Raw genomic sequence first — 64,845 nt, 5'->3', positions numbered from 1 at the left:
AGGCATTGGCTGCTGTCCTGGACGACTTAAAAAACCCTTTTTTTTTAAATCTGCAAAACTTTTCCCTCCCCTCCGGTCTCGTTTCACAGCTGGAGGGCTTCTGTGAGCGTTGCAATGCAGCTCTGTGGTTGCTTCTGTAAGCAGCAAGCTTAGGATATATATTATATAGGTTTATCGAGCTGGTGCTCGGGGGTGTGGGGGTTGAAGTAGTGTCAGTAGTGCTTAATCTCTGAGCTGGTGGATGTAAGGTGTTGTATATGGAAGTGGGGTGTTGGATTCAGCAGTACTGATGTTCTCATGCTGCCCGTTTCCACAGTGAATTCATAGAATCACAGAATGGCCTGGGTTGAAAAGGATCACAATGATCATCTCTTTTCAACCCCCTGCTTTGTGCAGGGTCACCAACCACCAGACCAGGCTGCCCAGAGCCACATCCAGCCTGGGAATTGGGTACAACCATCCAGGTACAGCCCAACAGATGTGACCCAGGATGGGATGCAGACACTTTAAAGACTACTGCAGGTTGGCAAAGGGACCCATTAACAGCTGTGAGATGCAGTGTGTGACAACACCTTGATTTGTTCAAATAAGGGAACAACTGGCAGTGACACCTGCAGTAAAAGCTATAGGCTGCTTCTTAGATCACACCGTCCTTCTCCCAAAGCTGAAACTCCGTAGCACCCCGCTGTAATTTTAACCTCCCTTTATGATTCACAGAAAGAACAGCGTATTTCCTTACAGGGGAAAAAAAAAGAGCACAGCACTGTCACACTGCTTCCCTGGCTCGCTGCCCAGTAGTGTTGCATCAATACCATACAGCGCATTACATCAGCTGCTTCTGCTCTCCCTGCACCTCTGGCTCTGCTGGTGCACCTATCCAGCTGCACCTATGCAGCATCCCAGCTGTGCTCTGCAGTTGGTAATTCTTGCTCTGCAGAGTTGAGGTGGTGGGAAGGGCAGTGCGTGGATGTGTGCAGTGTGAACTGGTGCAGGAGGAGGTGCTGATGAAGGGGTAAAGCCCAGAGGGAGCCATGGTGAGGGGTGGAGGAATCTCCTGGCTCAGCATTGTTGGGGTGGGAAAGACAGGAAGAGACCCTGTGCCATCTGGGAACGGCTGGAGCTTGTGTTGCTCTGTCCTTATTCTGGATGACCTGAAAAGCTGCTCTATGAGGCAATGTTGCCCAAATTGTGGCTTAAAATCACCAGTCTGGCTCAGGGTTAAAGGAACCCGAAGTCTTGCTCGCATCGCCAAGCCTGTCTGCAGTCCATGTGCTGCTTTCTTCTCCTTTTTTCCTGGCACACCTGCTGTGCGACTCACTGCCCACGTGAGGGCCGGTGGCAGGCGGATGCTGGGCTCCTCAGAAAGGAAAGCATTGGGTGCATTGGTGTTGTTCCCTCTTCCTCCTTGCTGAGCTGGTCCCTGTGCTGTGTGAGCAGTGAGTCAGCCCTGTGCTCACATCCCGCACGTAGAGAGGACTGCAGCCATCCCCGCAGTGCTGCTGGGAGGTGCTTGGGCTGCAAGGGAAATTTGGGGTGGTTTTTTTTCTGCTTACAAGTTCTGAATGCGGTTAGGAAATTTTATTGCAAGACTGGCTGTAAAAGTTGCTAAAGAGGCTATTCCTCCTTACTATTTTTTTTTCCTTCTTAAAATAAAGTCCTTATCTTCTCTGCCAAGTTGGCGGCAAAGGTTGCAGCCAATTCTTTGGTTCGAGCCACGTTTTTCCTCTCTGCAGCTCTTTGAAAAACGAGCGCTGCAGAAAAGAGAGCCAGCAGAGACAGCAATCAGACAGGGCAAGTTCAAGGTCGTGCTCCTGCCCAGGGCAGCCTCTGCTCCCACCCAGGGTGCTGCAAACTGCAGGATGGTGCAGGCTGTGATCCCAGGCAACGCAGAGGGTCTGAGCGGTGACGCTCAGCCTGAAAAATAAGAAGTTAAAAAGAAAAGCAACAAAACAAAGCAGGCAGGATTGTTTTGCCTCCCGAACCCAGGAATGTTGTATACATCAAATGCAGAAGGAGATGTCTGCAATCACACTGTGCCGATACCTGGAGCTGCAGAAGCTCAGGGCTCTGGTGATGGTTTGGGTAACTGAGCAGTTGGTGGTCACCTGCAAACACCTCTGATGGCAGCACGGTGCTGATTTAATTAAATAATATCTAATTCAGTGTTGTTTGGAGCTGCAGTAACGACATCTATGCAGTCTCGTTGTGTGGACATTTAAATTGGATTAAGAGTGGATAAAAAGATTAATGATTAACATTAAATTAGACTAATTTTAGCCGGTTCCTAATCTCATTTAGGAGAGTCTGCACAGGGAGGTTGTCAGGTTTAATTGCAATTTTGATTAAAGCAGGCATTATAGCTGGGAAAACGACAAGAGTCGAACGTCATCGGGAGGAAGAGCTCTGCAGGGCACTGAGGCTTAACCCAAATCCCATGGTGTGAAGGGGGGACATGTGGGGACTGGGAAGGGGATGCCCTGAGCATGGCCATGCGCTGAGCTCAATGCTTCTGGGTTTGGTCTTTGACTGTGTAAAGAGAGGAGAAATTCTGGTGTTTACCATAGTGGGGTTATGGCATGCACTGGTGGTGTCTCTGGTCTGTGGAGAGGGAGAAAGTGGCCATTGGGAGCAGAACATAGTGTGACTTCTGCAGCCACCACCTGCAGTGCCAGAAGGGACACAGCTCAGAGAGTGCCTGCATTTATTGCAAACCTTCTCCTGTTGACGAATGTGGCTGTGCCAAGGTCTTGCTGTCCAGCAGCATCCTTCCCAGACAGTTCCTCTCTGGGGACACGGAGCACATCAGAGCAGGAGCAGGGCTGGGGCAGTGCCCTGTGCAGGCTGAGCAGAGGGCACCGGGGCAATCCCGGGTTAGATCTAAACTAGGTCAGTGATTTTTTGGGTTCAAAGTTTTATTTGCTTTCAAGCAGGTGCAGGGGTTTCTGGTAATGAGTGGGAATCCATCAGAAATTCCTGAAATGCCCATGTGCTCAGGACAGTGCTGTCATCAGGACGTGGTGAGGTGGGCAGTGAGCTGCACGCAGCAGCATTTGTCTGGGTGAGCTTTCAGCTGCGGCTTCCCCCTTATAAGAGCCCAAGTCCCATCAAGGCACAGTGCTGATGGGGGTCCCCCACACCAAGCTGTGTCCCTGAATACCCACCTGCTTTCTTCCTGAGGCTTAAAAATTTGCAGCAGATACTCCATAAGTGAGGCTGTTCTTGCTTGAGCTTGCAGAGCCTGGGGCACCGAGGGGCTGTTTGCATTGAAGCTGCTGTGGGAAAATGAAGTGAAAATCCTGGCAGCAGCCTGTGTGCTGACCTGGGTCAGTGTGCCTGGTCAGGGAATGGCTGATACCTCCAGCACCAGCCGTGCAGCTTCATCTTCCAAAGTGATGGGCACTAAGCAGAGCAAAAGCCAACCTGTCTGTCCTTGCTTTGGGTGTGACTGAAGCAGACAGAAGAGGTGCCCAACAGCAGACATTCAGCCCAGACTCGCAGGATGGCTGCAACCTGCACCACCAGGAGCTGTGCAGTAGCCCATGCCCAGCACTCCTCTCCTCTCCTCTCCTCTCCTCTCCTCTCCTCTCCTCTCCTCTCCTCTCCTCTCCTCTCCTCTCCTCTCCTCTCCTCTCCTCTCCTCTCCTCTCCTCTCCTCACCATTTTCTCTCCTCTCCTCTCCATTTTTTCTCCTCTCCTCCAGGGTGGGGCTCAGGGAGATTTGCTGCAGTTTCTTGCAGTGCTCATTAGGTGCGGAGCCCTGGGCTGCATGGGGCTGAGCTGGGGGTCCCTGTGCCCCACCTGGATGAGATGTGCCAGGACGCCGTCTGTGCTCATGGCATGCTTCAGCTCTCAGGTTCTCAGCAAAATGCTCCGCTGTTCTCCCTACACCCCCCAGCTGGGGCGGAGGAGGATTGCTGGGCACAGGAATGCAGCAGCCCCGCATTGCTGAGCAATGGCTCAGGACGGCACACCCAGCTCTGCTCCTGCACCCGGCACTGTGGGCAGGCACACCAGGGCAGGAACCAACACTGCACACTTTGTAGCCGTAGGGCAGTATTTTTCCCAGCTCTGTTGCACGCCTTTTCTAGGAGCTCCACGGGCAGGCAGCTCCCACCAGCAATGCATTGGGCACACAGCTTCAGGGCCACCTGGCACGGTGTGACCAGGTGCAGGACGTGATGTTGGGCTGAGTCAGTAAAGTAAATAGCAAATCTTCCTGCAGGTTTTCCCTGGGGTTGGCTTAGACCATAAAAAAAAAAAATTGTTAGAACAAGAGCATGTGGGGGGTCTGTGTGGTTTTGAGGATTTGAGAAGGTAAATATGAAATTTGCACTTTGAGTTCAGCAGTGCTGCGGGTGCTGGAGCTGTGCCTTGCTGCATGCTGATGTAAAGCACCGGTGGCACTGAAGCACCAAGCACAGCAAAGGTCTGAGTTAGGCCCCAGGCAGGGGAGAAGGGCTGCTCTCGTGGTGACTTTCCTGCAAGCTCCCAGGGAGCCGTTAAAGCCCTCCTGGTGTGATAAATACGGAGTCTCTTTGGAAATCGTGGCACTTGTCTTGGTACCCAAATGAGAATTGTGCTTCTTGGAGAATGTGGCTCTTCTTCGCCTTTTTTTTTGTCACAGCTGGTTAGTTTGCAGTACTGTATTTTTGTAGATTGCGTAAGATGAGGTTGAGAACTATTTTGTGCCTCGAGGGGCTCCGTTGCTGGAGACAGGAGAGGTGCGTGCTGCAGCCTGCACAGCTCCATCCCTCCTGCAGGTCATCTGTGGGCTGATGCCTGGTGCGTGAATATACAGCACGGCTACAACTCACACAGGATCTCACTGGGCTTTAAATCCCCAGGTCGGGGTGCTGAGCGGGGTGCACCAAACCATTGCATGAGGGTGGGCACCTCACACTGCTGGCCGTGCAGCCTGGCATTAGGGAGAAGGAGACCGAAACCCTTGGGTGCAGCACCCACCTGAGCACACCTGGGGCATATCCTGGGGTAGGGACATCCCTGTAGGGATGTGCCTCGAGGCACTCGATGCCATTTCCTGCAGGCTGCTTGTTCACACTACCGTCACACCGTCAAGTGACGCTGTGTCTGGAGCAGCTGAGCTCTCCGGAGCTGGGTGGGGATGTCTGCAGTGCCTGAATCACGCCTTTATCACTGCTACACCCACGGGCACTTCTCTTCCAGGTGAGGCAGATGCTTGTTAAAAGCCAAACAGGAAGGTAACAGCACTTGGAGACGGGTGTGACTGCAGGGATCAGCTGCTGGGGACAGCCCTCGCCACCAGGCAGGTACGTGGTGGGGACCTGGGGCACCTCAGAGGCTGGGAATGGGGCTCTGGTCACACAGGACAGCAATAGGGGGAAATTCCTGGAGTGGAGCGTTCTGCTGGCTGCCCAGCTCCCCTAGCAGCTGCACTTATCAGTGCTCTCTACCCAGGTTCAGGGCCATTGGGATTTTCCAGCTGGAGCTGTGTTAGGCAGCATGCAGCACGGCCAGGTTGGAGGGCATCAGTGTGGGGTGGCTGTGGGCTCCTCGGGCACTGCTCGATGCTGTGTCGTGTGCCTATGGCTTTCTGGAGTCCCCAGAGCCAGGCGGGCAGAAATTGGAGCTCTGCAGACAGCAAGGGGCCATTCTTGCCTGTGTGGTTCACCTCAGCAACAACATAAAGATCCACAGATAGTGCCTAGGAAGGGGACTGCCCTGTGCTCAGCTTGAGGGGACCCTGGGCGTCCTGTCTGGTGAAGGGCTGTGATTCTCTGTGCTCATCTGTTCTAATGCACAGTCTGAGGGGTTCCCTCTACATTATTCCTGACTTTCAACCTGCTAGATCAATTAAAATTAGGTAGATAAGGAATGTAAAGTGCCCGGGATGAAGTTTAAGATGGTATTTTCTGATATTTTTGCTTACACTGCAAATTCCTCTCTAGGTGTGTCCTTGGCATGATGGAGTCTTGCTGCCAGCTTTGGCTGTGGGCATTATTTGTCCTCCTGGGTAAGGCCCAACATTCCATGTCTCTGGAAAAATGGGAGGGAAAGCTGTTTGTTGCCTATTGGAAATTACCTTGATCTTTTAATTGGGTTTGTAAATGAGTACTGCAGTGAGTTATATTGCCTAGAGCCTGTGTGTGTGCCATGTTTTAAGCAAGGTGAGTTTATGGGTAGCTAAATTTCTTGCAAAGGAAACGGGATGATTATGTTTATTGATGAGAAGGGAACGATAGGAAGGTTTTCCCTTTGAGGCTAAGAAATGCTGCTAGGTAAGCATTGTATTAGCAGCATTGCAGCTGGGAGATTGGCGTTCAGTCATAGTGCTTTGGGAAAAGGATGCTCTGTGCTGAGCCACCTCCTGCAGGGCCTGTGGGTACATGGAGGGAAACCAGACTGGGCTGCTAAGTACAGTGAGCAGGGAACTGAGCATCCCTGAAACCGAGATGTTGGGATTCTGGAGATGTGTCCTATCAAGAAGACTTTCAGGAGCAATAGCTACAAAAAGCTATTTTAAGCGCTATGTACTATTAAAAACAAAGGCAATGCAGGGATGAACCCTCATCCTTTCTGGCATGCCCAGGTGTAGCTCTGTCCCAGGCCAACCTGCTGGCTTAGTCACTGTGTTCTCCTCTCTTGCCATTGCAGCCTGTCCACAGCCAGGGGTAGCACAGCCAGCCTGCTCCCATGGGGCCTGCTATCCCCCCAGGGGGGACCTCCTGCTGGGACGGGGCCAGCACCTGATGGCCTCCTCCACCTGTGGCCTCACCAAGCCTGAGACGTACTGCACACCGCACGGAGAGGTACGTGCTGCTCCCTCTGCTCTAAGCCCCGTGTAGGGATGCTGATGCCTTTAGCTGTCCTTCCTACCCTTTACAATGTCTTTGATCTGCTTTGGGTGCTTGTCTCCGTCCCTGCATGCTTTGTGTCCCCTCCAGCCCTGGGGTCTTCCTCTGCACCACATCAGGGCAGAGAAGCTGAGCATGAGCAGGGAACAAGCTGTGCAATGGGCAGAATGGAAGCTTTTGCAACCAAAAATCTAAAGCCATCCAGTCCCCAGCCTCCTTAGCTGTAAGCTAAATTCATTTTTCAATTGTCAAAAATGGGAACATTCCAAGGCTTTTGCTGGAAGAGCTGCTGAGCCAAGCGGCTGTTTCCAATTAAATGGTGTGGGGGTAGGAAGCGGTGCTCAGAGGATAACAGCTGCAGCTGCATGTTCCCAGGCTCCAAAGCTGTAACCAAAATCCAAAGTCAGAGCTAATGGCTCATTTTGCAGCATTTTTCAGCTCTGTGCTTAGGCAGGGGTGCTGTCTGTGATGTGAGTGCTTCCTTATAACTGTGTTAGTCTGGAAATGTGGCTGTGCTGGAGAGCTTGGAAGGGAATGGGCTCAGTGCAGGGCAGGCGAGGAGCACCTTGGGAGGGTGCTTGGATGAGGTGCTCAGGAGGAAAGGACACAGCAGTCCTCCATGAGGATGTGCTTTGTGCAGGGAAATCCAGCTGGAGTGAATCAGCTTTCTTCTGTTAAGTACCTTGAGCATAAATACCTGTTTGGAATGGAATTGGTGGGTGAGCTCCCATGGTGGGAGGCAGAGAGGTGGTGGTGGCCAGCTGGTCTTCAGATCCCTAAAACATCCAGGTTTTGTATTCCTTCGAGCTTGTCAGTGGAATCAGCACCTTATGCTGATAAGTACTGAGGTTAAAGGAATTTGGAACAGTTACCATTGGTATGTTGAGTTGGATTCATCACTTCTAGCTTTGAGAATAGAAGCTTTGTGTATTTAGTGCCTTTCCTTTCCTGGAATCAGAGACCTTCATTTCTGTTCTGCAGCTGTGATGGCTGCTTCAAGTTGTGAATACTCCAGCTTCTATCTTTGGAGACATCCTCATGCTGAGCATTTCCTAATTAAATCCAAAATGAGTCTCACGAACTCACTTTTTTTTCCCCCCTATTCTCATCCCATTTAATAGTCAAATGTATTCAGAGACTCTTCTGACTCTTTTTGTTGCCTGGCTCGTGTCTTGGTGCCAAATAGGTACAAATTTGGAGTGGGTTTTGCAATGTCAGCAGAGGGCACGGGATGAAGGGTTGCTGTGGGTGCTGATGCCAGGTGCCAGCTGGCTGGTATGAGCCGTCTGCCCGCCGCCCCCGGGGCTTCTTTTGCAATCCTGCTGGGCTGCTCGATTGCACCCCCTGCTCCATTGTCTGCTCTGGATCCCTCTAACCTTTATACTTTGCACCACTGATTGCTCCATCCCTTGGAGACTCGGAATTGCCATTTATAGTGCAAGGGACTGTGGCGATGATTAGAAAAGAGAAGGGGGAGGAAACCAAACAGACCAATGGCCTGGCTTGGAAATCACTCAGAGCTCAGGAAATGGCTGTTCAAGGTGGCAGGGAAAGCAAAGAGGAAAACTAAAATAAAATAAAAAAATAGGCGTCCCTGAATTTGATGTCCTGAAGGCACTGATGCACGTGGAAAGACTAAGACAGGTGTGATTCAAGGCTGGTTAGCTCATCTCTGTCTGGATGCTATACATAGCACTTTGGTAGCAATGTGGGGAACCAAGGGGAGGCTCGGTGTGGCTTTCACATGGATTAGCAGCTCCTGGCCTGGCCACCCCTCCAAGGACAGCATGAAGGCACTCACTCTGCAGCAGTGTGCCCTGGCCTTCATGTCAGAAGATGCCTGTGTCCTCAGGGCCTGGCAGTGCTTTCAGCTGAAGGGTCTATTCAGAACTAGAAAAGAACTACAGTTGTAGTACCCAAACCACTCTGTAAATCACTTGACATCTTTTGTTAAAGAACAGGCAAGATAGGGAAAAGATGATTTGCTTCCTTTTGTATTGCTGCTCTGTTTCCCACTGTTTGTGGTGGAGCAGTCTGTGGGTACGTGGCAATTCTGTGGGTCTTCACACCCTGGCCCTGGGAAACACAGGATGTTAAATGTTGTAAGGTTTTCTGCCTGCCTGCATTTGCTGTTCATGGGCATTTGGTGGATGTGAGCAGTGTGAGGTGGGAATCACCCAGATCCCTTCTCGTGCCACGGTGACATCCATCCCTCCCTATGGTGCTCAAGCACTGGGTTGGTTTTGGCTGCTCCCGAAAAACACAGGCTGATGCTTGTGAAAGTGAGTATGTTGAAGAGTAATGCTTCTGTCCACCCTACTGCTACCATCTGATAGTTACATCTGTTTCCACCTGCATGAGTTGGCTTGATGCTGGTCTGAGCCATGCTGCCTGCTCCTTTGGGATTCCTGGGTGTGTTGGAATAGGGAAGCTCCCACTGAAACACTCCTGTGCCCTGCAGCTCGTTTGCTTTCCAGACCCCAATCATAAATCAAGCTCAGGTCCTTTACACAGAAAAATGCCTCCTCAAAGCAGGGAGTAATTGTAGTTGGATGGGACTGAGGAGGTCCCCAAGCTCAGAATCACAGAATGGCCCGGGTTGGAAGGGACCTCAAGGATCACGAAGCTCCAACCCCCTGCCATGTGCAGGGCCACCAACCTCCCCATTTAATACCAGTCCAGGCTGCCCAGGGCCCCATCCAACCTGGCCTTGAACACCTCCAGGGATGGACGGGGCATCCACAGCCTCTCTGGACAGCTGTTCCAGCACCTCACCACTCTCATAGTAAAGAACTTCCCCTGACATCCAACCTAAATCTCCCCTCCTGCTCATAGCAGGGCTGATGGTGCTTCACAATGCTGAGGGTTTGCACCGAATAATTCCTGCCCTGCTGAAGTTAATTCAGCAGCTGTGGGTTGCTGCTCTGTGCTATCACATCTCTGGCATTCAGACACACCTTGTTCCTGGTGCAGGGATATGTCTCTACCTGCAGCAATGCACAGAGGAAAAAGGCAGTTGCCCACTTTTCTCCTCCTCCGTTCTCTGTGTCTTTTTTTGCCTCCTGAGTGCAGATTCCCACGTATGCTCTCAGACATCACGTCACCCTTCTCAGAGTCAGAGGCAGCAGGGCCTCTACAATGTGTGGGGTGGGGAGCAGCTCGTGCAGCACAGATTTGCAGACTGTCATCATGGCAGGCTTTAAGTGAAGCTTTTCTGAAGGGAAATGACGTGAGGACAGACTGGGTGAGGAAAACAGGCGCCCACATGCTAGCTTTCAAGCAGAAGGAATGAAGTTCACTTCCTTAGCCCTCATGCCTAAGATGTTTGCCCTGCTGCTGTCCCAGCCCTGCAATCACCTCTGAATTTGGGGTCACCAGCAACACCAGCCTGAGGGCAGAGTGCTCTGTGCTTTCAGCTCACCGTGTTGTTTCTGACTGGCTCAGCAAGGGAATGGCACTGGGGGTTATGACTAAGAGACACATCTATGCTTCAGAATTGAAATACAGTCCCGTATTGTGAACACAGTTTGCTCGCAGGAGGTTTAGCTGCAGTGACACATCTATTGGTCCTTCTACAGCATCTTCCCATGGAAAGCAGATGCACATCCCTGCTTGGCTGGCCTGGTGTGCAGTGCTGGTGTTAGCAGGGAATTTGTGGGGCTGGAAAAGGGAATTGCATAAGAGCTCTGACAGGTGTCTTTGTTCCCAATATAAATTACTCTTGCTGCCAACTCTATTTTTGAATAATGCTCCATCTCTCTGTATACATATAAATTCCTCCTGCCCTCCACTCCCCAAATAGAACTGGGACAGTGATTACTATCGCAATAGGATATTAATTGCACAAGAGACACGAGGCTGCCGCATGGGAGGCTGCATGTCTGGAGCTGACTGGCAGTGCTCTGACTCACAGAGCTGTGTTGACCCAGGACCACCAAGGTCCTGCAGTTCCTAAAGGTCTCTATTTCATGACCGGAGAGCAGCAGCTTCTCAAATGTGCTAAATGAGTAGCTTCAGTTTATTTTGAGTGATGCACCTCAGCCAGGTTTTATTTTAAGGGCTCTTTACTCATATTAAAATGGCAGCTATAGCTACTTAACATACTTTGGTCAGAAGCCATCAGCTTCAGATCATTTGAGGTTTTCTGCCCCTACATGTGAGGAGGGGGAAGTGAGGGAGGAAAGCCAATACCAGGCACCCTTCATGCACAGGGTGAGAGCAGAGAGCAGCACGAGGCAGAGTGGATCCCCAAACTCTGCAGAGTGTCCCAAGAGTGTCTTTGGCCTTTGCAGGTGTCCATCACTCATAGGTACACGTGTGTTTCCACTTATGCAGCCCATCCACACATACACTTTCCATCCCAATTTGCAGCCTTGCTCTGCTTTTCTATGTAGTATATGGTCATCTTTACAACAGCTGTTCATTCTGCATAGATTATTTTTTCTCCACCACTTACTTGTAAAACAGGAGTCTGTTTATTCTCAGCATGCTTGCTTTTCCTCTCAAATGACCCCCTCATGAGTTACCTTTCTAAAGATTGGAACAGATTTCCTTTCTTCCCAAGATCTCCATGACGTGAATTTTGGCTTGCTCCAAGGGCAGCACTGAAGTCAATGAGTACCTTCTAAGTAGCCCCATCTGCTAGCTACCAGAACTCACTGTGGCTCTTGGTGCTTCTGGTTTGCCACACAGCCGGGAGCCTTTGCTGCTGGCAAGAGGGGTAGGGATGAAGAGAGCCCGAGTTTAGAAACTGTGACCTATTGACTTCCATTTTGTCACATACTCTCACAGCCCTGCTCTATTCCTGGCAGTCCTGGCTCTGATGAATCCATCCAGGCTGTTTCTGTGCTGGTAAATATGAGGGGGAGAATTGGGGAAAGGTGTGCTCCTTCAGACCAGAGCTGGGCTGTCATTTTTGGTAATTCCCTCTGCCCCAGGGAACTTTGAGACACATGCAGTCAGTAATAGTGAATTCTCATGTTGTGCAATAGAGAAATTTCACAATTTGCTCAAAGTGCATGAAGTAATTTTTGCTTTCCAGTGTTAATTTTGGCTTTAATAAAGGTGGAGGATGGAAACGGGGAAAAAAACGCAGCTTTCCACACTCAGGTCTGTGGCTGCCCTGGGGGATAAAGCTAGGAAACTGTGAATTGATAAGGATTGCTGCACAGCCCCCAGACGTGGTGGGTGTGAGCTGCCCCTTTGCTCAGCACTGTGTTCTGAGTGTGACTGCAGCCCCACTTGTAGCTGTGGGATGTGCTCATGTCTGTGGCTGTGTGAATGGTCTCAGTAAGTATGCATGAGTAATTCCTAATGAATAATTTAGCTGACATTAACCTTTCCCCTTGCAGAAATGCATCCTCCCCCTGTTCTAATCACAGTCAGAACTGCTGGGAAGTTTAATCATTATTAGCAGTTGTTTGCTAGGTTGTTTCTGTGGATAATTGCTCTAGCTTCCCTGCTATTTTGCTGCTAGCAGTCATTATCTGCAGTGAGTTCCTCTGCCTGGGTCAGGGAATGGTGCTTCTGGGTCAGAGAATGGTGCTGCTGGTTCTTATTGGCAGTGCTGGGAGGAGGTGGTGGAGCCAGGGAACTTGCACCATCATGCAGTTGCAGGTCTGTGTTTGCTTACTCTGCAATATTGTTATAAATGCTGTAGTTAGCCAAGTCCTGTTCTGGGGTGTTAATAGACAGAGAACATAAAGAGTGGAAAATATTGTGGAAACAGAGCGGTTTAAGCTGAGGATCTCTTCTCTATATCCAGCACAGTGCTGAGAGGCTTCCAGGCAAAAAAGTGCCTCCTGCTCAGAGCCAGCTCCTGCCTTGGGGTGCAGCCAGGACCCTTTCCAGCAGGCAGGGTTTGTGTTTGGGTTTCGTCCACAGTAGCAGTTTGCAGCCTTCCCATTCAACCACCTCAGCTCCACCTGCAGGACCCCCTGATTTGGTGATGCCCATCTGCTGCTCCATGCCACCTCCCTCCTTGGCCATACCTTCCCACTCCCTGCCTCTTGCTCAATCCCTCTCTGTCTCTTTCCAAATATTTCTGAGCCCACTCATGTGCTGCACGTACCCGGCAGCCGTTCAGAAGCACCAGCACAGCTCGTTGCTGGGTTGGTCAAAACCAGGGTGTTTGTTTGCTCCCCGGGGATCCTGATTTCTCCAGTCCCCGTGTTGCCCATGCCACGTCTCTGTTTGCTGCTTGAATGAGTTGCTTAAGTGAAGGGCTGAACTCTGAGCCACCTGACTTCCACCCACTGACTTTTCACCCGCTGAGCTGTTTGCTGCCACTGCTCTTGGAGGGGAGAGTGCAGAGGTGGCTGAGCACCGCACAGGGTTTGGGATGTGAGAGGAGGACCCTTCTGCTCACCCAAGCAAATAGCTGCCCGGCCATCGGCGAGGGGTAAACTGGTGCTGAAAAGCTGCCAAGAGCTTTTTTTCAAGATCTGCAGTTTTGGAGAATGATTTTTTAAAAGTATTTTTTGATGGTTTGCTAGAAATATATTTCAGTCAAAACAATTTTCGGTTTTAGTTTTTAACCCTTTCATTCATAAGTTTTTCTCTTTCTACATGGAGTGTGAGGGTAACCACTCTGGTCCTGGGTACCACTTGGCATATGATGGCAGCTCTCCAGCTCTCCAGTAACTCGGCTCCATTGATGCCGTGTGCTCTTCAATGATGTCCCCACTGCATTGGTTCTTTGTCCAGTGCTGGTGGGGTCTGCATCAGGGCTGTGCCTTCCACCCACCTTCTCTCCTTGCAGTGGAACATGAGATGCTGTAAGTGTGACTCCCGGCTGCCTCACGCTCGCAATGGGCACCGTGTGGCCAACATGCTGTCCTCTGCCGGCCGTGCACGCTGGTGGCAATCCCAGAGTGGTGAGTGCTGGTCCCCAGAAGGGCTGGGTTCAGTGAATTAGGGGAAAGAGGGGAATAGATGGCTTGGCTTATGCAGCCAAATGGTGTGTTTTCCTGAAGTCCTGCATCTCTGAGGCCATCTCTCTGTGCCCACAGGCATGGAGCACGTCTATTTGCAGCTGGATCTGGATGAGAAGTTCCAGCTCAGCAGCATCGTGCTGGATTTCAGGGTCAGTATGCAGTAGTGCTGCTCACAGGGAGTCATGGGTGGTGATGGATGGGCATTGCTGGTTCCCGGTGGATCAAAAGTTGACGGAGGCCCATAGGACACAGGGTTTTGGAGGGAAGGAAAGGAGAATGATGATGAGGATGAAGATCTCCCCAGCCCTGGCTGGGAACCAGTTCACAGCACCACCATGCAGATGAGCCTCTCTCCCTGATGTTACAGTCACCACTGCCCGCTGCGATGCTGATTGAGCGCTCCACGGACTTTGGCAAGACATGGGAGGTGTACCAGTACCTGGCCTCTGACTGTGCTGCTGCCTTTCCCCACATTCCCCGCGGTGCCCCCGAGAGCTGGGGGGATGCTCGGTGCCAGCCACTGCAGGCCCAGCATGGGTACCCCATGCATGGGGGCAAGGTGAGCACTTGGGTGGGTTATGGAAGGGTCTCCAGCATGTGCCTGTGCCCCATAGTGCGACCACTGATTTGGGGTGGGTGTCCCAGAAACACATGGTGGCCCAAAAAACTTCTACAAATGTTGTATACAGTGATGCTGTACACATCCAGTGGGGGGCTCTGGAGGATTCCTGTTGCTCCTAAGGGAAAGCCCTCACTCCTCTGTGGGTTAGATTATCTTTCTGCAAAACCCTCTGCATCTCTGAAATCTTTTTTCTGCCTTAAGTGATGGCTGGGATCTGGAGCACACCCTTACCCTCAGAGTTTGAGAAGACAGCACTCTGCTTTTCCTGCTTTTTAACTAATTATTTTTTATTCCTTCTAAGGTGAAATTCAGTGTCCAAGACCTGGCATCTACCATTACTACCTCTTACAGCCAGTCTGTTAATAGTAAGTGAACAGCCTCTGTTATGTCTGAGAAAGGGAGGGAAGACAGCCTGTGGTTTTCCAAGAGGTGATGCAGAATGCAGGGCTGGAACAGCTCTTCTTCAAGCAAAGCCTTAAGCTGCTGTGTGCCCAGTGGCTGCCCTTGGAGTGCCAAGGAGCAGCCTTAGGCCTTTGCTGATGGTTCATCTGCTCGGGGTGCTGGTGCTGCTATCTCTGAGCCCTCTGAACACAGCGTGAGGCATCTCTGCAGATGGCACCTTGATGCTGCTGTCCCCTCACACTGTCTGTCCCCAACAGAGCTGGGGCAGTTCACCAACCTGAGGATCAACTTCACCCAGCTCCCACACGTCATGCACCACAGTTACCGCTCGCCCAGCAGCTTCTATGCGGTGACAGAAATGCAGGTGCTGGGAAGCTGCTTCTGCAATGGCCACGCTGACCGCTGTATCCCTTCGAGGGACCTGCATGCCATGGTGAGCTTCGTGATGTAGAGAACAGCCTGGGGACAATGCTGCATGTAACTGGGGGGAGCAGTGCCCATTTTTGCCTGCAGCAGTGGGATGGTGGCCATGAGAATGAAGACAGTTAACCCATGTCCTGTGAGGAGAGGGAGGCAGAGGAGTTTTGTGAGGAGTTTGGGAGCTTGGTGGCTGCAGGAGCTGAGCTCTGAGCTCACACAGGGTAATTGCTCTCTGCTGCAGGTGCACGGACGCTGCGAATGTCAGCACAACACTGCTGGCCCCAACTGTGGCCACTGTGCTGCCCTCTACAATGACCGCCCCTGGGCCCCCGCGGAGGACAACGACCCCCATGAGTGCCAGCGTACGGTGACAACTTTCCCCTCTTCCTCCTCCTCCTCCTGAGTATGAGCTGTCTCTATAGAACGGCTTCCCAAAGCATTCTGCTTCACTGAGGCTGCAGCCAGGCAATATCACGGGTGCACCGCACTCTGCTTTGCCCAGTGTGCCTCAGCTCCGTACTGGGACTGTTACTGGGTGCAGAGGTGCCATGCAGGGGGCTAGGGCACCCTCTAGTGACAGCGTGTCCTATGCTGCTGGAGGTCCTTGCACACTTGCAGCACCGGATGGGCTGTTTGGGCTTTTTTAGGGTGTAACTGCAACGGCCACTCGGCCTCGTGCCACTTCGACCTGGAGGTTTTCCACGCCAGCGGTGGGGTGAGCGGGGGTGTCTGCGATGACTGCCAGCACAACACGGAGGGAAACAACTGTGAGCGCTGCAAAACCAACTATTTCCGCAACCAGCGGCAGGATCTCACCCATCCTGAAGCCTGCCAACGTGAGTGCCCAGTGATCTCCCCTTCATACTCCTCAGTTGCTCTGAAGGCAGCTCAGCAGTGCCACTTCTCACACCTTTCCAGCCTGCGAGTGTGACCCGGATGGCACAGTGCCGGGCTCCGTCTGCGACCCGCTCTCGGGGCACTGTGTCTGCAAGGAGAATGTGCAGGGCGAGCGATGCCACCTCTGCAAGCCAGGCTTCGCCCAGCTGGCCTATGCCAACCCCCTGGGTTGCCGCAGTGAGTATGCTGCGAGACAGCCCCTGCTGCCCCTGCACCTCTGCCTTCAGCATCTTCTGCAAGGGTTGTGCTTCCCAGCCAGCTTGGGTTTGGGATTTCTGAGATGTATCTGCGTTTTGCAAAACGTTATAAAGCTCCTTGCTTAGGCTGTGGCCTGTCTCAGGGATGTGTTTGGCCACAGGGATAGGGAGAACAGGGTTCAGGCATGCATAGGGTTGTGCCCTGTTCCTGATGCAGGCAGCTGCAGGGGGTGCTGCAGGCGATGCGGCGCAGGCAAGACAGACTGTGTGCAGCAGAGGGCAGCCACAGCTTGGGGTGGACGCTGTCTGTGCTGGGAACAGAGGTCTGTGGGGCTGCTGAGTCTGGCTGCTAGGCTTGAGCAGGCAGCACAGTACAAGAGCAGGGATGCATCTTTGTGCCAAGCTCTGTTGCAAAGGGAGGAGTGGGAGAGCACGTCTCAGGCAGCAGCCTGCCAGCTTTGCGAGAAGCCAGGCTGCTGCTCAGCGCCCAATTTTAATCCAAAGAACATCTCTCTGTTTCAGGATGCGCCTGCAACGTACTGGGAACACGGCAGAATGTGCCCTGCGATGATGAGACGGGGAGCTGCTCCTGCCTGCCCAATGTGGTGGGCACCGACTGTGACCAGTGTGCAGCTGGGCACTGGGACATGGCGAGTGGCCGGGGCTGCCGGCCCTGTGAGTGCAACCCCAGTGGTTCCCACAGCACCCACTGCAACCAGGTACTGCTCTGAGCATCCTTTGGTGGTCACTAGCTGTCTGTAGGCCATGGTGCTCCCTTTGGAAACCATTCCAGCAATATCTATTATTCCTGCCTGCTTCAGTGCAGCTGGGGTATCACTGCCAACAGAAGCTGTCCTGCTGGACAGCACTGCAGCCTGGGACTGCTCAGAGCATTGAAAGCACTTGTTCCAATTTTGGGAGCTTCTACAAATGGGCAGTGCACTTCCTACCGCAATCTGCTCTTGTTTTCCTCTTCCCATTTCCTAGAAGCACTATGACAGACTACACAGGAAAATAAAAGGAGGAGATAATTACGGAGGCAAGATTAAGCCGCTCTAAAAGGCTTGATATTTATTTAGCAAGGAAATCCTAATAAGAGATCTTCACACAGGCACGGCAAGTTAATTATCCTCATTTGTCAACGGAAAGCATGTGTGTCACTTCAGCCTTAACAGATAACTGGGAAAATTATAGCTAAATGTAAAAACGCCGTAACAAAAGCAGAGAGCCAAAGATAGGTTCCAAACAGCACAGGGAGGAGACCTGAGCTCAAAAACTGGTTGCTTGTGGGCGATTCCTTTGTCTTGAAAACAAAACCTAAAGCTTTGCAGTGCTCATGAGTCAAGGCTGTTTGCAGACCTGGCCCCATGGCTTTGCTGTTGGCATCGCTACAGCCGAAGACATGGGCTGTGTGGAGAAGACTGACAGCAGGCTGTGACAAAACGCCTTATTTCCATTTCGCCTCCACAGCACTGGGGAGCTGTGCTCCCTGCTGTGCCCCTGCATCTGTTAAGAAGCATTGCGGAGTATAATCTGCTGCTTTTACTTCAGGTGCTGCTTTTCCTCTGCTCTGTTTCGCCTCTCTCCCAAGCTGGGAACTCCTTTTGTGGTTTTCCTGCCCCCAGGTAGGAGATGAAGCTGACAGGGGACAGAAAGGCTGGGGAGCGGCTCAGCACTCACCAGGGAGGGCTTTCCCAGGAGCATAAGCAGTGCTGAGTCTCTTCCCTGATGTCCTTTTTCTTTCTCAGTTCACAGGACAGTGCCAGTGCAGAGAAGGCTTCACGGGGCGGACGTGCTCTGCTGCGCAGCAGGAGCAGGCCTGCCCAGATAGGCACTTTGGAGACGTCAGGGTAGGATGCACAGGTAGGAAGCATCACATTCACTTTTGGCACAGTGTTTGGTAGCACTGTGAAATCACCACTATTCTGGAAAAAAAGCACTTGGCCCATGTTCTGACATCAGCATTCTCCACGCTATTTCACCTCTGTCCTTGGCACTGCGGGGCTACCAGGGTGGATCCCACTGCGCATTGCATTGCCATCCAGCTAGCAGGATCTGATTTGTTGTTATTTTCTCCTTTCAATGGGCTTCACACCTTTCCTCTCCCTTTCCATTCCCCAGAGTGCAACTGTGACTTCCAGGGCACCGAGGATGTGGGGTGTGACAAATCCACAGGCCGCTGCCTCTGCCGCCCAGGTGTCACCGGCCCCCGCTGTGACCAATGCCAACGGGACCACTGCAGCACCTACCCCAGCTGTGAGCCGTGCCACCCCTGCTTCCACACCTATGATGGTGACATCCAGCGCCTGCGGTTGCGCCTGCAGCAGGCCAGCCTGAGTAACTCCAGCGTGGGGCTGCCTGGGGGCTCCCAGCTGGGCCTCCGGCTCTCACGGGCACAGAGCAGCCTGCAGCAGGCGCAGGGCATCCTTGGTCACTCATCTGCCACTGAGCAGGGCCTGGCCCAGCTGGGCAATGCACTCACTGCCATCAGGTGAGGGATGCACCGCTTTGCTTCCGTAACTCAAAATATTGAACTGCCCTGCAATCCCACCTGGTGCACCTGTAGTATTCCAGCCGGAGATGGTCCTACACTCTGCCTACATGCACTTTTTTCTCTGCTTAAATTCACGTTTCCTGCATTTCTTTTTTCAGGGAGCAAATGCAAGGCATTAATCCCAACTTTCAGTTTCTGGATGTGACTGCCTCTCTATCAAACGAGTTTGAAGCTCTCAACAGCAGCCTGCTTACCATCAGTGCCCAGTATCAGAGCAAGAAGACCCAGTTTGAAACCAGCCGCAGCACAGATCTGTCAGGTACAGCACTGCCACTCTAAAATCTCTTCATTTGAGGCTGACAATTAACCTCAATGGGACTGTGTAGCTGATGGTTTCCCAGTGGCTGGGTGGAGGAGATGGAGAAGTTTTCAGTCTGTCAGCTTAGGAACAGCAAACATCTTCTCTTCCCCCTGTGTGAGAGATGCTTTCTACCCTGCCTAATCTCTGACCAATGTGGGACTGTTTCCTTTGGTTGTTGGGGCAGTTCAGTATGCACCCCCATGTCCCTCCCACCAGTGCATCACTGTGTGCCAAAACACTCCAACAGCAGGGACAGGGCTGAGCCCAGGGAGGAGATGTCGTCAAGCTGGGGGCGGCTGCAGGAATAATGGCTGTGTGCAGATGGAAGGGATGGAGGGGTGGAGGAGAACCAGCAGCTAGCTGTCAGGTGCTCAGAAGATCTAATTACGCCCTGTGATGCTGCTGGTGGTAGGTTGCCATTAAATCCTTGCAGCAGCTAATGCTCTCCAAGTGCCATCTTCTGCTGCCTCCCCCGTGCCACACTGCAGAGCATGGGGCTCTGCTCTGGCGGTGTGAAGGGCTCTGAGAGAGCTGCAGCACAGCCCTGCATTAGCACAGGCATGGCTTTTGCATTAGTTTTGTTTCAGTCTTAGAGTCCTAAACATGCGGTCAGTCCTTCAGCAAAGCTCTGCAGCTCTATGTACAGGAATGGCTGAAAGGCATTTGGAAATAAAAGGAGCTTTTTATTTGTGCCTTCATGACTAATCACTCTAGCTGTGTCCCCCTCCTCTCCATGCACACATCCACTCACAGGGTATAGTCAATGCCTTCCTTTCGGTAGCTGTGCTGCATTTATGACTCACTGAGGCATTTGTGTCATTCACCGCCTTTATTCCTGCAGGAGCCTTTGGGACCATCCGATCTGCTCACCAGACATCCACCAACGCCAGCAGCCTTGCTGCTGCTGCTGCCACTCTGCTGGCCACGTCCAGGGAGAGCCGCAGAGACGCAGCAGGGCTGGAGGCAGCGGCTGCCACGCACAGCAGCAAGCTGCTGGCCCTCAGGGCCCAGATGGCCTCATCTCCCAATCTGACTCCTACTGTGAATAAGGTGAAAATAGAGAGGGGTTCTCTGTGCTTGTATAGTTTTCAATGGGGCCTTGTATAGCTTGAGGGGCATGGTCGCACATCTTTGCTCAAATTGCACAATGTGACAAGATGAAGTGGGCACGGAGGTGATGGGTTGATGATTAGACTAGCGGATCTTAGTGGTCTTTTCCTATCTCAATGATTTGGTGAAGACTTTGTTCAGAGAGACTTGCCCTGAACGGCAAAGCTCTGCTTGTGGGCATCAGAGTAGAACCATTGGAGCATCCCTTGCTGCAGATAGCAGACACCCAAGCTCTCCCTCCACCCCCTCCCAGCCATGTGCATCTTTCCTCCAAGGACTCTCTCACGTGTCAGTTCTCCTGTCTCACAGACCCACTTAATTTCTGGATGAGGCTTCTTTTCTTTCTCCTTCACTTCTTTGTTATTGCCATGGAGATCCATTTCAGTGCCTCCTAATGCACGGTTGCTGTGGAGACCACCAGCCTCCCCTCTGCTTTGCAGGGCACCATCATGTTCCTGAACATTCAGGGGGGCTGGTGCTTGGACTGGCTGTGCACCTGCCCGTGCCCTGCAGCAGTGCCTTCTCTGTTGGGTGGCAACATGAGAAGGTGCCAGGCAATCAAACACACTGCTCAGATTTCCTCATCCTACTGTCTAAAAGCAAATTACAGAGGTTGAGCAGGGAAGAGGGAAGAGCTGCTGTTCTGAGGGTCAATGAAGTGGTTGCTCCATGTGCCAGCATGCTGCTAGCAGCCAAGCAGACATGATCCAGCCACTGTCATTGCTTGGGCTGCCTCTGAATGTGTCCCCAAGAGGACCTCCTGCACAGCACACAGTGTTCCTCAGCCTCTTGGAGAGAACCTGTCAGAATGGCAGCCCCTGTCAAAATGATGGCCGCTGTCAGAATGGCGGCCCTTGACAAAATGGCGGCCTCTGCCAAAATGGCACCCCCTTCAAAATGGAGGTCCCTGTGAGACTCCATCTTGACTTCATAAGGCCTCATAGCTAAGTGTGGGCCTCACTGCCCTGCTTCTCTTTTCTTTTCCAGATCTGTGGTGGTTTCCGAGCGGAGACATGCACCCCAGCACAGTGTGAAGGCTCGCTTTGTCCACAAGATGGTGGCATGGCCTGCGGGGATGGCCTCAGCTGCCGTGGTGCCAGGCCATTAGCTGGTGGAGCCCTGCGTGTGGCTGGGAAAGCTGCGGGAGAGCTGGACAGCCTGAATGCACGGCTAAGGGAGACGGCACAGCTGGTGAGTGCCAGCAGGTCTGAAGGGTGGGCATGGAGGGGCAGCCCAGAATAAAACACCCAGCCTGGGGCTTGGTCTGAGGTGCAGTTGTCTGCGCAGTGTCTCTGCCTCTCCCTGGCACAGGGGGCAAAAAGCTCCTCTCGTATTTCCAGCAGTGCCAGTAGGTGTGGGAATGTCGCTAAAAAGCTGGAACTTGGCCTCCTCATGGTGTTGGGATTAGCATGACAGAAGGGTGAGGGATGTGGAAACACCTCAGAATCTGCAGGGATGCCCTAACATTTGATGCAGCCCGCAGTGCCCGTGTTCGTGCTGCTGCATCTCTTTTCTACAGCTTCTAAGGGTTTGTGCAGATTAAGCGAGGTTTCAAAGTCATTCAAAATCCATTTCAAAAGGGTTTCCAAAAGCTAAATGGTACTGCCTCTTTTGGGAGCTTTCTTTGCAAATCCAGCCCTCAGTCTTTAACATTTATGCTCCTTGAAAATGATGGCATGTTAGAAATGGAAATAGTGTAATTTCAAAGTGACCTGCTCAATTCACTGAGGGTTTAGGGAGGGCTGCCGGGATTCCAGGTCGAGTAGGAATGACTCCATCAGGATTTTGGTTTTTGCAGATTAAAACGACGGAGGCATCTGCTAATCAGATTCAAAGCAATGCCTTGCGGCTCATGGAACAGATGAGCATAACAAGAACCCAGATAGAAGGAGATGTCCGACATGCCCAGCAGTTCATCCAGCAAGTTCGGAACTTCTTGTCAGGTAGCAGTGTGCAAGCTCACAGTGCAGGTTGGCTTGTGCATGGAAAACCCAATTTTTACAGTAATATTATGTATGAGAATAGTGTACAAAGGAGTCACTGAGCAGCTCACCCTAGCTAGGCTCTCAGCTACCTGGTTTATTCAGACCTCTCTGGGAGTCTCTCATTGTCCTCAGGCACAAGGGCAAGCCATACCCATGACAGATGCTCCCCAAAGGCTTGCAGTCAGCCCTGACCACAGTGTAGAAGAGTTTAACAGTGACCTTATGGACAGAAGATAAATGGACATCTCTCTGGAACAGACTGCTAATCGTGAGAGAATTCCTCATTGTCCTATAAACCAGTGGGATGACTTATTGTTCACAGACAGATTGTAATAACATAATAAGCCTCACGAGCATTAGCTGAATAAGAAAATCAGGTCACTTGGTGCTGCCTGGTGTTAATGATGAGGGAAGATATTTCTGAGCTAATCACCGGGCTAATGTCCCTTGGGTTCTGCCTGATTCTGATTCCCCAGATTTATTAACTTTTATTTGTGCAATAAAAAGGGCTTGTGTTGAAACACAGCCTTATCTACTCAGTGGTGCAAGCCCTGCCTGTGCTCTGCAGGAACGTGGGGCACAACTGTGCCTCGGTCCCTCTGTGCTTTCCATTTGGTGCTCCATTTCCATGGGATGGGGCAGATCATGTTCATACTGAGCCTGCCTTTTAAGGATGGCGACTTGGTTGATTAAACCAGAGTAGATTCTGGCAGCTCTCTGAAAGGAAGAGATGGCGTATAAGAGCATGCTGGACATCTGCCTTCACCTTACTGCCTTTCATCTCTCTTCTGTGTCTGACATTGTTCCTCTGTTTGCATGCAGACAAAGACACGGACCCTGCAACAATCCAGGAAATCAGCGAGTTTGTTCTCTCTCTACGTCTCCCCACGGATGCTGCCGCAGTTCTGAGAAAAATGAACGAGATTCAAAATTTGGCTACCAAGCTGCAGTGCCCAGAGAACATACTTGCCCAGACAGCTGAGGACATTGCAAAGGCCAAGCAGCTGCAGCAGGAGGCAGAACAGGCCAGGTCAGCTTGGCTAAAGGCTTTTGGCAGCTGAGGGTCACTGAGCCAGAGGGAATGTGCTGATGCTCAGCTGGGGTGAAATCTGACTGTACTTCTGTGTATGCGTGGTGGCTAAAAGGATGTATTTGCAGTCTCTACAGAGGCTTCTCTGATACTTTGATTCAAATAAGGATCTGGCTGCCAAGAATAGATCTTCTTATGGATCCTAGAGCAAGAAAGTCTATACCAAAAGTAACAGAATTTTCTCTGTTTCTCAAGACCATATATGGGGAGATGATGGGGTTGCTCTGTTATTGATATTGGTGACCCACATTCTAATCACACAAGAGAGCACGAGGGGATTAAATGGGCTATTTGTTTTCTGGGTGAAAGTTGGGAGGATTATCCCATGGCCCCTTCAAAAGCAATTACACAGCGCCCTTGCAAATTTGGAGCATCTGCTTTGTCATGTGTTGACTTTCAGCAATATCCCGGTGAGAAGGTGAGTGGGATAAGTATGTAAACTCCTTTATAGTGTCTGACACCTGCTTAGCCTGCTGGAATCGATGAGACAAAGCAGTCTGGCTTCTGTTATGATGTGGAATACCAATGAAAAACCATGACACTATGGGGAGCTCTGTCCTCCAGTCTAAATAGTCCCAATGAAAAGCAGATAGTATGCAGTGAAATTGGTTCCCTTTAATTTCCCTTTAATTCTTTTTCCTGCACCCTTGTAAAGCAGTTGTTTCTAGATCTCTCCCCTTCTCAATTCATTTTCTCTGTTTGAGGATGTGAAATGGAAGTAACACTTCTCTTGTATGGAAATCTGCTCTATGGCTATTCTATACTGTGTCTGGATGTGTGTGGGGTGATCACAGCCTTCTCCATTACAGCATTGTCTTGCTTCTCCAGCTTGCTTATTTTGCCCCTGCAATCCTGATATCCAGTCCATGCAATTCTCCACACTCACTCTGGCTGTTTCTTGTGTTTCTCCAGGAACCGGGCGAATGCTGTGGAAGGCAATGTGGAAGAGGTTGTTGGGAATCTGAGACAGGCAAACACAGTGCTGCTGGAGGCCCAGGGGGCTATCAGGGGCTCAGGTTCTTCCCTTCGGTTCATACAGGAGCGCGTTGAGGAAGTAAGTGGTGGTCAGTGACTTCCCGATAACAGCAATGCTCCCTGCTCTCTGCTGCTTTGCAGCTTCACAGTGTGGTACAGCCCTGTACCAGCAAAGTGGAGAAATGAGATATTTTGTGTAAAAAAACCGCTATTCCCTTTCGGGTCTCACTTGTCTGCTTCTCTGAGCTCCAGGCCTGCAAGGAGGAAATCCGTGGGCCCTCACTGCACAGAAGAAAAAGTTTTTGTTCTCAATTTCCCTCTTAACATTGAGGATTCTGCTTGTAGATCGAGGCAGTGCTTGGTCCAGCTGAGAAGAACGTGGGCTCGGTGGCAGCCCAGCTGGCTGTGCTGGCGGAGGGGCTCCCTGGGTTGCAGCAGACAGCAGGGCAGAACCAGCTGCGGGCCGGTGATGCGCAGCAGATAGCGGCAGCAGCAAGCGAGGAGGCCAGCGGGGCTCAGCAGGTACTGTGGCCCTGCACCATGCTCCCTCTGGCTTTCTCAATCTTAATGCCTTTGGCTCAAGACCCGTTTCTGGGTCTTGAGCCCTACCTGAGGCAGAGCAGCCCGTGCAGATGCCAGTCAGCATCTTTGTGAGCATGCTGTGCATCTGCATATTAACGTAATTGCAGAGCTCTAGCACAGTATCTCTTTAGTATTTAAAATGGGTTCAACATTGGTAAGTCTTCACCAGTTTATTTGCTCAATCCTACATGTGCTGCTTAATTTACTTTTCCCCAGGCTTTCCAACAAGTTAAAGATATGTATGCGGAGCTGAAGAGCAGACAGGGGCAGAGCCCTGCACTGGGAGCACAGGGCAGCCGTGTGCAGAGCATAGATCTGGAGGCAAAAGCTCTCTTTGAGGAAACGTGGAACATGATGCTCCGTATGGAAAGTAAGCCTCTGAGCTCGGGGTGATGGGCAGGTGAACTGGGGCTTCTGGGTGCCAGAGGGGTTGGGGTTTTTAGGACAGAAGAGGGAGTGCAGGAGGGAGGAGGGGCTCAGTCCAAGAAGGCAGATTGCACACAATGCCTTCCTCCAGTTATGATCTCACAAAACCTTCCCTGCCCTCTCTCCTCAGCTTTGGAGACAGAAATTCAGGAAAGCAACAGAGCTCTGGTGGCCAAGTCAGCCAGGTTGTCAGGCCTTCAGGAGCAGGTGGGCAGGATCCGGGACGCCATCCATAAGCGAGTCACCTACTATGAGAGCTGCTCCTGAGTGAGGCTGCGCCTTCCTGCTGCAGACACCGACTGCTGTGTTGATTCCCATTTTTCTGGCAGGATTTCTCATTTTCCTAACGTCTGTATATTTAGCAAATGGGATTTCTGTCCTTTTGGAAACGAGCTGCACCGAGCCAAAGGGGTGAACCCCTGGGTGGGTTCATGCTGGTTGGACCACTTGAAGCTACCTGGGCATGGAGGAGAAGGACAGACACAGAACTTCAGCTGCAAATATGCACATCCCCCACATTGTTATTTCCAGAGAGGTAAAAAAAAGAAAAAAAAGAAGGAAAAAAAAAAAGAGTTCATGTTTTAACCAATTCACGCTCTTGTAGCTGGATTTGCTATTCAGACAAAACCCATTACGTGGGACAGTGCAGTTAATGCTTAGAACTTGCCATGGCTGCAGTCCTTCCCTCCTAGATTTTTCATCAAAGAACCAGATCACAGAAATGGAGAATTTTATCTCCTTTGTATCTACATAGCAAACCTCTATTTCTGCAACTAGGAGAAATGCAATCTCATACTCAAAATGTGTGATGTTGAATGTCTTTTTTGACTTTCTGCCACAATCTTCTTATTTACTGTGTAACACTTTGCCAGAAAAATATCAGAGGGAGCAGTTCTGCAGCTGCTCAGGGGATGCTTCAGAAGGGACTTAATGGACCATTTCCACATCACATTTCTACGAATAACCAACAGGCACTTTACAAAACAAAAGTCAGCTTTATTAAGCAAGTATTTATTGTGCAATTACAGACTTGGAAGCAGGGAATTTAGACCTCGCTGTGGTTATTAACAGACATACGGAGGTTGCTAGCAGGTTGTCTCCTTTTGTAGCTGAAGTGAGAACCACGCAGCCTGGGCAGCTGCTTGACACCGAGCTGCAGAGAGCTGAAGCCTGGGAGAAACCAAAATCCAAGGAATGGGAAGGATGCAGGTTGTAAAAATAACTGAGCTGCCACTGAATAAAACTCTGCATGGCTTTGGTTTATAGGATTTATGCTGTGCAGTGCACTTGTTATGCATCGGCCAACTTAACAGTATACAGAAAACAAAAGCTTACAGCGTAGAGCAATGTTGTATGGATAATATACACTGAATATGCTAGCAGCAGCCTCAGACTTTCCCTTGCTAAAGTGCCTTCTCCCAGCATTAACGATCCAGAAGCACGCCGAGGTCACTGCGCTGATGGATTCCCAGCATTACTGTGCTGCTCATCACCGCGTCGCTGCTCTCCGTGATGCTGCTGCCTGTCAGCCCCTGGCGGGACACAACATCCTTTCTTCTTGCTTGCACTGTTGATGTCTGGTTTTGAAGTGCAGAAAAGAGTAAAAGAGCCCTTCTGTTTCTGCAAGAGTGAGAATTTCAATTGGGAATTGAACTTTGTTTCGCTAGACTGCTGCCTTCACAATGTGCTCTGTTAATAGGCGGCAGCAGCACGGGGGCTAGGAGCAGCTTAGTTCCTTTTTTATTGCTGCATTTATAAAGGGCTGTTACATGACTGATCACTGGAATTGATCTGTTTGGAGTCTGTAGTAGATCTTACTTGCATTTGTCTCATCTATTGATCCTTTGTACATTACAGTTCTGTTCGTGTGATCTCATCAGTAGAAAAGGTCATAAAAGATGATAAGATGCAGCTCACTTGATGTAGTTTCCAGGGAGATTTATGCTGGCCCATGCTCACCTTTTTGGAACATCTTCTCAACCAGAAGCTAATAGCACTATTTCCTACTGCTTATACACGACATGTCTCAAATGTTAATTTCGGAATTAATCTGAGCTATGACCAAACAGGAGGAAACTTTCATTCTCGTATTTCTCTGGTATTTGTTGCTCACCTACACAACCAAAATCTCCATGTCATGCTCTCTGATAACAAAGCAACTGGAACTGACCCAGCTGGACCAAATCTGGGCCAGGGATGGGATGGGCTGTTCAGGCAATAATTGCCTTTGAAACCAATTGATTTTAGAGCCAGTGGGTTGGTCCACTTGGAAGTCAAAGGATGACTTCTTCCTCAAGAGATGGCTTAATTAGGGCTTTCTCTGTTACAAAATACCTGCAAAATCAATTTGTTTCTGTACAGTCACTTTGCTAGTTGTGCCTTTCCCATTTTCATGCTGTAATGGGTTTAATTGCAAACAGCTGGTGGTGGGATGGTGTGCACTTACCGCTGGCAATGGGGGATCCCGCTGGCTGCCTTCCTCATCACATGATCAAACAAACTCCAGTTTGCCCAGTGCCACAGTGAGATGAGTGCTTACCAGTCTTCATTGGAACGAGAACTTCTGATTTGAAATGGCTGGATGGAAATGGAAGAATTGGAAGAGAAAGATGGAAAGAAAAAAAAAAAGATAAACAACAGTGTTGATGGTCGTTCTGCAGGTGAATTAAAGTTGTTTTTATATAAAGAGTCTCAGCTGCTGAAAGCAAAGTAGAGCTGGAGCGCAAGTCAACACTGCAGGAAAGGCAGGGTCCACTCAGCCAGCAGCTGCTGAGTAATTGGCATCGGCAGCTCTAACCATAGATCATCTCAGTTTCTGGAAAGCAAATGTGCTGACGGCAATGGCAACCAAACCCCCACCATTTCAGCTCACTGCAAGCCTTGCCATGCAGCCTGGGCACTGTGCCTCACCTGCTGCTCATACAAGCACAAAAAAACGCTTGGCTAGGTACTGGTGCAATGTTTGCTTCTGTCATTTTCCTCCCTCCTCTCTACTCCACCTGGAGCTGGCAGGCAGCAACATCCAGGCAGGGTTAGTCCCATACACTTTGTCAGAAGTTACAGCTGATGACGTGGATACCTACTGGGATTTTGCAGGTTTTTTAAGGAGCACCATCTCGGAGCAGAAGGATGCCTTGGCTCTCTCATGCCCTGTGCACACTGGGCTGCAGCCACACGATCTGGCTGGCGGGCTCTGGTTGTCTGGTGATCCATTCACTGGGGGGCTTTGCAGCTTGCCCTCTCTCACTTCCTGTGCCTTGCTCCAGCGGAGCAGGAGGGGCCGGAGAGGGGACCTGGGGCAGTGACATGTCCTCGTCCTTGCTGGGCATTGCTGGCTGCGTGGTGTTGGCTGTGCTGGGTCTGGGTGCCTCAGAGCCTTGTATAATTGGGTGGGTGCTGCCAGCCGTGGCGTGGCCATTCATGTGCAGCTTCCTCATGTGGTGCACCACGGCTGCGGCATTGAAGGCTTGCTGGGGAGGAAGAGAAAAACCCCACAGTGAGCACCCAGCGGTGCTGGATGAATGTTGTCCATATGAAGCAGCAGCAGCAGCAGGGTGGTAATGCTGAGCTGCTTGGTGCTGCTGGAATGTTTGCACAACGTGCAAAAGGTGCTCATTCCTGGCATAAACATGGCGAATACCACAGACTACAAACTGCTGATGTTTTTGAAGATTATAACTCTTTCTAGATAAGGAAATCAGGGGGAACAGCTGTAAATTAATCCACAGTGTGGAACGGAGACTCAAGCTGAATTTTGAGTGTATTTAAAACACTCTAATTCAAGTGGTTCCTACGATACTACTCTCTCCATCTAAATTCTTACAAAAGCTCTTTTGATATAGATTGAAGTACCAGGGCTGAAAGGAGGAGAAGCTGGATTAAGCTCACAAAAAGATCTGCTGACAGTGTGCTGGTTTTATTTCCCTAGCACCAAGACAGCAATCCTTTTCCCCAATCTTTGTTTTGTTGGCAAGGCACTGTGATGGCACTATAGTGTGATGTCCATGGAAAACAGACCAGTGTGCATTGCAGTAGGTAACACTGATCCAAGCATACCATAAAGAGTAGCTGCATATGATTTTCAGGCAACTTTTGGAGGATTTTGGGTGTTTACCCATCACGGAACCTCGCTTGTTGCTAGATGGCAGCAACTGGCGTTTGCTATTGAAATGGCTCTGGGCTCCCAATGGCGAACAACTTACCCTCCATTTGCTCTTTGCAAAGTTTTTCTGAATCTGAGCACTGACAGATGGGTATATGTCACGGTGAAGGGCTGTATTTCCATTAATCCTGCAGATGGGGAGAGAAGAAAATGGGCTCATAGGCAGATGGCATTTGTAAGTCATTCCACATTCTGGAGGCAACTAACTGCTTTGTACATTCAATCAGCAATAATTAAACCCAAAGGAAAAACAGCAACAAAATGTAACACAAACACACACTTCAAAGCTCGGAAAAGCCCAGAATGGGATTTCTTCTTTGCCTCTGTTTATGGAGACAAATATTACACCAATTGCATCTTTAATTATTCATAGTTCTCTTTGTTTTGCGGAGGTGGCCGATGGCACTGCCAGGCTGGGGGACAACTCTCACCATGGGTGCCTCAGGGCTTCTTCACAGGAAAACCTTGTGTCTGGGTTCTTCTCCAGTAAGTGCCTGATGAAATCCTTGGCTGTTTGGAAAGGGACGAGAAGCAGAGAGGAAAGGTTATTTTCTCCCCTTTTCAGGATGCGATTCCAATAGCAGAGGGCAAACACTCACAGATAAACATCACAAAGGTCAGCGTGGGAAGGAGATGTTTGTACCACTTCATTACCGTGGTGGAGGGAGATATGTGTGGTGAAATGCTTCTGATGGAAAAATGTCACCTGCACATGTACCTAATTTCAGCTTAGATGGAGTGAATGTGAACTGAATTTCTCACTGCCAATAGAAAAAAATACAAAAGTTGGGACTGAGCAGTTTTAGAAGTTGCTCTAAAGAGCAGCCTCCTGTTTTCTTTTTTTTTTCCCCTCTTTTTTTCTCTCTGCCCACACAGCTCAGCTTTGGCATCACTGCCCTGCTCTGCACTGCTGGCAGCTGCTGTGGGCTGTCCCCACCCCCACGGCCAAAGTGAAGGTGAAATGCTGCCGGGCTCTACCTGACTCGGAGATGTCATCCCAAAAAGGAGACTCAAACTCGTAGTAGCCTTCCTTGATCTTCTCAAACAGCTTGGACTCGGTCTCTTCGTAGAAAGGTGGGTACCCACACAGCCTGCAACAGAGCAGAGGGGCACGAGTCCTTCAGCTGTGCATCCGCATGAGCTTGGTGTGGCCTGTTAAGGCTGGGCACGTGTGTGCAACACGAGGGAGTGAGTAACAGGAGGCTGCTGCATGGATCCATCTGTCCCTAAGCGCATGGGGAAAGCTGCAGAAAAGAGTTAAAAACTGTGCAGCAGCAAAAGAACAAAGCAACAGCTGGAACAGAACTGCATGGTGTGGGAGGAAATGAAACAAAACATACAGAGGAAGACTCAATGATAGTTAGAGGCAACTGGAGAAAAACAAAGCACAGGATGAGGCACATAATAGAAAAAAGGCGATTCATCTCCGCTCCGGTTCTTGATTCCCACCACCCCTTTCATTTCTGTGGTCTGGAGGATCTGTGTGAGGGAGGAGTAACTGCAGTGTTGTCACGAGGAAGGAGAGGGCCAGCACCGCCTCCGCTCATGCTTCCATGCTGCAGAGGTGCATGAGGCAGTGCACGAGCTGGGAAACGTGGAGATGGGGAGGGCTGCTGCCTGCTGCTACTCACAGGATGTAGGTGATGACTCCGATGGACCAGCAGTCCACAGCTTTGCTGTATGGTTTCTGGGCGAGGACTTCAGGAGCTGCAGAAAAGCAAAAAGAAATGCAAATTGCAAGCAATGGTAAATTCTGGGAAAAGGAGAAGATCCCTGTGCAGTTGGCTTCTGAGAGGTCAGCACAGGAGCCAGTAACAGCCCTATGTACCAGCTGGATTGCTGTCTGCCTTTTGTATCCACTTCATGCTGTTGAATAGAATGACCCACTGAGGACTTCTGCCTGCACCCAGAGGCTCTGACAAGCAGGACGGAGGCAATGCACTTAGGTTAACACAAAACAAAATCCTACAGTGTTAAATTTTTTGCTGTAAATTTTCAATAAATACGTGGCTAACAGCAAAACACACTGCTCTTAGAATTACCCTGTAAACACTCTGGGATTCTGTGGTCTCTAAAACCATCAGTAATCCACTCTTTGTGGGTTCCTGCAGTGCTGCCTCTGTGACTGGTGTGTTGTTGTTAAGGTGGCTGTATATTTTTCCCTTTCATGTTGTAAGGGCACAGCCCTTTTCCTGGCAGCCCACCATAGCAGCCTGTTCCCAGCTCTCAGCTCACCAACATATCCCGGCGTCCCGCAGGCAGTGGACATGATGCCGTTCTGCTCCATCTTGGACAAACCAAAGTCTGTAATCATGATTTTGGAGTTCTCTTCAGGAGTGAGGTAAAGAAGGTTTTCAGGCTGTGAATACAGAGAGCCAGAGGTTGAAATTTATGGTAGAAAAATGAAGAAAGCTATGGGATGGAGCTTGGGAAGCGTGCGGCCGAGGGACAGACTGCACCTTCAGGTCACGGTGGACAATCCCGTTTTCATGGAGGTATTTCACTGCTGTCAGGACCTGGTGGATCACCACGCTCGCATCTTTCTCAGTGTAGACCCCTCGTTCCAAGATCCTGTCGAACAGCTCTCCACCCGACACCCTGTTGCAAAAAAAGATGAAAAATCAGGCGGGCGATCGTGCGCTCTCCTCCACACAAGCCATGAACTTTCAGGCCCTTTACAGCTCCTCCTGCAGCACAGCTGCTCTCAGGCAGCAGCTCAGCAGCCAGCAGGCTCCCCTGAGTCCATCTGGACACCAGGAAGCGTTCCTAGCAAATCTTTGACTTCTAGAATGGCTGCGCTGAGCTGCAGTGCGCTGTGGCTCTGCTATACTTACAGCTGCATCACCAGGTAGAAGTGGGTTGTGCTCTCATAGATATCTTCCAAAGTCACGATGTTTTCATGCTTTATTCTGCAAAGACAAACCTGGGTTAGAAACGAATCTGACAAGGACCGAGTGGCTTTTCCAGCTGAAAACCCAACTGTCACACTGCTTTCAAAACAAGTGACAGTTCTGTGGCTGCACAACCTGCTGCATTCCCACACCTGGGGCTGTGCTGGGGCTGTGGGGAGAAGTAACTCCATTAGCGTATTAATTTACGTATTTTTTGAAAAGAAATACTTATTTCTTTGCATTAGTTTCACTTTGGAACCACATCTTGGGAAAGGGTGTTAGTTCTTTACATGATAACGTATGTATGCACGTGTGAACTCACTTTTTCAGCACTGCTATCTCGTTCTCCAAGCTGCTGTCCCTTGTGAGCGGGGACTTCTTGATGCACTTCAGAGCAAAGAGCTTCCCAGTGCTTCTTTGTTTCACCAAGAAAACTTCTGAAAATGCACCTCTGCAAAGAGAAGTGTGAACAGGGGGAGACTGACAGATAGGAGCAGGAAAAGCAGGAAAAAACAACCTGGGAGTGGTTTAACACCAAGTGGATGTTGGTTGGAAAGCTGAAGGTACATTTCCAGCAGCCCCAGAGTTAGGAAACACTAATTGTGTTTCCTAACACAATTTTTTTCTGTAGAGGAAAGGTTATGTTTGCATAGTTTATCATGGAGCTATATTGAGGGAGTGGACAAAGAATTTCCCTGCAATTTAAGTGATGCCCTTCAGGGCTGCCTGCAGAGCTTGGTACAATCCTGATGAGGGTTCAGCTTGGCATGGCCAGGAGTGGCTATCTGCAACATCCTAAGCTTGCAATCCTGTTAGAGGTTTCTCTCAGGCAGCAGAACACGTGTCTTGGGACAGTGACAGTGCATGCTTTGCCAGGTCAGTCCCCAGTAATCCTCATCAAATGAGCAACAGATTAATTTGTGGCGGTTAAATGGGACGAGCTGCTGAGCCTCCAACCCTGCAAGGCAGTGGTAGGTAGAGAGAGGAAGGTGAGCATGGTGGAAGTGTGCTGGTGGGATGCTATTGTAGCAAACCCAGCAAACAAGGGCAGAAAACCTGTAATCTCCTGAACAAAGAACACAGGGCACTGCACAGATGGGTTTGGTGTGCAGTTGGTGCTGGGACCTTCTCCTGGTTTCATATTTTCCTCTTTCATCCCTTTGAGCCCTGAAGGCTGTTTCATGGATATGCTTTCCACACTCCTGAGGGTTCTCAAGGAATGGGCAGCACAGAGGTCCCCAATCCAATGGCTGAGGATTCCCCATAGAGATGATGGGAAATTTCCTAGTGATTTTAAATCCCAGATCTCCATTTGCTTTCCTTGGCCAGCTGAAGCAACGCGTGTGGAAAAAAATCCTAAACTCTAATACTAAATTATCCTATTAATGTAGTAGTAGGAAATGAACAACCTACAAATCAGATGCTGGGGCATCTGTTCTATATATCTGTCCCAAACAGTTTATAATAATTATGCCCCTTATTAAAAAATTATGAATCAACTAGTTGGCGAGGAAAAACCGAGCACTTCTTCTTGCCTTCTTCCTTGAGGGGAAGCTGTTGGGTAACATCACTGATTTCTGAAGCTGACCAGGAACATGAGAACTTAAAACCCAGCCGAGCTCTGGCATAGCTGTGTTTGGAAGCCTTGCTGTGGGTTCTACAGTCATGGAAAATCTGGACATGGCAGAATTTCCTGCTGGAGGTAATTCAATTCCTCCTCCACCACCTTGGAAACGCTTTCTCGTCTCATTCACACCAATAGGCAAATTAAGCTGTTAACTCCCAGGGAAACATCGTACAACTCAAGCAGCCACGCTCTCGTTTCATCCTTCAAGTGACTCAGGGTTTATGAGATAAACACACGGCGTTATTAAACCTCTCAGAGCCATCCCTTGACCTTGCTTGACCTTGCAGCAGCAGCAGCAGATCGGTGCATTCACAAGAGAAAGAGCAAAGCCCCATCCAGGCTGTGACTGGAGGGCAGAGCAGGGCTGGGGCTGCTGCACCTTGGGGGGTACTTACGATCCCAGTGCCTCCATGAAAATGAACGTCTTTCTGATATTGCTCGTCTGTTTCTTCCAGGAGCTGCTGTCATCCTCTTCCTTGCGGCCCATCTCCTCCAGAGTGGAAGCAGGGGATGCTGTGAGGAAGAGGGGCAGAGAGCTGAGGGCTGCGGTGGGGGCTGGCATGGCAAGCAGGGCTGGCTCAGGGTGCCATGCACAGCGCTCACCTGGATTCAGACTTTTCAACACTACTGAAGTATGTGGAATTTGGTGCTGCTTTTCACAGAATCACAGAAAGGCCAGGGGTTGGAAGGGAACTCAAGGATCATGAATCTCCAACCCCCCTGCCACATGCAGGGCCACCAACCTCCCCATTTAATGCTAGACCCATTTAATGCTACTTAACAGCTGTTGGTGCTGAGCCCTGGCTGCTACATCCAGCTCCAGCTGCAGATGCAGCGTAACACCGGGTCAGCTGGGCATTGCACACTGCAGTGCTGCCCAGTCAGTGCCCTCCTCTGGTGCATGCTGCCCCTCACAAATGTTCCTATTGTGCTAAAAAAACTCTGTTAATGAGTATGGCTGCTAATTTTAGCGAAGGCACCCGTGGCTTAATGGGTTAAAAAGTTAGGCGCAACGAGCAACTCAGAAGGATCAGAGCTGATCTAATTTATTACTTGAGAAATACTTGAAAGAGCTTGTGACTGCAGGAAAGGGAATTGATAGAAAACATTTTGTCGATTTGCTGTGGGCAGTTTACACTGCTGTCGTCTAATTATTGTTAATTGAGTCATGACCTTCCCGCTACCTGCTCCCCGCTGTGCTCTGTGACTGATGCCATCAGTGAGAGTCGAGCTGGGTGTGGGGTGAGAGCATCCCCAGCCCTGAGGAGGAGGATGAAGGTAAAAGGAAACACAGCTGGGTTTTCACTGGCCTGACTAATCCCAGGGTTCTGGGGACACAGTGGGCAGAGATGGAGGAAAACACAGCTGTGTGCAGTCAAACCCCGCCGTGCTGGGTGGTGGCTGGGCACCCGTCATCGGGGTTTGGCTATGGGATGTCACAGGAGGTGTGCTCTGTTTGGAAGCATGCGGGGGCTGCGGGCTGTCTGCCCTTGGCTGTATCCCAGCTCCCTTCTCTAAGCACCGCTGTCACACAGAGGAGATGCTGTGTGAGCTCACCCGAGTGGTGGGAGAATTAGGAGAGCTTATAGGGGGCCTGGTGGGGAGGATGAAACGTTACACAAGTGTCTGAGCACTCTTAATAAGATCAGGTCTAACATTACAGAGCTGGGAGTATGCTGGAAGGTGAAAATGAAGCCATGGGAGAAGAAAAGCGATCAAAACACTTGGCTTACGGCATGATGAAAGAAATGGGCTGAAAGCAGCCATGAGCATCGCCCTCCCACCAGCAGGAAGAGATGCCCTGGGCTGCAGGTGCCCTCGGGGCCAAAGCTCCTCTTGTGCACAAGTGCTCGGGAAGGGGAAAGTCTTGCAGCAGAGAGAGCTGAAAGATGTTGTTCTGTGCCAGTCACCGTAGGTGCTTAAATTCCTCCTGAACCTCACTGACCTCCTTAATTAGTGCACCTTCGGGATTTCGAGATCCTTGACACCATTTTTTAGAGGTTAATTTAACGTTATGGAAAACTGAATTGACTCAATTGCAAACAGCTGAAGGCTCTGGTCTGTGAAATCACCAAAGGCCACTGTGCATCTGACCTTTATTTACTTTCTGTATTCTGACGCGTGTGAAACTCTCAGAATACAAATATTTACAAAAAACAATCATAACGTTACGTCTGGTATCAGCCAAGTCCAAAAGTTCTCCATAAAAATGGTGACCCATCAGTAGAAACCTCCTCTGAGCCTCAGAAGTGGAGTTTCCACTTTACAGTCACCCATCCATCCCACCCAATCTCTGCAGAACAGGAATTTCACACGAAAGGAACTCTGAGCAGAGATGTCCAGCTGCAGACGGAAGGTGTTTCTGATTTAGAATGGATTTTCCTTCTAGAAGGAAGACAGCAGCCTGTTTTCTTCAGTCTCCCGTGAATCATCTGTTGGTCTTATAGTTTCTCCTTCTGTCGCTCCATGCACGCAGCATTTGGTTGTGCTGCTGTCTGGAGGGAGGGCTGGATGAATCGCTCTGACTCCATACACGTGTATTTGATTTCCTGCTTTCTCAGTTTTTCTCTATCACTGCGAACAAGTCATTTCCTGCCTCGCTGCCTTCTGAGAGAAAGGGGAGTAAGTAAGTGGTGCTATTTTGAGAGCAAAATAATCCAGTGTTTGAATTGCCCAAGATGTAAAGCTGCATACGTACTCAGGTGATAAATACTCGCCCACCTTCCCCCTTCCCAGCACCAGATTACCTTCTTTTCAATACCGTTACCTCTGCTGCTCACAGGACCCATTTGCACAGGGCTTTGTGCTGCCTGGCCGTGTTTCTGCACTTTGGGACCCGGGATTTTCCTGGCGTGGGCTCTGTGATTTTACCTTTTCCCACCTCTCTCAGTCTGGTTAAGGCACCTGTTGCACTTTGCACTGGTTCAAGGCATTGGATACATCTGTGGTTTATTTTTTTTGTTTATTCCGACTCTGGTCCAACACCCTGACCTTTCTCAGCATGTGAGTAAACAGGGTTCCATGGATCTATTGGCTCAGCTGGAGCTTTGCTTTCCGCAGGAATGCAAAACATCACAGCAAAAGTTGGGCTGGCAGCCTTTGAGCTTGGGGCAAGCTTCCTGCCCTCCTGTTGTGCATCAGACACATGCATGCCCCTCCTCGAGCACAGCCCTGCAGGAGGATGTCCATGAGCAGTGGGATGTGCAGAGGGAACGGGACGGAGCACACCCTGCACATACCAGAACACGCTGCTTTCAGCTCCCAACCGGTCTGGCTTTGCCCACATTCCCACCTCCCTTTAACAGTGCATTAACAGCAGTGTGTTAAGACTGCACAACGAAATGGACACGCTCATTAACTAATGTACAAAAGGACCTTCTGAGATGAAAAAGAAGGGCACAACACTGCTTTCAATTGTTTCCTTTCCCCCAGCATAAACAACTGAGCCGCCTGCAGGACTCTGGTCTGATGAGTGCACACTGAAAGCAGTGGTTCCAACATTACTGCCAACCTTTGGGCTCTTCCACAGACTCAGTCAATAAACACAACTGCTGTTCTGTCTGATCCAGCAATGACACGTCGCTGCTTGGACTGTAATGAGTGTTATTATGACCTTGCTTAAATATTTCCTGTAGAAATCTGTTCAGCTCCATATCTCACGGTAACAAATCCTTCTGCAGACAAACATTGGGCTCCTGAATGGATATACTGCACCAGCGAAACGGTTGTAGGCATGATTAATAGTCTTGTGACAAAGTTACATGTGGTGGGGGGAAGATATATGGTTCTCTCATGATTCTGCCTTTGGAATTAAGAAGTTTAAAGCAAAATATAAATATATATATATATATATAAGGGAGGAGAGCACAATGTCAAAGGATTTGTTTTCAAAATACACCAAAGCAAGCAGTCTGCATGTGAACAAATTAGCTGCCAGGCCTCCGTGTTCGGGGACAAAAGACTGAGAAACTGAAAACACAGCTCGCCATTAAAGGCAAATCCACATCAAACCGCCCCACTGATTCAAAAGCAGTGCTGTAACTCGGCGCTCCTCGACGAACCACTTGCAAGATAACATTTATCAATATGAACATTTTGGATTCCTATGGTAGTTCTGAAGTGAAAATGCCAGGCGGCAGCTTTCTATGAATTGCTCAGGATCACATGCGGGGCATCGGACCAACAGCCCCGCTCTCGTAGGTCCTCCGGGATCCTCCCTCCCATTCCGAGCCACCATTCATTCAAAAAACACAGCCAGGTCAGCCAGCACACCACCTGCTCTGCTGCACGGATCCGCCAGGGAATGGTTATGAAGAAATAAGATTTCGCTTACCCAAGTCAGCAGGAACAAAGCCAGTCGGACCCTGGCGCTGCCGCTCTGCTCCACAGCTCTGGGGGGGATTAGGGCTGCTGGTGGCAGCAGGCAGAGGCTGCGGGAGGAGAAGAGATGGCTCCGCCGTGCCGGTAGCTAGGCAGCACTTACAGGGAGTCAATTGACACGAGAATAAGCAGCTTGTGGGTGTGCATGTGTGCACACGTCGCCGTGCATCGCAGCCGTGGTACCTGGTGCGGGGAGCGGGATGGAGCGCGCTGCCCGGCTGGACGGCCGGGTGCTGGGCTGCTCCACTGCCCTCCAGCAGCCGGCGTGGAATTGAAACAGTGCTGGGGGGGGGAATGCAAATGCGATTAGCTTTCATCAAACGGATGACTTCTCGGGATTAAAAATATCCCGTTTGCTTCTCGTGATGCTGAAGGGCTGCAGGGCTGGGCAGGGCGCACTGTGAGCAGTTCCAACTGAGCGAGTTGGGGTGCTGCTCTCCACCATCCTTATATGGCACAAAACCCCAGAGAAAAATGACACTCGTTAATCTAATTAATCTCCATCAACAGCGTTTTAGGCTATTTCGAACCAATCATTGCCTCTGCACTGACTTCCAGAACCTGTCTGCCACCTTCCTAAGAAGTGCAGCACACGAGTACAGGAAATATTTGCTACTCTTCAAATCTTTCCCATCGTGTGGAATTTTTAGGGAGGACAAAACCAACTTTGCTGACTGCACTCTGTTGATTCACACTGTCATCTAAAATGATGCACAATAGATGTCTATGTTGTCAAGTTCAGTTTGTTATCAGGAACAATCAGCTTTCGGGCAACATTAGATCACATTACTTTTCTTAAGATTTGATTGTTTCATTAGCTTAATTACAAAGAGAAGGCAATTTGGAACTCTCTTTGCTGGTCAGACTCCATCAGTGTGAAGTCCAGAGTCAGGATTGGGTCAGAACTTCAGGGTGTGGAGTAGCGCCTGAATGTTTCCTTCAGCTCCAGGTTTTGGAGGAATTTGCATTGTTCTGATCTTGAAATCCTCATAAAGCTTCACCTATTCATGCTCTTAATGTCTGTCACACAGGACAGCTGGGGATGGCACTGCTGTGAATCGATGCTTGTGCTGTGCTGGGACTACGTGACCTGTCGTCCTTTTAATGTTGGTGAGATGAAGGCAAAAAATGGCAAAAAGAAGGAGAAAAATACCATGGGTTGGCTCCTCCTCTAGGAAGGCCAAAGCTCCTTACTGTGTGCTGAGGATGACAGTGGAAGGCAAGGGCAGAGCTGAGAGCAATGGACAACTGATGCAACTGCACCTGAGGACATAGCAAGGTGGTGGGTGGACACAAACAGAGGAGGAAAGCAGCACATCCCTTGCTGCAATCACTCTGTTAAGGCCATAATTCAGGATAAAGTGCCCGTACTGAGGATGAATCACCGTCTGTGCATAAGCATCCATTTCCCCTGGGGTGCTGGGGTTCCTGCCCCATCCCTGGGCTGTTTGCTGGGTGATGTGAGTGCAATGGGCACCGCACAGCTGGTCACAGTGTGATGAAGGGGAAGTGAAATTAAAGGCGACGTTATGCAGCATAATGAGATTGCCTCGAGAGAAGTTTAAGGCAGAGATAATGAGAACAAAAGGGAAGCATTTACTGCACTCCAGTCGATGGAGTTTGGGTGCTGCTATGAGCTGTACTGAAATGAGACAGCTGTGATAAACCCACTTGGAGTGGGTGAGGACTCCTTGTTCTGCTCCTGCAGCACTTGCTGCCAATGTCTTCCAGATCCTACAGAAGGAGGACAACCATAGCAGGACAATGCCAGGAGCAGTCAAAGTAGGAAGAAACTTGCCTGAGAAAATGGAAAGCAGAGCAGTGGGTGCACTGCAAAGTCAGCACTCAGGGTTTGGCCTTCAGAACCACGGAGAAAAACACCAACAACCAGAGGGAGGGAGAGGGAACACGTCCCTGTGTGTGCTCTGCAAAGAAATCCATTGAGATGGTGAATCCTGACCTTGCCTGGTGGAAATCTGGGACACAAATCGGGGCCTCGTGCTGAGCTCTCCGTGGGCTCGTGTTAAAATAGCAGTTATTAACCAAAGATGCTCCGGCTCAGCACCAATCTTGGGTTTAATGGCGTGAATCAGAAATTAGGAGGTGGAATGCAGCAGTGCAATGTGGCAGGAGGGGTTGGGAGGGCATCGTCAGCCCCAGCCCTGCACTGAGCACAGGCAGCGCATGGAGGGGCCAGGAGGAACAGCGGGATCCTGGGCAGGGCATCACATCCGCTGTGATTTCAGTGCTGGGTTGTTCATTGGGTGCTGTCACAGAGGTTTGGCTCGGGAAAAATGAGCTGGTGGGGCCCGGCTCAGGTGTCCTCCGCTGGTATCTGTGAAGAAGTGAGAAAATGAATGTCTCAGAATATTGTCATCGAGAGGGCAAACAGGAGGCATCAGCACAGTGGTTTTCAGACAGAGAGACAGACGGAGACGTGACACCCTAATGGTAAATACAAGCTCAGAAAGCAAATACAGCTCAGCTGTGACATGGCAGGAAATCCCCGGCTGGTGCCAGCAGAGAGCACTGCAGCACAGCCAATGATTTGGAGCAAAAACACAGAAACAGTTGTGCAAACAACGCAGCCAGGACTCCCCGGCAGCGGTCAGGGAGAGCTGTTATTCCATACGAGCTCCTTGCAGCACTGCACAAACCAATTCTGTGCTCCTCGCAAGTGGCATCCGCGAGCGTTATTTGCTTTCTTTTATAGCTTTACGAGTAAAGCACAGCGCTGGCCGTGCAGCAGGGAGGTTCATTCACTTCCAGGTGGCTGGGAACGAGCAGGGCAGCAACTTGGTGCTGCTTTCATCTGCACTGGCTCAGTTGGAAGGAGCTGATTTTTTTTCTACGGATGGTTCGGTTGGTGGCGGCTTTTCTTTTTGCTTTTTGTAAACGAAGCGGTTAAATTATTAGCTGAAATACCCAGAGAATTTAGCAGCAGGTTTTGCACTTTCTTCTTGCTTGCTAATTGAGGTCCTGTGAACTCACCATTCGTTTTGAAATGGTAGAGAATCACGTGACGTGCTGTTAATTAAGCTCTTCAGCGCGAATGAACCGCCCCCACATTTGCAGCAAAGCCGTGACCTGCAGATCCAGCGCGGCGGGTTTGGGTTGGTGGCTGAATACTTTCGTGTTAGGAATGGATGCTTTCCAACCCAAAGCAGTTGGTATCGCATTGCTACGATCCCCGTTGGATGCCCATCGCTGTGCTCCCAGCGCCCGTCCTGCCCGCGTGCTTTTAGGTATTTCCCAGCCGCGCAGATCCTGTGATAAGGTGGCTGTTGATAACTCGGGCTGAGAGCTGACTAAAAGTGCTTTCCGTTAACTTTTTCAAAAGATAAAGCACTCGTGACGCAGGTTTGAAGAGCTAATTACTGGGGGTGGTTAATTACTCAGGGAACGGCGGCTCCGCGGAGTAGCGCCAGCTCTGAGCGCCCCCTGGCGGTCACCGCCGGAACTGCAGCGGCGATCCGCGCCCGGAACTCCGGCCGTGTAACCGCGTGGGGACGTTCCTGTTTCCGTGGTCGCAGGAAAAAAAATCGATAGGATCGATTCCAGCAAAAATCTTTTTTTTTTTTTTCCTCTGTTTTTGTTGCTGCTGTTGTTGTTGTTTTGTTTTATTTTATTTTTTACTTCTAAGATGCTGAAGTCTGGCCGAAGGGCTTCACCATGAGCAATTTTTCCTTGTCTGCTTGCTGTTGTGTGTGGTAAATAATCAAGAAGATAACAGTATTGAAGAATTTAGCTTAAGAAGGAGTCTAATTCGAATGCTTTGGGACTTTTCCCCCTGGGATTTCTGCTTAGCTTTCTTTCCTGTCCTGGGCCAGAGAGCAGCTTCACATCACTTTCTCTGTTTTATCTACAATTGTAAGCACGGGAAAAGAAGGAAAACCCCACAGTGCTGCCCCTCTGCAGCAACTCCCAGCAGCCTTCATTCTGCTTTCCTGACCCAGAGCTTGAGGTCAGCTCCACGTGCTCACACAGTATCCTAATGGGAGGAACTCAATCCCAGTGCCTCGGGGTCACTCCTTGAAGGCATTGTGCACAAAGTGGTTCTTTATGACCTCCTGGGTCACTTTTCTCTCTCAGGTGCAGCGTGGTTCCGTGTGAGCTGGCTTTTAAATGGGGAATGTCATCACATCACTGCCACGTGCTTTCCTTGGCTGGCTGTTGCTGCCCCATAATGTGATGCTGGGGCACCAGCAAAGCATCCCAGCACGGAGTGGGACACAGCAGGGGCTGCTTCCTGCACTGTTTGTTTTGGTTGCTGAGTGATGACAAGCGAGCAAACAAGATCTGCGTTTCACATCTGCTCCCAAGACTCCTCTTACTCTCTGTAAGTAGCCAAAACATATCAGGAGCTGGTAAGACAACATGCCTGATGGATTTATGCTTTTTTTTTTCATCAGCTTGCTGATAAGTTGAAGCTAGATGACAAAACATTTCATAAGCAATCACAGAGTCCATCCCTCGGTGTGTGGGAGTGCTGATCTGAGCAGCTCTGCTCATGGGGAGCTGCTCCCTGCCTTGAGCTGCTGCTCTGCAACCTGTCCCCATGCCCCTGGCAGTGCCTTTGCTTTTCTCACCTATATATAAACTGACCATAGACACACATCAGTGTATTTTCTCAAGTCTTTCCCTTGCTTCTTGTGATGTTTGGAGGAGTGTTTGTCTTCCCAGCTCCTGCTAGATGTAATTACTCAGAATATCTGTTTTCTGGCCACTTGGTAATAGCTCTGGGATGCCTGTTGGCAGCTAACAAGGTCTGCTGTGACACAGGGAATACGTCCAAGCCTATTTAAATACTCCTTTCTCTGTTGTGTTTGAGTAGATGGCACTTATCCTTACGGGCACACAGACTGCCCTGAAGGTACTCTGTCATCTTCAGACAAACAAAGCTCCTCAGTAGCACCAAATGCTTTCCCACGAGCTCCCATCACAGCTGGCAGTGTGCAGGACAGGTGACAGCAGAGCAGCCTCTGAACTGGGAATTGAGGCAGTGACATATAATCATGTAGCAGTCTCTTTTTTCTTTTTTCTTTTTTTTTTCCTTTTTTCTTTTTTTCCTCCGTGATTTCTTTAAGCAGAAACAGCTGATTCCATGCATATCTGTGCATTTGCTGAATTTTCTTTAGCAAAACAGGCAGCATCCGAGCTGTTCCCCCCAGTGGCGCAGTATGGCTCAGGGAACAGCAGTGAACACAAAGAAGTTGGGGTGGTACAAGTTGGTCTTTAAACCAGTCCTTTGCTGAAGGCTTTTCCTCTAAGAGCAGAATCACAACAGTGCTTTACAGTGGCACTGAAAAGTGCCACAACTCCTAAGCAGCTGAGATTTACATTGATGGGTTTTATTCCAGAGCCACCTCCCTCCTCATAAAGCTGCACATCGGTTTTGAGATGCCTGACAAGAGACCACCTGCCTTTCTCCTGATTTATTACTGGAGTCATCTGGTGCCATTTGATTTCCTCCCAGTGTGAAACCATTCATTATTTATACTGCCAGCTACCAGAAATAGCTGTCAGGTGTCCATTCTCAGGTTGGCAACCGCAGGGAGGAAAGCAGAGCGTTGTGAGCATCCCTACCCGAGAGCAAGGGGTAAAATACAAACTGCCCGTGGGGCTGCCTTGGAAGGAGCAAAACCAGAGTGAAGTGCTGTTTCTAAGAAGCAGCTCCAGTCCCCCAGGGCTGCGTGCAGAGAAGCAGTTTGCTGTGGGAATGGCAGAACCCTGCCCGTCTGCTCACCAGCAGCCCCAGGAGCTCTCTTGGTGCTTGAATTCAACTCAAACCTGTCTGTGCATTCAGGGCTCCGCTGATCTCTGTCTGTCAGGCTCTCCTGTCTTTAAACAGCTGGTTTATTTTGTTTCCCAAATATGTTTCTTGGCCGTGATCCTTCTTTTGCATCTTAAAGCTTCAGTCTTCTGGTTTGTAATGAGCTCACAGGTTGAGACGCAGGCGCTCAGCATCTCTTGTGAGGCCACTTGTGAACATTACCAAAAAGAGGTGGTGGCAGCAAACGAGCTAATTCTGCACAAAGGAGAGGGAGATTTAATAGGAAAACTTCACAGTCGCAGGGTCAGATTGCCTGTTTCTTGTGTGCACCTGTGTGCTTCGATCAGTGCTGCCTTCTGCATAAAACCAGGTTTGGAGAAGAGGAAAGGCAAAAGGCCAGAGCTGCAGGGGGTGCAGGGATCAGGGCCAGGAAAGCTGAGCGTGTAAGGAAAGGTGGTCCTTATGGCAGAGGAAGGCCTGCAGAGATGCAAATGAGGCCCTGAAACCATTCCCACGTGGTGTTTTTCTGAATTAAAATGCTAATATTTTCTCTGGATAGCTAAAAAAATGACGCCTGCACTTTATCGGATGCTTCTTTTTAATTTTCTTTTCCATTCTCTTCCTCCTCTGGCTAAAAATAATAATAGTAGATGGGATGATGGGTGATAGGTTGGTGCAGATGGCTGCCAGCACCAAGAGCTGAGCGGGTGTCCTGCAGGAGCTGATGGCAGCAGAACGTGCCAGGGGGAGACCACTGCCAGAACCCACTTCTGAGTTTGCAGACATATCCCCAAGTGCTCCGTCCAGGCATCTCCCTGCTATGAGAGGTATTTATTCATCGTGGCTTTGCTTCAGCACAAAGACCAGCCCACCTACTGTACTGGCTGCAGGAGGGCAGTTTTGAGCAGCAGCCAGCAGCACCAAATCCTCTCCTCTCTCTGTGCATTAAGCATTTTTACGTTCCAGAAGCGTTCATTATTTGTCACCCATCATTTGTCTGCTCTTCATAAAACTACGGCCAGCAGTGCAGGCTCCCACTGCCTCTCCCATGGAAGAGGACTTTCACAAGCACTGCGTGTTCTGCTGCAGCAATGCTGTGCACTGCAGCCCGTTGGCATGCTGTCAGTTTGCAAAATACTCCTCGAGCAAAGGTTTTCCCTTGGAAAGGCTTTTGCTGTCAGGAGATGGAGGATGGTGTCATGGGGTGCTGTGCTGCTCGCTGGGAGCAGGCTGGGCTGGCACTGCTTGGATCAGCCCATGCTTCCCATCCTGCCCATGAAAGTGTTTATCAGCTGTGGTTCATTCCAACATTATTAAACACGGAGGTTCAATATTTGTTTGCTTCCCTTCCAGTGCTGCAGCAGCCCGTGCTCAGCGCTCACTTCTCTCCCTTAGGAAAAATAAATTTAAAAAAAAACTTTTTTTGTGCAAAGGAAGGAAGAGAAAATCAGACTCTTTTCCCGAGGCCACAGAATTTCTCAGATATCCATTTCAAGGTGTTTATTGCAGCCTTTCATCCCGTCCCCTGACTGCTAAGACTTAAATTCCCTGCCTGGCAACAGATGGGATGCCAGTGTATTTTTAGCAGTTTGTTTGCTTTGATTGAACTCTTAAACACCATCCTGCTTTTAAGTCCTTCAGTTGCCCTGGGGGCTGACAAGAGAGGCTGAACTGCGCACAAAGACATGCAGGAGCAAAGCTGCCTGTGCAGAGCAGCTCTCCCAGCATTGCACTGCTCTGCAAGGAGACCTGTGGTGTGCTGTAGCCATCAGCTGGCATGCTGAGCAATGAGTTCCTCCTGCTTTGGCAGAAAGAAAGCATCGAGTCCACACCTCTGCCACACGAAGGGCTGGGTGAGTGTGTCAGCTTTCCTTCAGCCTTCGTTCCCAGTGGCTCTGACAAAGGACACATGGATGGGCTGGCATTGGGACACGCACACTGCCTTGCACCTGTGCTTTTATTCCAGGAGAGCTGCAGTTATGTTACAAATGTCTTTTCTTCTGTCTGAAGCAGGACTCGCCAAGAACTTCCTTGCAATTTATAAGGGAAATAAAAGAGAGGGATAAATGAATCCATCCTGCTCACATCCCTGTGCCTGCGTGCTGCCACAAGCAAAGCCCCTTTCTGTGGAGATGCAGCCACTGAAATACAATCTTGCATTAAAATTAGAATATCTCACTGTGTGGGAATCTATTACGTATTTGGAGCAATTTACTCCTGTTCAACATACATCAGAATAAAGCAAGATTGTTCTCTGCTGCTTGGGAAGTTGTGAAAAGCTGCAGCAGAGGAGCACACAGAGCTGTGCATACACCACCAGAGCTCTGCACTGGGGTCTGGCTGAGAAATGAACCACTTCTATTAAAATTTTTTTAATTCTGTCCTCCTTCCATCCACTTGTTCAGCTCTTTGCTTAAGTTTACCTTTGAGTCACAGAGACTTCTTTCAGACCCCTCATTTATGCTTTTTCCCCCCTTAAATTGCTTTTAATAAGCGTAATGGGGAAGCTTTAATTGGATTCCTCACTCAGAGGGTTAATTAGGTATATCTAAATAAGTTACAGAATGCATTCCTTTGGTCTCCAGTCCATTTCCTCCCTCCAAACTAAAATGTTCTGCTCTCCGGAGAGTTCTTGTTTGAGAATTGACTGAAGGTAATTATTGCAGATAATTAAGATCACTAAGCAAAGTAATTTAATTTTCTTCTCCACCTCTTCTTCCCTCCAAGAAATGTAAATGTCCATGTAACATTTATCAATAAGAAGCCTTTTAGGAGGCAGTGTTGGCCAAGCATGCTACGAAGCTAGAAGAACTGAGTGCAACCAAATAGAAACACTTTGAAAAGTAATGACTTGTTGCACTGAATGAAGACTCCCTTGTTCCCAGATGTTGGTTTTGAATTTTGTTGCTCTTTAATTCTGCTTCCACCATAAGGGCAGAGCAGGGACAGCAAGGACAAAGGTACAGCCCAATTAGCTGAAGTGCAATCAGCTGTGCTGGGCAGGACACAGCTGAAGGCCCTGAAATGATGAGCTTCCATCAGTGCCACCTGTGGAAGCTCTGCTTAACAAAGGTGGTGTGGAGAAGGAAGGCTGAAACAGTTCAGAGCCTTGGAGGGCTGGAAGAGCTGAACAAGAGAAGGTATTGTGGGTTTTTGCTTTGTTTTCCTCCTTTGTTGCTGTGATTTTTTGCGTCTCTGGGTGTTTGTGTGCTGCGTAGGAGGTAGAAAAGCCTGAAAGAAAGCTGTTCTGACTCTCTTGTTGGAGTGGGTAGTCAAAGATTAAGAGAGCACTACTGCTCTGTATATCACAGTGTTTTTCATGTCTGCTCGCTGTTCTGTTTAAAGCTGGAGAAGTGATGGAGCCAGAAATCCTTTGGTGTTTGGTCTGGAAGCTGTGGGACAGGAGCCTGCCTATCAAACTTCATTTATGTAACCAAAGGAACTGCAAAGCAAGGGGATTTCTATTTGTTCAGTGAGGCCCTGAGTTACTCCAGCTCCCCTCAGTCAGATTTTGCTGCTGTTGTTCCTTTGCCTTCATTGCAAACCTTTCTTCTCCTGCTGGCTGTATCCTCTGCCTCTGGGGCAGGTTATGGAGAGCCTTGCTGCTGCTTGTACAGAAAGCATCTTCTGTAGTTCCTGTTCTGTGTCCCCTGTTACATCTCAAACTGTGAGTTCAGGGAACGCTTGGTCTCCTCCATACAGAACGAGTGGGTACAGAGAAGTGGAAAAACAGCAGTGCTGTGACTTAAGAAGCTTTAATTCAATCCTACATCTGGGGCTTTAAGCTCCAGCTGAGTCGGAGCCCACTGGTTGCTGTGCTGCCTGGATTCTGAGTCCTTATCTTTAGGTGGGAGCTGGGCACTGCAGCACGGGGGGATCCCTGGCTGGGATGGAGGAATCCTTCATTGCTGGGAAACAAACTAGGCACTAAAAACACGTCGGGAGGCATATGTGCATCTTTTGTACTGCCCCAAATCACTTTAGCTCAGAGGATGTGGATTTGGTCCTCACGTTTACCTTCAGCTGCTTTGACTTCTCTTCTGGGAGTCTCCTGGGAGATGTTGCTGCTTGTAAGGTCCCTGATGACATCAGGGATGTCCTGGGGAAGTGAAAGGTCTGGGACCAGTTCAACGTTCTTTTGTAGGCAGGACAGAGTGCTCAGATCTCAGAGGAGCAGGGGCTGCTTTCCAGAGCAGGGAGCATCCCGCCTGCTCACTCCCACATCCTAGCAAGGGCTTTTCTGTTGTCTTTTTTCCTTTGGTTTTAGCCATTTTTATAATGACTGCATGCTTCTTCATTAGAGCTTCCTGTGGAGTGCTCATTATAACTTCTGTTTTACAAGGGCCACTCACTGAAATGCACAAACACTTCAGCAACCTGTCAGTGCTCGGCTTTGAAGCTGATGCGGAGCTGAATACCATAGATCTGCTATCTTAATTAGTACATGAGGTTACCAAGATGTTAATACCTGATCTTGCAAGGCTGACAGCGTGGATTAAAGGTTGTGGAAGCAGATAATGTGTATGACAGAAGGGTTGTGGGCACTGTTGTTCCTACTCAGCTCAAGGCAGTAGGTTGGGGTGTGTGTGCTTGTTGGCACTGGTGTGAGCTGGAGAGTGCTTGTGGCTTTGGGAACAGGCAGGATGGTAACCTGTAACTTGATGGTGTCAAATTGTCCTGAAATACTTGAAATGACACCTAAACCTCGTGGCTGTGAAATAGGAGCTTTCAATGGGGTTGTTTCCTTAGTGACCCTGCTGCTGTGGGTGCAGGTGTGTGGCATGCATCTGTACCTCTTCCTGCAGGCTTGCCAGGATGGGAGCACTGCCCCAGCACCTGTGCAAGGCTCACCAGATAGCAAGCAGAAATACACTTCTCCCTTTGCTTTGGGACAGCTAGAAACGCATGTTTTTGTAGTACTGATGCTCTGAGCAGCTTGGATGGACAAGATGTGCTTTTACAGACCTGTTCTCCCTGACTTTGCTTGATCTATTCTTGTAGTTCATGTGATGGAATTCCTGAGATGTGAGCAGTCCTCTGTAACAGCTGGAAGCCTTGCCTCAAGTCCCAAAGCAGACACTGTGTGGACATGGGATAACAGCTTTTGTGTGGCTCTCAGGCTTCTGGTTGCAGCACGGCACTTGAGCCCTTTGCCCACATTGCTCCTGTGAATGGTCAGTCCCTACACTGAATGTTCACACTTCAGACCCTGATTTTGCAGTAAGGTGGGGTTTTAGCTGAGTCTCTCAAGGTGTCTGTATGTGCTGAGTTATGCTCAGCTTGTCTAAAGGGGTAAAAATCTGGCAGTAATTAACTTAGTGTATTTTATGGTGTTTTGTGTGTATTCCCTGGCATGTAGTGGAGGATCTCGGGTCTTTGATCCAGAGGTGGTGATTTATTGGGCAATTGCTTATCTACACCCCATCAGTCATGCTGGGAAGAAGCACTGTGATCTCATCAGTCTGGGAGAATGAGACATGGAAGGACTTCTATCAGATGAAGAGGGGCTGATAGATGGAGAAGTCATGGAGGTATTGATTCAAGCCAATAAATTATCTTTTACATTAATATTGTGCAGACAGTGGCAAATAGAGACTGCACTAGTATTAGTGTTCTCTTCCCATGATGAAGAATTGCCCTTCTGTGAAGTTCCATTTCAGTGAGGAATGGAGTTTTGGGATATGAAGTGATTTCATATGGAAATGTTAGTCCTTCCATTACACAAAGAACCAGATAAAAGTGCACAACTGGTAACGGAGGAAATGGTGAGAGGTGATGACTTAACAATTTGCATGTCCTGGGGTGGGTATGGAGCTACCAGAGTCCATCACAACTTGTCCCCTGTGACAGAGGTTTCTCCCCTGCTGCTATTTCTTTTTAATTTGAAGGTTGTTCCTCTGTTGAGAGCTGCTCTCCATTACACCTCGGGTATATTAATGTGTTAGTAGAATTGTTCTCCTGTTTGTTAGGCCCAGGTGGTGAGGAGAAGAGCTCTGCTTGCAGTGTTCCCTTCTCTTTCCCCCTTGACTCCCCACCAGGGCAAGGCAGGGATGGGGCTGATCTTAGACCAGAAGCATTTCTGTTGATGTCTGCCTCCAGGAGTCACGAGCGAGACAGCCAAATAACGAGGCTAATGGAAGAGACCTTGATTTGTGCTGACAGAGGAGAGTGGACCACCGTGAAGCTTTCCTGTTTTTCTTGGGACCGGGCAGCTCTGTACAGAGTAAGGCACAGCCTTAATGTGACAGCTGCTGATGGAGGCAATCTCTGTTCTGTAGACCACAAACTGGCATTGAAAAACCCATTCCCACTGAACGAGCTTGAGGGGTTGGTGTGCTTTTGTGGCCACCTCATGGCTCGCGTTTGCTGATATACTCAAAGCTTGGGGGGGGGAGAGACTGCAGTGACAGAACCCATGTGCACGAGCATTCCAAACACCTGGGATATCTGAGAATAGCTCTGGTGCTGCGCTCTGCTCGTGCATCCGAGTGCAAATGTCACTGCTGGAGGCTGTGGGAGTGCATTTCTGCTGTGCAGAGCAGAAATTGTATTTTCCTCCGGTGCCCACTGGAGGTCACTGGAACATTGTTTACCATTGTCTGTCAGAACAAAGGAATTGCAAATCTGATCTTCCAGGAAATTAATGTTTTTTTTTTTTATAAAAATGCATAGATTTTTCATATGCAAAATTGATAAAAATAAATCTCCAAATTACTCATAATCCCTGTGTATAACATATTTTAGAAATACTTCTCGTGTCCCAAGGAGATTTGGTCCCATTCTTTATTTTACAACATTGTGAATTAACCGATAGGAAGCCAAAGGCGGGCTCCTGCGATGAGCCCTGTGCTTCATCATCACCTGATGGATGTGTCCAAAATGCAAAAACAAAGCTGGTGAGGCAGTCAGTATTCACCAGCAAGAAACCCAAACATTGCAATTTGCCAATCACTTTATTGCATGTATGTTGTTATGCGTGCAGGAAAGATGAGGAGCAAATCAGTGTTGTGCAAGGGTCATCTAATTAAACTCTGCTCCTTCTGGGGAGGTGAGGAGCAGCTGATTCCTTCTGGAACCCACACAGTTTTGTGCTGCTTGCTCCAATAGTGCCCTGCCCTGGCTGTAGTGCACAGAGCATCCCCTGCACTCCCTGCTGGAAGGAAAGCAGATGCTAGGCTAACAGGACCTAATTATCAGTAATAAGAAAAGTTTGGCAACTAGGCACAGAATGGGCAATAAAATAAAGCTTCTCAACCCATCCATCCAAGTGTGTGTGGTTGCTGTTATTATTCAGCCTGACGCTTACTATTACCAGTAAGCATCCTTGTATGCTTCTTTTTGGGGTACCCAAAGCCAAGAAATACAGACTGACATCTGGGTGAGGTCCAGATTTGAGACAGCGTTGGGATTTATATTCTAATGTTTGTATGGGAAGTGTATTTGTGGAATTGATTAGCTTAGGGCAAGCTGCATGCTGTCTGGAGCAATGTGAGCAGTGCTTGGTCAGCTCAGGGTCCTGCAGTGCCCACGGGGGTCTCTCCTGTTACACTAACTTCAGAGAAGTGACGCTTGATTGTGTTTAGCGAGTAATTTTCTGGACCTAAATAATGGGTTCATCTTGAATTGATGATGAATGCAGGGAGTTCAGGCCTGGAACAGGGAGGTTTGATTAATGCATTAAAATGATGAGGTACCCTCTCGGGATGAGAATGTATTTCCCTATCAGCTCTCAGTAGTGTCTTGTTTGGGAGATCTGTGCTGAGTTTTTGCCAATGCAGCTTCTCTTGTGGGTTCAGTTGGGCCAGGTTTGCTGCTGGGCCTGGAAGTGGGGGTTTCACCCACGTTAAGCAGAGCCATGTTGGGTGCTGCCAGGCTCGGCTCTGGCCTTGCACTTATTCTGCAGGAGATGGACTGCAGCAGAAGGAGGTTTTTCCCCCAGAGGGTGGTGATGCACTGGAACAGGTTGCCCAAGGAGGTTGTAGATGCCTCATCTCTGGAGGTATTCAAAGCCAGGATGTGGCTCTGGGCAGCCTGGGCTGCTGGTTAGGGACCCTGCACATAGCAGGGGGTTGGAACTGGATGAGCATTGTGGTCCTTTGCAACCCAGGCTGTTCTAGGATTATATGGTAAAAGCAGGGACAGTGTGATTTGGCCCTATTAGAGGAATCTAGGTTGTTTGTTTGTAACATTTATCAGCACTAAGATGTTCAGAGTGGCCCAGTGGGATGTATGGTATCCAGGCAAGTCACACATTCACACTACAGCACCTGAATCTGAACCTATGCTGCTCCAGAACCAGCAATTCTGCCTTTGCTTTGTTGAAAAGCTATCTTTAAATGCTTGCTTGAAAACCCTAGAGCCACATAACTCGACTGTTTTCCCAGGAAAGCAATTAAGAATCTGTGTTAATAAGAAAAAAAAGTTGTTTGCAAATTTTAATGGTTTAAAAGATGCCCTGGGGAAATCACCAACAAATGGGACACTATGATACGGCCCTTTGCTAGTCAAGCAGCTCTACCTGTTACAGATGTGATCAATTAAAAGCTACCAGGAGGAAAGAACATACTCTTTTAAAGTAATGTGCATAGCCAGAAGGATTTTCTGACATGATTGGAGACTGGAAGTAGCGTGTCCTTTATCCCCTCTGTGCTGCAGGAAAGGAGGAAACATTCTGTCTTGCTCTGCTTTGCAACATGAGAAGCAAATGAAGGTGCACAGGGGTGGAGGGAGTTGCACGAATGTGGCATTTAATGAGCCAAAAATGGCTCTGGATGTGCTGGTGACCAAGCAGTGCAAACTGCACTCACTTGGCTGTCAGGATGTGTCTGTAGTGTGTGTTTGTAAAATATTTACTGGTAGCCTGACAGCACCTCAAACACTGATGGAAAACATCCAAGATGAGATGAATCAAGTGGACATCAGCAGTGATTGAAGTCTGTGCTAGGTTCTCTCTGCAGCCAAAGGAGAGACTGATGTCTCCAGCAGGGCAGCAGATGTAAGTTTTAAAACATAATGAATTGTTCTCTGGAGGTGCTGCTTTTTGTCCATTGATTTCTCCTCCCTGATTGTTTTCGACAGACAGTTGACATCTCCTTGCAGGTGAGGTTAACCCACACAGAGCTTCGCTTTGGGAAACTTGTTATTGCATGAGCTGATCAGGGTGCTGTGCTGGGTTTGTGTGTCCTCGTGCTGCTTTATGAGCTGAAGCAATGGAGCGTTGTCTCTCTTGTGCTGCTGGCACACTGCAGGGAGCTGGGATGGTGTGGTTCTGTAGCGCTGTGCATTTGTGCACAGGGTCTGCTTGGCTTTATGCCTCTGTTCCAGGTAGGGTTTGCTCCTGCGGTAGTTCATGTCTGCTCTTCCTGATGCTGGTGTACTGAAAGGTGGCACAGGGTAGTTCTGCATCTATGGCAAACATGAAGTGAATATGTTTAGAAGGAAAAAAAAAAAAAAAGCTTTAAAACATAGCTTATTTCTAGCTTCAATTCCATGATTGCACAGACAGCTCATTGTTGCAAGCCTCAACTTATGCTTTAAATAACCTAAGGGTTGGCACCTCCACTTCTACTGTGGCTTGGGAATAATGCAGTGAAGAAGTCCTCTTAATTACTGAAGGTGCTAATGTCTGACATATGCAACGAGCAAGAGCTGAAGTTTTCATACTGCCAAGGAAAATATTAATGTGACAGGAAAAAACAAGCAGAAGGTTGTGTCTGAGGCAGGTAGAAAAAGGAGAACTGATGAAGTGCCATCAGTGTTCACTGTAATCCATAAATGCAGTGGGTATGTGGTCTCCATAGGGCTGGGTTCTTGTAGTCTATAAGAAATTCATGGACCTATGCTTAGTTTTCTGTAATGTATGTCTACATATACATGATAATCAACAGAATATTTCATTGCTGCTGTGACAGGTTCTGTCCAACTTGTTTGCTCCTGTGATTATTGCAGTTTGTTTCTCCTGGAGTCTCTATAAGGCATGACAAGGCACCAAAGTTAGGGTGAGTTACACAAAGGGCTCCTTTGCATATTAAAGACTTTGCATTGTCACTTGACTAAATTTGGGACAGCATCTACCACTGGGAATGTCATCAGGGAGATGAATTCTGCTGCTCATTACTGGGGTGCTGTGACAAATTGGTGGAGGAAGGACTCTGAAGCGGTGGTGTGCTTTTTTTTTTTTCCCCCAAGCCTTGTCGATGCTCATTTTACTCCCCTCCATCCCTAGCAGCCTCAATCCCTTGATAATAAATGCAGCTCGCATACAAGCAACCCCCCAGACTGATTTCTATCCACTGGAAGGAGTGATTTAAAAGAACAAGAAAAGACATTGAATGTGTTCATTATTGATAATCTTAAAGATTTACTGCGGGCTTTCAGAAAAGCTCCAGCTTTAAAGCAAGCTGCTTTTATCTCCTTTTTTGTTTGTCTAGTTGGCTTTTGTGGGTTTTGTGGCTGTTTTTTTTTTTTCTTTCCCCACTCAGTAGCTCATGTAGGTTGGGGCTTGAATTATTTTCTTTCTGAGGGAAATCTGTATGACTCTGCTATCAGTAGGGACTTGCAGGAGGAAAGGTTTAGCTGGTGTAGCAGTGCACGGGGTGTCAGAGCCACGAGCTGTGGGAAGGGGCTGTGATTGTGCCTATTGGGCATGGGCGACTTCACAGCATCCTGAATTGTAGATATTTGTACCAAAAACCCTGGGGGGAAAAAATGGTGGGGACTGAAACTGTTTCCAGTTGGTCCTTCTGAGCACACTTGGTGATGCGTGGTCGTGGAATTGGGAGTAGTTTGGAAGGGACTTTTGAGATCATGTAGTCCCAACCCCCTGCCATAGGCAGGGACGTTTCCATAGCCCAGGTTGCTCACAGCCCCATCCAGCCTGGTCTTCCATGGAGGGAACATCCGCATCCTCACTGGGCAACCTGTTCCAGTGTCTCACCACCCTCACAGCAAAGAGTTCTTATTAATATCTAGTCTAAATCTTCTCTCTTCCAGTTTAAAACAATTTTCCCTCATCCTATTGCTACCTGCTCTAATAAAAAGTCCCTCCCCAGCCTTCTTGTAGGCCCCTTCAGATCCTGGAATGCCACTATAAGGTCCCCCCCCAGAGCCTTCTCTTTTTTCAAGCCCCAACTCTTGCAATGATCTCCTACTTGCTTGCGTTTCCCAATGCTATTTCAGAGCATCTGTTTTGGTCTTAGGGTTTAAAATGGTCTTCATGTGGCACGTGATTGTGTTGGTGTGCAAGTACTCAAAAGAAGGATCAGTTCAGTCCCAATGAATCCCTGACTGATGCTCAGGCTAACTGAGCTCAAGATGTTGGCAAGGTAATGATCACAGTGATTTGTTTTGTCGCTCCCAGCTTTGAGGGAGCAGAAGCAGTTGGAGTGGTGCAGGAGATGCAGATGGCAGTCAGGTGCTTGGTGACTAAACCAGAAGGTAGAAAAACCAGGGGGATGGGAATCTGTACCAGCCAAAGAACAGTGGATGTCTCCATTGGGTTCTGTCCTTTCTCAGCCTGCATCAAAGCGCAGCGTTAGTCACCCTGTGCTCAGAGCTGTTAGATGTTAGAGATGTTAAAGTACGAGATACCAAGCCAGGAGGCACAGACCAGATGTGCTCATTCACCTCTACGCCCTTCAGCCTTCAGAAGATCCAGAATTTCTAATTAAACCTGAAAAGAGGCGCTCAGGGAGGAGCAGATGGCATTAGAAATCAGGAGATGTGAATGAGCTGCCACTGGGATGTGAACTTTTCACCCACGTAACCTCTTGATGGGTGCAGGGAGACCTCAGTGCTGTCCTGAAACCAAAGCCTTCTAGGAAGGTTGGGAGGTGCTGGGGGTTATCATCGGATGGCAAGTGGGTCACAAGTCCAGGCTCCATTCTGTGCTAAGCACGTTTATTATTTTGGACTAATCAGCTCTCCTGTATGGATGACTGTCAGGAAGCAGACTGCACTGACCCAAGGATGTGTGCAATTGCAGAAGCAGCAGATGCTCAATATCCTGGGGAATCAGGACCTCCAGTGGGAGTTTCTTCATCCACTCCCCTCTGTCTGGGCAAGAGCACTTCTCGAGAGTTTGTGCACAACCACAAAAAGAGAACCTTCCCTTTTTGTGCACTGGGGAAAGAACATAGCGTGATAACAGCTGCCAATGGATACTGCAGAAACTGAACAGGGAGAATCTGGCCCTAATGTTTAGAGTAAGGATGTAACTTTGTTCTTCTGACGCAGCCCAGAGCAAGTCACCTTTCTGCTGTTTTATGTTCTACACTTGCAGTGTGCTTTCCTTTGTAAGAGGCATGGGTGAAGTGCCATGTAAGAGTGTGTTTTTTTTTTTCTTGGCACTAAGTGTAGTTTGATTTAAATTTGCAGATGTGGAGTTCTGGTGGTTGAAAAGGTGTTCCTGAGCTTAAAATTAAGAGAAGGGCCACAGAGTTGGATGATGCTTAACCTGAATGCTAATCAGAAATAGAGGACTTGGTGCATCTGAGGATCAGATTCAGCACGGTGCATCTCTGTAACCGAGTTCCTCTGCTTTAAGGTTTTCCACTTACACACGATGGAAAATCCATCAGGCAAACATAAATTCAGTGACACATTGGAGGGAAAAGGAACTGGATGAACTTTGGTTTTGTTTATTTCTAAGTAGCTGGAGTGACAGAGGTAATTTGTGTGGAATCTGGGCAGTTGTGTGCTCTCATTCACTCTCCTGCAGTGCCTCTGCCTTCCACAATGTGATTTTTTTGCTTCTGAAGCAAAAGATATTTCCCAAAGGTCTCTGAGCATGTGTAGCTATATTTCATCCCTGTAGTTAACTCAACAAAGGATGCTGGAACACAGAGTATCAGAAAACATTTTCTGCGTTCGGAAAGCAAAACCATGTGCTCAAACCCCATCATCAGTTCACAGGCATTTTAATAACCTCATACTTCACCAATCAGAATAATTAAATAGGCTCATTATTTAAAATATTCATTGTGTCCGGATTCCATGTTTGGCTTTCTTGGTCAATTTGGTTCTTGCTAATCTGAGGGAAGGAAAGAATGTTCTCTAGTGCTTAATTTGCATTAAAAACACTATAATTTGTAAGTAAATTGGAAAGCTTTTAAGTGGAGAGGGAACATCAGTGACTTGACAGTCAAAGCTCTCCTTTGTTTTTCAAGCATAATGTTCCAGAAAGATGCTCTTCCTTTCTTGGAATTACACGGCAATAAGAATGAAGCCTTGTAATTGTTCATTAATCTACGGTTATTAAGAGCCTGGTAGAAAGCACCAGAAAAACAACAAAAAAAAAAACACCAACCTGAAGTGGGTGCAAACTTGCTTATGATACCTTTATTAGAAAATGGGTTGTTGATGGCTTGCTCTGTACAAGGGGTTGTTGTCAGCAGGGGCAGGAATGGGGGATTCCTCTTTCTGATGACCCAAGGGATGTTCCCACAAGGATTCAGCATCCAAACTTGGCTGAAAGAGAGAGAAAGATATAAAAACATTTCACTGTTGCTAAAGAAGAACCTCTTGCTGCAGGCAAAATGTTGTTTTCCATTGTGGCCAAGCAAATAACTTATTGGTTTGACTCAAAAGAATGACCTGACTAGCAGATGGACTCTAATTTTCTTCCTTCATTATTTTTTTAGGCGTATCTGATTGCATGGATATTCTTGGGGAACAAATCTTTGTTGTATTAAAGACGTTGCTTTCTTTGTTGCTTCCTCATCTTTATTTAGGAGGAGGATAGAGGAGTGAGAAATGCAGTGGAGAAGCTTATTTCAATGCAAATCTATTGTTGATAATTGCAGTTTTAAAATCTTCTCAACCCCCAGCTGAACAAAGATAAAGGAATAATGGCTGTGAATTATTAGCTGCTCCACTTACCTTCAAAACAGTTCTTACATTGTTGTGATACTTGGATGTATTTATTTTTGCACATCTTTTGTTTTTAGTACGTGTGTGGTTCCTGTGGTTTTGGTGTAGTTTTTAGGACCCCTATGGTAATTCTTCTTCTGTCTTTCTGCTATGGACGTGTAGGGCTAAAATCGATGGATTCTCTGTTTTATCTGCTTCTAAAGTGAACGGATCATTTTTTTCCCCCCGTTATTCTATTTCCAGGCCAGGATAATGCAGCAAATAAGCAACTGCAGGTTGTGGCTCAGAGGGAACTCGACCAAATGGTTTCTGGTCTGGGTGAATGTGTTGCAATCTGGATCAACCCGTGGTGCATGGGTGTTTATTGAACTGGATTTTTTTATTTCTTCATTTTTTTTTCTAACGTTTGGAGTTTAATGGGTAGCCATGACCATTTCTCAGAAGTAAAGGGGGAGAAAAATTGTGAATGGGTGTAAATAAAGGAAAACCTAAGGCTCCTAATAAATATTCTTAGAACCACCAAGTCCTGCTTGTAGCAGGCAGGTGCTATAACTGATGGCTATGTTTATCTGCCAGGGTAAAAGAATGGCAAATCAAGATGGATGTGTTTCCACCTGTCTGAACTAACAATTTATCACCCTAATTCCTAATGGATCAAGCACTTGCTAAAGCAGAGTAATTGTCTGGATGTGGAGGTTGGCTTTCTGACGTAAGGGATTTATGATGTGTCAGGATGTGGACAGCAAGTCTAATATTGTTGTATACTAATTTTTATGCTTGTGCACATTATATGGCAGTGCAAGACCATGTGGCTATCCAACATGCAAGTGTCTATAATGGGAATGCACACTGCAAGTTTATAGGGTGCGTATCACATAAAGTCAGGCCTATGGGAGGCATACTATCTTAGAGCAGAACTACGTCTAGTTATGGGTTGCTGTTAAGACCGGAGAGAAGAAAAGCTGGTTGTGTGCTCAGGAGGCAGCATGAGGCTTGTGCTTCTGTGCCTTACTGCTGCAGGTTTGCTGGAGAACCTGATGGAAGATGCTGGAGGAGAAACTTCACCAGAACTGTGTGTTTTTAAAGGGGAAGTTTTTTGATCCCGGTGACTCGCTGAGAACAAAAGTGGTAACATACAGCCTCAGTAAAATGGCTTTCACAGCTGCCAAGGGAAGATGTCTATCCCAGTCAGTGAGGTAGGACCAGGTTGCTAACACATGAGGAGGAAAGTAAATCACCGATGTACAGGGCTGGATCATCTTCTGAAACCCTATAGCTCTTGGCACCTTTTAATTGGCCTAATGGGTCGGATGGGCTGGGTTTGGAGAGCAAGAAAAGCCTGTGTTGTGATGGAGGATACTTCCCCCATGGAGTTCTTGCACCTTTGATTTGAAGCTGCTGCTGGCATATGTTATCCATGGAGGCTGAACGCTCACGATCCAGCAGACAGAGCTGTGAAAGACTTGATTGCTTTTCTCACCTGCCTGAGTGTCAGACCCTATTGTATCTGGCAGTGCACTTCAATTAGGTCTTAAAAATAAATGTGGTAGTACATCCTTGGAGAAGCTGTGGTGGGTTCCTTGGAGAATGGAGCAGCTTGATTTAGGCTTAAGGACGATGCTTCTGCACAAGGGAGCCACCAGTCACAATAATTACATCGCTGTCTTCTCATAATATGATTTATTTAGATGTTGCTGTATGAATTAATTCCCTCTAATTGCTGCTCTTCTCACTGTAAATCAAGGCTTCTTGCTTTCTGGAGAGTAGTGAACATGATCCTACGCTGAAGTAATTAGTCCAATTAGTAAGGAAAGCAGATGTGGAAAACCAATTACTTTCAGGAATGTCTGCTCCCGTGTAGCCCAAATGCTGTTCAATCAAAATGTAACAGTAATTTAATAAAACATTGTTTTATTCATCAACTCCATTCAGCACGGGGGCTCCTCCTGGCTGCTTTGGAGAAGGCAGTTTCTGAGCTTTGTGGCTGCAGAGATGGGAAAGGAAAAACAGCTGCCAGTGGTGTTGCAGGAGTTGGAACACTCCTCAATCTAAGGGGAGAGGGATTGGAACAGAGCTTGAAAAAGCGTTAGGAGTGAGGAAGGGGGAAGCAGAAATCCTAGTGTGTGTGCAGATCTGAATACGTGAGCCATTCCTGGTGCTCTTCATCCACGCTGCTGTGGGTGTGGGGTCCTGGGGTTGGGCACAGCACTCTGTCAGACCTGACTCTGTCTCTCATGCTCTCATCTTACATCTGAGATCTGTGACATGTGTACCAGCAGGGATGTTTTGAATGTACATTGCTTTGGGAGAGGCTGGGCAGCACGTAACTTTTCATCCCTGACTAAATGATGCTTTTACTTGGAAGGACCCTGAGCAGGGTGCCCTGTTCAGTGCAGATGCCTGCCCAAAAGCAGCATATGGAGTTACTTGCTTGTTTCTGAGAGGAAAGTCACCAGGCTGCAGCCAATGGTCACAACGGCGTTGCACAGAGCAGTTCTGCAAAGCATTAGGCTCAATGTCTGTTAGATAGCCAGGAGCTCGTGTAGTTGGATAGAAGTGGTGCTTTCCTATTCTGATGCCCACTGTGCTGCCTCTGTATGGAAACAGGTTGCGTTCTACCCAGAAGGCCCTTTGTTTAGCATATGGAAGTCATCGATAAAGCATCATCGAGGGAAAAGCACTGAGCACTTTCTTCCCTGTAATTAATTGTACAGGGGGTCCCTGGAGCTGCTCTCAGTGGGACAAGCACAGCCAGAGGCACTGTGTCTGCCTGCAGTGAGCAGGAGAACCAGTGTTCTCGTTGGGGTTTGTTTTTTAAGCTCTTTAACAAAACACACACAGAGGATTTTGCTGCTGAAGTTCACCCATCTATTTTCTTCTATCTACCTCACGGAAGACAAGTGTTCTCATAATTGGGCCATTAAAGGAGGTGTTGAAATGTTGCTAATTGTCAAAGGCAATTAAGTGTAGCAACATGTCACAGGTAAATTAACGAGGCTCCAGGTGTTATGAGCAAATTGCATTTCTGTGGGTATCAAACAACTCCTGTCCTTTCTGCTAGCTGTCTGTACAGCTCTGGTGCGGTGCTCTTTTAGCGATGCCCTCATGTCTGGGCTGCCTGTACGTATGGGATCTCTCCAATAAGCAGGCAGTTCTGCAGTAAGTTTGTAATAAAACATCAACAATGCTGTTATTTGGTTTGTTCCATGCCTTGCTGTTTTCAGGAAGACCTGCAGTAACCCAGAAGCACTGCTGAGAATATTTAGCGTTTTAACCTTAGAATGAATAGCATGGAGGGTTTATTTCTGGTGGTTTAACGTGCAAAATCTGGAGCTTCTCTTTGAGTGGCCAGCAGCTGTATTGCTCCTGCCAAAACCCATGGCATAACACACTCCCCCTGCAGCTCACAGAGCCATGGATATTAGGGGAGCCCACAGAAGGGTGGGACTGCTGCATGGCCCTATAATTATCCCTCTTTGTTCCTTTTCTCTTCCTGATGCATTAGATGCCCTCCCTGCAAACAGACTTGTGATTATGTGTGTTTGCACGCGTGTGCTCGAGGCTGGGTGAAACCTAATTGTATATTATTAAAATATTATGATTTTTTTCCCATTCCAAGCTGTAGGCGACGTGGCACCTCCCTGGTGCTTGGTGCAGCTGGTGTTGACTGGCACTTGTAAGGTTGTCCTCCAGGTGCTGCATCAGAAATCTTTTGACACAGTGTCAGTAATTAAGTGTACAATTAAGAGAATGTCTGCAATTAAGTTCAATCAGTCAGTCAATCAAATCTACATTTGGAAAGGGTTTCTAAAGGGCCTCTTATCCAAACCTCCCCTCCGCTTCAGAGCGCTGCGAAGTTGACACCAGACACAAGGCAGTGCCTATGGGAAGGGGTGTAAAAGGGCTGTAGGGTCAGTAGTGCAGACAGCAGAGGGTATCCGAGGCTCAGCTCTGCTGAATGGAACTAATTTTAGGTAGGGAGTTCAGATTCATCACTAAAATAACTACTAAATGGGTTGGCAACTTAGCAGACCCTCGCTGTCTGTCTCCCTGGGTATCCAGCTCAGCTCAGTTGTGTTATTGCCCATCTTTGTCCCTATGGAAAGAAAGAAAGCAAGAAAAAAAAAAGGACAGGAATTTTGACAAGATAAGCTCTCTTGGCTTCATGGCATTCTGAGCATCTTTCAGTTCATGCCAGCTTTTGACAGGGAGGGTCTTTTATGTTCTTGCTGCATCTGAGGCTGACCCATGACATGTCCTGCCCACTAAATGAAGCTGGAGGGGAAGCACTGCCTGCTCTGCTGTGCTTCTTTGATGCATCTTCCTCAACTGTACCACTCATGGCCTGTACCACGCTTGAATTTCTCTTCAGCTACTCAGAAGGGTAACTTGAGAGATTTTCTTGTCTGTGGTGCAACATCAACTTGAGCAATGAGCCATGGTCTCTTTGATAACGAGCTTGCATTTACAGAGGACCTGTCATCTCTTAAAGGAGTTGTGCTAAGTGCATGCTGTATTGACAAAGGTTTGTCCATAGCAATGTGCAGTTTGTCTGCTGTCTTCTCTATTCATTGCTTTAATGCTTGGAAAGCTGTCAGCTAAAGTGTCCTTCATCAGCTGGAAGAAAGAACAACTGGCTAGGTGCTATATTACTGTCAGTGCTGTAAATATATCTCAGTGTATCACTGATACCCAGCTGTATTTCTGTTATTTCTGTCCTTGTAGAGCTCCCTACAAAGACCCGTTGCACCTGAGAAGCTGAAGGCACCCAAGAGGGGTTGGTTGAGAGGTGCTGGGGATCTCAAACAGAGCATGGGATGTCCCAGTGCTGGGTGCTGCTCCCTGACCCTGCTGCAGCAAAAATAAGCAGACTTGTGCATTTCTCACGTCCTTATGTTTGGCACACAGTATTAATGTTTACACTTAAATGGCTTTAATAGAAAGATAAGGAGTGCAGGTGTGGGGAGGAATCTGTTGCTGTTCCCATTAAAGCCACCCGATGGCTACAACCAGGACTAAGAAAGGTTTGTTAAGTCTCTGTTCTCAGGTACCCTGAAGGAAAATAATTCAGGGAAAAATATGAAGATCAATTTCTGGTCATATATTTGAAAATAACTCTGGAGAACGAATGCTATGTGGATAAGAGTGCATTAGGAACTGCAGTAGTAAGTGGTTGTCTTGATCCTGGTCTGAAAGTGTGCTGCAGATCCTGTTGTTACAATGATCTGATTTGGAGTTGGGTCAACTTCAATAACTGGGATTATGCAGGAGGATCACTTTTGGTACCGTGTCTGAGACACACTGTGTGGGTTATGCTTAAGAATGAGCCTGGAAATAAATGTCAGAAGCACTGGAAGCTTTGATTGCTGACTCGGAGAACGCAGTGTCCCTCTGTGGGAGCTGCTTGTTGGCTTCCAAGGGGGAGGAATGGACACAGCACTATGCCTATCAAAGCAAATAACACTTCCTGGTGGCAGAAGTATTTTGCTTTAAATTTGCTGGATCTAATTTTTTGGGCCACTAATCCCAGGGATATGAGGACCTCGAAAAGGCAATTACAATTGGCAGATGATTGGTGTTAGATGTGACATTTCTGTGCATCAAATATGTTTAAGTGCATTAAACTCTGAGGAATTAACGCTGACACCTTAAGAGAACAGTCTTGTGCTCAACCTGAAGAATCTCAATTCTCCCTTGACTTGAATCTTATTTACATATGTTTTATTACAAAATAAACGGGCCTACAGTTGTAATGGCATTTTGCCATGCTCTGAAGATACAGCAGCAGGGATGCTGGAGGAGGCAAGGGTGGATGCTTAGAGGAGGATCCCTAAGGAAATGCACTCTGTCTGTGCCCTGAGACAGTTCCATTCTGGTTCCTGCTCTTGGCTCCACAATCCTAGAGGGAAGATGACTAAAAGCAATGGTTACACATCTTATTTATCCACGTTAGCATTTAATGTCCTGCTAAGAAGGTATTTAAGTCTCCAGGAAACCAGCTTGTGGTCTTTGTAGACTTCTTTTTATCTCTACCTACGATGCAGAAAGTACATAAGTTTTCAAAACGGGCTCTTACTGGTGATTCTGAAGAAATATTCAACTTATTAAAGTGCTCGGTGTGCTGTTCCTGTGCTTGCCAGCATGCTTGGCCTCTGTTTGGATGCCTGGTGCATCAGTGTCCATGCCGTTTCCTTTCTCTGCCATTGGGAAGCAGATCCTCTCATTGCTGATTCATCTCCATGCCTCTTGTGCTTCACTCCACTGAAATCTGGTTGGGTACGAGACAGACTCCGGTGGAATGAAGGACAACAGAACCCATGGATTGTCCTTATTTCTGCTGGAAAATGCAGGCGTGCTCACTGTGTCTCACAGTACATTTTAGGGATGTGCAGCTGGTATATCTGTGGTGCTCAAGTCATATACAGGAGGTGTGAAACTCTACAGTCAGTGCTGATGGGAATCCTCTAGGCTGAAACTTCTGTTCACCAATACATTTCCCCCCCCCCTTCTGTTTTCATTCATTTTTATTTTAGCCTATACTGTAGCAACCAGGGAATCTGAATCTACAAAACCAAAAGAACGCAGATAGGCACAGTGAAGAACTGCCTTGGTCTTATTTGCAAGAATGAGAATACATGAAACAACTGCTTTCTTTCAGCCTAGGTAGGGCAGAAAGAATATTGTGTGTAGCCCAAAACATGGTGCATAACTGAAGTCTGATGCCAGAGCAGGAAAACACAGCCAACAAGGCACTGCCAGCAAGATGGCCAAATGGAGTTAATTACATCATGGGGGAGATCTGAGACCCTGAGCT

The 64,845-nt window shown here is 48.6% G+C and overlaps 2 protein-coding genes across 3 annotated transcripts; one reads left to right on the top strand and one right to left on the bottom strand.

The window, feature by feature from the left end:
* The first annotated feature begins 5,069 nt into the window (after positions 1-5,069).
* Positions 5,070-26,785, top strand: LAMB3 (laminin subunit beta 3). The gene is made up of 23 exons (XM_010724159.3): positions 5,070-5,288; positions 5,928-5,992; positions 6,634-6,788; positions 13,594-13,708; positions 13,844-13,917; positions 14,136-14,327; positions 14,692-14,755; positions 15,050-15,225; positions 15,454-15,574; positions 15,860-16,048; positions 16,131-16,286; positions 16,829-17,025; positions 18,055-18,169; positions 18,428-18,797; positions 18,959-19,119; positions 20,003-20,211; positions 21,259-21,462; positions 22,070-22,214; positions 23,079-23,286; positions 24,259-24,400; positions 24,667-24,843; positions 25,120-25,273; positions 25,460-26,785. Exons 2-23 carry the CDS (start codon positions 5,941-5,943, stop codon positions 25,594-25,596), a joined length of 3,513 nt encoding a protein of 1,170 aa, XP_010722461.1. The 5' UTR covers positions 5,070-5,288; positions 5,928-5,940; the 3' UTR covers positions 25,597-26,785.
* A 40-nt stretch (positions 26,786-26,825) lies between these two features.
* Positions 26,826-38,828, bottom strand: CAMK1G (calcium/calmodulin dependent protein kinase IG). 2 transcript variants are annotated; one of them, XM_010724158.3, is made up of 13 exons: positions 38,343-38,828; positions 34,405-34,522; positions 32,705-32,833; positions 32,326-32,400; positions 31,951-32,089; positions 31,727-31,850; positions 31,123-31,198; positions 30,470-30,582; positions 29,923-30,001; positions 29,532-29,619; positions 28,413-28,799; positions 27,776-27,906; positions 26,826-26,949 (listed from the first exon to the last, which is right to left on the bottom strand). In XM_010724158.3, the coding sequence occupies exons 1-11, from the start codon at positions 38,704-38,706 to the stop codon at positions 28,473-28,475; spliced, it is 1,632 nt and encodes a 543-aa protein (XP_010722460.2). In that variant the 5' UTR covers positions 38,707-38,828; the 3' UTR covers positions 26,826-26,949; positions 27,776-27,906; positions 28,413-28,472. The 2 variants fall into 2 exon arrangements, with proteins under 2 accessions (XP_010722460.2, XP_019478765.1); XM_019623220.2 differs by lacking the exon at positions 26,826-26,949 and adding an exon at positions 27,578-27,663.
* Positions 38,829-64,845: the final 26,017 nt, after the last annotated feature.

Source organism: Meleagris gallopavo, chromosome 28 (genome assembly GCF_000146605.3).
Source record: "Meleagris gallopavo isolate NT-WF06-2002-E0010 breed Aviagen turkey brand Nicholas breeding stock chromosome 28, Turkey_5.1, whole genome shotgun sequence".
NCBI lineage: Eukaryota > Metazoa > Chordata > Aves > Galliformes > Phasianidae > Meleagris > Meleagris gallopavo.
The sequence above is the reverse complement of the archived record's forward strand: the minus strand, read 5'-3'. Positions and strand labels throughout refer to the sequence as shown.

Coding starts and splice junctions, on each gene's coding strand:
- CAMK1G (XM_010724158.3), bottom strand. CDS start 38,706: ATGAAAGCTAATCGCATTTGCATTCCCCCCCCCAGCACTGTTTCAATT. Junction 32,090..32,325: donor TTCTACCTGGTGATGCAGCT/GTAAGTATAGCA, acceptor TTTTTGCAACAG/GGTGTCGGGTGGAGAGCTGT. Junction 31,199..31,726: donor CGGGACGCCGGGATATGTTG/GTGAGCTGAGAG, acceptor GCTTTTCTGCAG/CTCCTGAAGTCCTCGCCCAG.
- LAMB3 (XM_010724159.3), top strand. CDS start 5,941: ATGATGGAGTCTTGCTGCCAGCTTTGGCTGTGGGCATTATTTGTCCTC. Junction 21,463..22,069: donor TAAGGGAGACGGCACAGCTG/GTGAGTGCCAGC, acceptor TGGTTTTTGCAG/ATTAAAACGACGGAGGCATC. Junction 22,215..23,078: donor AGTTCGGAACTTCTTGTCAG/GTAGCAGTGTGC, acceptor GTTTGCATGCAG/ACAAAGACACGGACCCTGCA.